This window comes from Chiloscyllium punctatum, chromosome 19 (assembly GCF_047496795.1).
Source record: "Chiloscyllium punctatum isolate Juve2018m chromosome 19, sChiPun1.3, whole genome shotgun sequence".
In the NCBI taxonomy this organism is placed as follows: domain Eukaryota; kingdom Metazoa; phylum Chordata; class Chondrichthyes; order Orectolobiformes; family Hemiscylliidae; genus Chiloscyllium; species Chiloscyllium punctatum.
Window position 1 is genome coordinate 14,463,677 of NC_092757.1, and position 72,089 is coordinate 14,535,765.

Below are 72,089 nucleotides of genomic sequence, written 5' to 3' on the forward strand. Positions count from 1 at the left end.
GTGCACATCAGGTGAATTGCCCATGGTGTTAGTTGAAGGGGTAAATCTACGGGAATGGGTCGGTTATGCTTCGGCAGTTCGGTGTGGGCTTGTTGGGCCAAAGGGCCTGTTTCCACGCTGTAAATAATCTAATCTAAAAAGGGTGTAGACGTATATGGGCCAAATGCTGGAAAAGGGAATGGATTAAATATATTTATTAAAGAAAAAGTGGGCGGCACAGTGGCACAGTGGTAAGCACTGCTGCCTCACAGCGCCAGAGACCCGGGTTCAATTCCCGCCTCAGGCGACTGACTGTGTGGAGTTTGCACGTTCTCCCCGTGTCTGCGTGGGTTTCCTCCGGGTGCTCCGGTTTCCTCCCACACTCCAAAGATGTGCAGGTCATGTGAATTGGCCATGCTAAATTGCCCGTAGTGTTAGGTAAGGGGTAGATATAGATATAGATGTAGGGGTATGGGTGGGTTACGCTTCGGCGGGGCGGGGTGGACCTGTTGGGCCGAAGGGCCTGTTTCCACACTGTAAGTAATAAAAAAAACTGCATAAAAAAACAGGAATTGCAATCATCGTTCATATCTGCCACAAAATAAAACTGGACTGTACCATATCTCAAAAGTGACAATAGGGATCGCACTTGATCCAAGGGAGAGGTGGACAAAATGTCTCAAAAGAACATCAGACCTGAAGATCAAGAACATTTTAGATTTCAGCACGATTAAGGATTGATTAAGAGGGAAAATAAAGTATCTGAGTAAGCTTGTGAAATACAAGGTAATTGTAAAATCTCCAGAAGGTAGATGAAGAGGAAAAAAAAAGATTAATGGAAACAAATCCATTTTAATAAGAAATAGAGGAAGATATAATGAGGGTTCAAGAGATGGCAAATCACTTACCTATGTACTGTATTTTGATTCTCTCTTCACAACGGATGCCAAATAATATCTCTAAATTGCTGAGGAACGCATGAGAGGGAGAACTGAAGAACAACAGTATTTGTTTGGGAATTGTGTTGTTGAAATTTATAGAATTAAAACAAAAACGTAACAGCAGATGGTATTCTCCACCCAAGAGTACTAAACAAAGAGGCCCAAGAGATAATGGATCTAATCTGAAACAAAGAGCTTGAACGTGAATACAGTAATTTGAAGATTCCACATTCTGTAGGCTGGAACAATTTTATGTAGACTAGAAGATAGCTAATGTGATTACACATTTTTAAAGAACTAGATATGAAACGTGGAATTGTAGACCAGTTCGCCTAACACAGATAAACAGTGACAGGATTGGACAGAGTCAGTCAGCATGGATTTACGAAAGGGAAATGAGAAACGACTCCTGGTGCCTGTGTACGCAAGTCACTGAAAGTAACATGCAGGTGCAGCAGGAGGCGAAGGAGGCAAATGGTATATTGGGCTTTGCAGAAAGAGAATTTGAGTACAGGAATATCATTGTCTCGTTGTAATTGTACAGTCTCTTTGTGAGACCATACGTGGAGTGTTATTTGCAGTTTTAGCTTATGGATACTGCACAATAAAGTTTTTACAGAATGATTGTTCTGAAGGCAGGACTGAACGTTGGGATAAGTGTGGATTGGTTTGCATAAAATCCACTGATTTTTAGGAGATCGAAGTACAATGTCACAGAAACTATTACAATTATATTAGAAATAACATGGTAAATGTAGGAAGGAAGCCCTCATAACCAGGGAGTCCATACCCAGAGTTGTGGGTTTTACAGTTTAATGATGAAGGGAAGGCGATATAAGACTCTGAGAAGGGTGACCCTGTGGAATTTTCTGCCACAGAATCATGTTAAAATCAAACCAGAGAATGCTTCCAAGAAGAACATATATTTCCGTGGGCTAAACGGATCAAACTGTACAGGTCTTGGATAAAAACAGGCTACAGAATATAATGACCAGCCTTGATCACAGTGAACATTGGAGCATTAGCGAAAGCAACAACAACTTACTACCCTTTCAATGTTCTATGTTTGTATTCTTTTAAAGATGATATACAAAAGCATTGTTTGTAACTGACACAGCGATCAGCACGACCTTATCCACTTTGCATTAAAATTCCATGACACTTTACTGAATGACAATCTGTGATTAGCTTCACCACCCGCATTGGAACACTTCATGGTGGTCATACAGCCAGAGAGTCACAGAGATGTACAGCATGGAAACAGACCCTTCCATCAAACCGGTCCATGCTGAGCAGATATCCCAAACCAATCTCGTTCCACCTGCCAGCACCCGGCCCATATCCCTCCAAACCCTTCCTATTCATATACCTACCCAAATGCCTCCTAACCGTTGCACATGTACCAGCCTCCACCACATCCTCTGGCAGCTCATTCAACACACTTACCACCCTCTGCATAAAAAAATTGCCCCTTAGGTCCCTTTTATATCTTTCCCTCTCACCCTAAACCTATGCCCTCTAGTTCTGGGCTCCCTGACCCCAGGGAAAAGAATTTGTCCATTAATCAATTCCATGCCCCTCATAATTTTGTAAACCTCTATAAGGTCACCCCTCAGTTTACGGCACTCCAGGGTAAACAGCCCCAGCCTGTTCAGCCTCTCCCTGTAGCTCAGATTTTCCAACCCTGGCAACATCCTTGCAAATCTTTTCCGAACGCTTTCATGCTTCACAACATCTTTCCGATGGGAAGGAGACCAGAAATGCACGCAATATTCCAATAGTAGCCTAACCAATGTATTCTACAGCCGCAACATGACCTCCCAACTCCTGTACTAAATACACTGACCAATAGAGGAAGGCATACCAAACACCTTCTTCACTATCCATTCTATCTGCGACTGCACTTTCAAGGAGCTATGAACCTGTACTCCAAGGTCTCTTTGTTCAGCAACACTCACTCTGACCTGACCATTATTTGTATAAGTCCTGCTAAGATTTGCTTTCCCAAAATGCAGCACCTCACATTTATCTAAATTAAACTCCATACGCCACTTCTCAGCCCCTTAACTCACCTGGTCCATATCCTGTTGTAATCTGAGGTAACCCTCTTCGCTGTCCACTACACTTCCAATTTTGGTGTCATCTACAAACTTACTAACTGTACCTCTTATGCTCGCATCCAAATCATTTACGTAAATGACAAAAAGTAGAGGATCCAGTACTGATCCTTGTGCCACTCCACTGGTCACAGGCCTCCAGTCTGAAAAACAACCCTGTAATACCACCCTCTGTCTTCTACCTTTGAGCCAGTTCTGTGTCCAAATGGCTAGTTCTCCCTGTATTCCATGAGATCTAACCTTTCTAATCAGTCTCCCATGGGGAACCTTGTTGCACCCCTTACTGAAGTCTATATAGATCATATCTATTCTTCTGCCGTCATCAATCTTCTTTGTTACTTCTTAAAAAAACTCAATCAAGTTTGTGAGACATGATTTCCCATGCACAAAGTCATGTTGACTAACCCGAATCAGTCCTTGCTTTTTCAAATACATGTACATCCTGTCCCTCAGGATTCCCTCCAACAATTTGCCCACCACCGAGTTCAGGCTCACCAGTCGATAGTTTCATGGCTTCTGTTTACCGCCTTTCTTAAACAGGGATACCACGTTTGCCAACCTCCAGTCTTCTGGCACTTCAGCTGTGGCTATCGATGATATAAATATTTCAGCAAGAGGCCCAGCAATCACTTCTCTAGCTTCCCAAAGTGTTCTCGGGTACATCTGATCAGGTCCTGCGGAGTTATACACTTTTACCTGTTTCAAGACATCCCCCAGCATGTCCTCCTCTGTAATCTGTACATTTTGCAAGATTTCACCATCCATTTCCCTACACTATATATCTTCCATATGTTTTCCCACAGTAAATACTGATTCAAAATATTAATTTAGTATCTTCCCCATTTTCTGTGGCTCCACACAAACACCACCCTGCTGATCTTTGAGGGGCCCTATTCTCTCCTGGTCAATGGTTTGTTTGTCTCTTATTTTGGTTTCAGTTCTCATGTTGTTGAATTTTCCGAGAATAAAAAGAACATAGTATGTATGAAATGAGAAATAATCTTTGAAAATTTTCTAAGGGAAGTCTGGTTGGGATAGAATGAAGGAAGTGTTTTCAGAAGAGGAGCAATGAGAGAAACAATGAGCTGTGTTTTCTAGCGGGGTGGTGGGAGAAGAACAAAATCAATTTCCAACCTATGACCCCCAATCCTCCTCAGCTCTATCCCTGTACTCACTGCTCCATTCTCTCAGCCTATTTCATATCAACAGCCAGCTCAGAGACAGAGATATTAACGGGCGCACATTCCCATCTATTCCCAGTCACTGACACACTGTGGCGGATGGAAGCCTGGAGAAACCAGGCTTGAATTCATTATGGCACATGGAGAAGTAATTCGGCCAAGTTTATTCATTCCAATTTTCTGCGCAGGTCGGCAGAATCTTCAAATAACCTGTTTCTTTGCAGGCAGACACAGATAGAGCTATGTAGTCATACACCATGGAAACAGACCCTTCTGCCCAACCAGACTATGCCAACCAGAATCTCATCTGTCTTTTCTTTGCCCATATCACTACAAAAACATCTTCTTCATGTACTTCAATAAAGGCCATTCGAATGATTTTTCTATTACTCAACTCACTTTCAAATTTTGTAAATGGAGTCATACCAAACACTTCATTAGGAAGTTCATTCCATGCACGGAAGACACACTTTATAAAACCGTCGCTTTTAAAATCTCACATGCCTTTTCAAAACTTCGTCTTTTTAACTTAAAAATCTGTTCACGAATTTTGACATCCCTCAAACAAGGTAAAACGAACTTGCCATTCACTTTATCTATAAACTTAAAGACTTTATAAACAGCTATAAGCTCCTTCACTCAATCTCAATCTCCTTCACTGCGCTGGAAAAGAGTCCCAGCCTTTCCAGCTTCTCCTTCAAATAAAAAACCTCCATTCGCAACAAAAGCTTGACATGTCCTTACTACTGAAAATGTGTTGCTGGAAAAGCGCAGCAGGTCAGGCAGCATCCAAGGAGCAGGAGAATCGACGTTTCGGGCAAGAGCCCTTCTTCAAGAAGTTTCGTGAAGAAGGGCTCATGCCCGAAACGTCGATTCGCCTGCTCCTTGGATGCTGCCTGACCTGCTGCGCTTTTCCAGCAACACATTTCCAGCTCTGTTCTCCAGCATCTGCAGTCCTCACTTTCACCTCGAAGATGTCCTTACTGCACCTACCACAGCTTAATAATATCCCTCCTAAAGCCTGACCTGCCAGTGTACTTCAGACATGCCTCACCAAGGTCTTGTACAACCACAAGATGACGTCCCAAATACTTTACACAAGGGACTGAGCATCCTAAAAACCTCCTTTCCGACGCGATTTAGATGTCATGCAAATTTCAATAATTATGTCCATGAACTTTTCGGTCTCTTTTTTCTACAAGTTCAGCCAATGGAATATTATTAATTGTCTACTTACTGGGCGTCGCATGTATCCTAATTAAAAACAGTCTGTCAATCCTTCGTCGATTTACATATTGATCAAGATCGCTTTCTAATCTCAGGTCACATTGTTCACAGTCCACTCTGCACCAATGTTGCTGAAATCTACCAACTTACTTAACATGCCTTCTATCTTTTAATCTCAGTAATTTATACAAAAATGACAATGTGACTTAACTTTAAGAATTATTCGACCATTTGGAATCTGGTTAAAGCATTACCAATGTCCTAATAAACAATGCCTGCTGCTCTGCCCACGTGAACTTTTCCAGTATTTTTTTCATAAATTCAATCGTGTCTGTGTGACGCATTGTCCTTGCACAAAACCATGCTGAATATTCCTAAATTTTCTTTAACTCAGAATACATACAAATTCTATACTTCAGAATCGGTTTCACAAACTACCCACTACAAAAGCCAGACCAACAGTTCGATAGTTCGCAGGTTTCTGTTTGCATCACTTCTTAATCAAATGCACAACATTCAGTAATCCTCATTCATTCGGATCATCACCTGTAGTTATAAACTATGCAAATATTTCTACCAGGGGCCCCACATTTTCCTCACAACTTCCCTCAAAGTTCTGGGATAAACGAAGTCTGATCCCAGAGAAGTATACAAACTTTTAATTTCTAAGAACTCCAACACTTCCTCTTTTGAAATGTGAACCGTTTTAAAAATATCAATTTGAGTTTTCTAAATACATAATAAAAACTGACACTAGGCAGTCATTTAGTATCTCTCTCAACTCCTGAGATTCTACACAATGATAACTGTCTTCATCTAAAGCACGCTAATTATTCTCTTGTTTGTAATGCACTTGCAGAATCTCTTTTGAATCTCCCAATTCAGCAAAACTATCTCACAGCAACTCTCAAATAAACTGCATATCAACATTAAGAGATTACTGAACTATATCTCTCAAGTGCTTTTGCACTTCCGATTTTGGAAGGCTTTCCCCTTTCAGACAATAGGCTACGTTTCTACTCTTCTCACCAATATGAATGACCTCACTTTTTCATACAGTTTTTCACCTGTGATTTCTTTATGCACTCTCTGAGATTGTCCAAGTCATTCTGCAGCCTTCCCGCTACTAAATACGAAAGGTCTGTCCCCCAACATTATGTCATATGAAAATGTCATAATGACCCCCTCTCTTCGTTTGACCATATAATTCATGCATAGTGTGAATAGTGATGCTCCCAACACAAACATCTGTTGTACTCCACTCGTCACCGCCTGCCATCTTGAAATAAAACCCGTTCTCCGAATTCCATGTTTTCTGCCAGTCAGCCAATTTTCATTCCATGCCAGTCACTTGCCCCTAACACAATGCATTCTTATTTTAAGCTTTTCATAATCACCTTGTCAAATGCCTTTTGGAAGTACAAACAAGCTACATCCACTGGCTCTGCTTTGTCTCACTTGATCTTTACCTCGTCAAAGAATTCTTACAGATTTGATGAAGTCCTGCTGACACTTCACGAACACTGCAACCACATCCTCACAATAACATGCCACGTTGTGTTTAACGTGTGAACTTTATATGGGACATTAGTTACACAGAATTGAATAACACTTCGCACAGATTAAACACTTGAATGTTTTCTCATCAATGTCAACACGTTGATGATAAAGCAGACCCCAAGAAGTTGTATCGTGATTCCTACAGTTTGAGACCTTAGAAAGTCTCTCGTCAGTGGGAACACGTTGATGCGACTTCAGTTCCACAGAATCTCAAACAGACTTTCCATCATCTGAGCATTTGGAAGGTCTCAGGGATGACGTGCCTTTTTCTGTGCTGTAAGCACTCAATGACTCGAACATTTTGGAGGAGAAGGTTATCTCCAGTGGAAAAAAAATGCCAAAAGCGGTGTCATTAAGAAACAATGTAAAGTTCCCTGTAGTCATCCCTGGTTGTGCAGTATTTGCCATACTGTGGTCACAGCGCAGCAGCCCGAGTTTATTTCCCTCTCCGAAACCACAGGCTTCTTTGTTGCTGACATGCAGTCAACAAACAAAAAGAAAACATCGAGCGGGTGGTTGAAGACCACATATTCAGAAGTATTCAGATGTGAGTTTCCGATGTGAAGGCATACAGGCCAGGTGATGGGAAATGCAAGAAATGTCGTCAAGCGGTTGCTTCTGACAAGAGCACCAAAAAGGAGCTTGAAGGCTATCGACCAACCCAGGCGTCCCACACGGACATTCATCCCTCGTGGTCTAAAATTTACAATTTGGTGTTTTCAGCTCCATGACCCGGTTTCGATTCCCTATCAGACAATAAGGGTTTTTTTCCTTCCTGACAGAAACAAAAACGAATTCAGAGCATCTGTGACCGTAAGTCCTTCTAATGTGTCATATCAACTAATGACCCCAAGAATATTAGAGTCAACTTCTTAGCCTCTTAAAGGAGGTGAAGGTGCCTCGACAGTCCCTCCTCAGTCGGGCATTTCACTCTTTACTCTCCTCTGTTTCCAATTCCCATGAGTTTGTAACGATTCTGAAAGCTAAGACAGGGTTTTTTATTGCTCTTTCCAGGAGCCGCAGCAATTAGGCGATTGGGTTTGCTAAAGGGAAGGTGCCAACGATTGCTTGTGGGACTATTTCAGATTCCCCTCCTGCTTAACTTAAAACCAGCTAGACAGAACAAAGTTATCCCTTGCAGTAATCTGTAAAAGTCTGAGTAGCGAAGAACTATTTACAGTAAAAATTAACAACTTATTTCTTAAAGTATAACAGAATCATTAACTAAATGCTATCTGCAATTTCTTCCTCTAACCTATCTTTTACCTACCCTCCTATAATGTTAGTCCGATAAAACTCCCAATTAAGATTTACAAAACCACACTTCTTATCTCAAAACCAGACAACTTTCGTGCTTCGATTCAGATGTTCCTGCACCTTCTTTTCTTATGCTTGGAACTATCTGCATCACAGGTTACTGATCGAAAAAGGTAACTTTTAGGGGAGCTGTTTTTCAAGCAGTGTATTTATATGATGGGTTTGGTAGTTCTCTTCCTAATTGTTCAATTTTCCACAGACCTTTATGCCCAAAGTGACTGATGGTGTCATTGTTTTTTAAAATTTGTTATATACTCAATTCTGTTTGGATTTGAGTTTGATATTTTTTAGGTATGCTTCATAATGATTGGCAGCCTTCTAATGTGTCTCTTTGTCTCATATCAACTCAGTGAGTGCTGTTTGTTCTGAATTAAGTGTTGCTTTGTACATTCTCCAGCATCCAGTGCCCTTGCCAAATCCTTCACTCTCTAAATGTTCACTCAAATCTCCACTAAACTGTGATTAGATTAGATTACTTTACGGTGTGGAAACAGATCCTTTGGCCCAACATGTCCACACCGGACCACCGAAGCAGAAACCACCCATACCCCTATATTTACCCCTTACCTAACACTACGGATAATTTAAGCATGGCCAATTCACCAAACCTGCACATCTTTCTGACTGTGGGAGGAAACTGGAGCACCCGGAGGAAACCCACGCAGACACGGGGAGAATGTGCAAACTCCACACAGTCAGTCACCTGAGGTGGGAATTGAACCCAGGTCGCTGGCACTGTGAGGCAGCAGTGCTCACCACTGTGCCAACGTGCCGACCGTGATGGCGCTGGGGAAATGACTGCGATGTTTTCGGGGTCCTCGAACGAAGAGATTCTCACTCCTGCATATCAGGCATTCAAACGTCCTCCCAGATTCACAACAATGTTTTGTAAATGAGTGTGAAACATGCCAGTCTTGCTATCTCACTATTGAAGAGTCAAACCCATAATTTCATCATCCTTAGTTAGACACTTTATCCATTGTATTACTGCCCCCGCGTGCTTTTGGGGTTGCATGATATAGCAGCAGCAATTAGTTGCTTTCGGGAGCAAATTGGTGAAATAACCAATGTGAAACCATATTGTTACTGGAAATAAATTTCATCAATACCCTGCACTACCAATAACCCTTTGATGTTTTGTAGAAATCTACCAATACCAGTATTCAACAAACAGAGGGAGAATGTATGTGTCGGGAGTATGTTCAATGCTTTGGATCAATTAATTTCCTTGAGAAAATGAGACAAAATGCTCTTTCCTGTTAAAGGAGAGGAAGGTGCCTCGATAACCCCTGCTCAGTGGAACAATTCACCATTAAATCGCCTTTGATACCACTTCACAAAGAGTTTCTAAAGATTGTCAAAGTTGTGATTTGCCTATTCATATTGTTTCCTCGCCATTCCCAGGAAGCGCAGTAATTAGATCAGTGAGTTATGGAAATGGAAATGTGCCAATGAAAAGAGTGTGTGACAATTTCAGTTCAACTGTAATGCGGTAGGGACATTGTCTCTGATGATCTCGGGGACATTTACAGAAACTTCCCGCAGATCAGAAAATCAAACGTCGATTCAGCTTCAGAACAAAGAGAACGATTGGCTTGTAAGTGCAATAAAAGGCTGCAATGCTCTCCAATCAGGTAGAAGTCGACACTACACTATCCTGACGCGTAATCAGACTCGTTATTCATTACTGTTTGAGACAGGAACGGCAAAAAGATTAGCATGTCGGAGACAGCATCACCACACAGACATATTTCCTCAATGTTTGGACAGGTATCACCGATTGTAAATAAATTCAGAGAGATACAATGACAGATTCGTCGTGGAGTGGTTGGGCAAAATGGCTTCTTTCTGCAGGAGAATGACGCTACATGTTTAAGCGGTAACTCTCCCTGACTCTGGGTCAGACGAAGCAAGAATTATTCATTTTTAACACTCCCTTCCACGTTGGACTGTCTGCACTGCGCAGCTCAGGGCTGTGGTGATAACTGTGAGTGAGTGAGCATTTCCCTTGGATTCTTTACATCTCGGAAAGTTGGGGGTCACATTCGCTGGATAAGTATCTGTCCCTGAGGGCTGATGGAAGGAAACATTTCTTCCCTCAAAACAATACAGATTTTTCCAGTTCTAAATAGAATTGACAATCCACCTGGAAAAACATATCACCACATTTAAAAATTTATAAGAATGTCTTCACTGTTGTTGAGAAATGAGTGAATGTTGACAGTGGAAAATGACGGTGATCAGCTCGTGTTGTCTGTGTCATTGCCACAATAATCCCCGGCTAGTCTGCAGTGTCTCCAGACTCACCTTGTTATTCACACCAAACTTTGAAGGGAGTCGTGAGCATAAAAGAGCAGGAGAAGCAAAAGTTCCTTTGGAACAGAGGAACTCGGACATTTGGTTGGGTCAATGCTGTTCAAAGAGAATTGCAATTAATTAATCCCCGTTTTAGCAAAAACAAAGCTGACAATCGAACATTCTTCGCTGAAGTGCACAGAAAGACACGATCTGATCTTGCATTGGTTTTCACCTGTTTTTTGGACAGAATAATGAGGATGTGTTCATCGTCTTGGGGCCCATTGCGCATGAAAACACAGAGAGAGAGAATCTCATGCCAAGAGGAGCTGGGTCATTGTGATGAATTGACCAGGCTTGGTATGTGTCAGTATAAATGTGGGCAGTAAAGGCTGACCCATCAGCACCGACACTGACCCTTGTACCAAACCTCCACTCTCACTTCCCGCCACGTGCCTCCCAGTTTTCATTGCTTTCCACTTTTACTTCACTTCCCCACTTCATTTCTCAACTCCCCCAACCGTTAGCAGGTGCCGGTAAGAAGCTGCAACATTTAGAATCGGATTCCTGGGATATGGATGCCACTGCCCATCTCGCACCAGGTCTGGGGTCGGGGATAAGTTAATTTCGTGAACCCTTGAAGTCATGAGCACGGAGATACTGTCATTAAGCTGCCATGGAGAGAGATTCAGGATTTTGGTCTGGCGACACTGAAGGAACAGCGATATATTTCGAACATAAAATGATGAGGTTATTGGAGGGGTTGTTTGCTGTAGTAGTTTTACTGTGTATCTGCTGCCATTGTCCTGGACTGATTCTTGCTGGATGAGAGCGGGTGTTCTGTGTATAACCAGGAATTCAGTTCCATTCAGATAATTTGCAAGAAGAGCAGTAAATCTTGAATCACTGATTGGGAATTGTATACAGGTCTGGACTATGCAAACACATACTGAAAAGAGGGAAACATCACTTATGTTGCGACTGGACAAGCAAACACTCTGTTGCCTGTTCTTACCTTCAGAACCATCTCCAGCATCAATGTTTCTCTTTCCAAGCATCCAAACAGTTGGTTCTATCGCCCCAGTTTTCAATGAGAAGAAAGCGGAGCTGATATTATCGGATGTTTTTTTTTCTGCAGGCGTATTGCAGGAAGGTATAGAACACGCTGAATCTGACACGGGCTCGTTTTGAGGCACTGGGTTCCGGTGGAGGGGTGATATCTAAAAAGGCATCGTCCAACTTAGTTGTTTACAGATCAACGGCGAGAAGTGACGAGAGCTTTCTGGCTGACCCCAAAGGTCCATTAATCAAAGTCTTGCAATAACGCAGTGACGGAGAATAAAATGGTGGAAATTTCCAACAGAGAAGAAGGTGAATGTGAAACCGGCACCTGCGACCAAATATCTTCCATTTGTCTCTGAAAGGCACCGCTTCACTAAGTGGAGACTCTTGAAATGAAGCAGTGACTGTGATTATCTTTCATGGTTTTTCACCTTGTGAGTATTCCCATTTCTGCTCATGCCCGTGTAATCACCAGACCACTGCAGTATTTGTTTGGTATGCACAGGACCGGGGGCAGAACAGGTTTGGCTCTTGGTTGGTTTGAGTGCACTTTCCAGGTTCGTTATACTTGCAAACTCATCTTCTCATTGTCCTGAAGCCGAGATGAAGTTTGGATTGCTGATCTGCAGGAAGAACAATCATTTCACTGCCTCTCATCAGCAAAAGTCCCCAAGAATACCAGAGTTAATCTCACAGCGCTGTCAGTGGGATGGAAGCTGAAATACCCCGAACAGCTGCTCTTGAATACCTTTAATTGCCCAAACCCACTAACCCAATCACTGCGGCTCTTGGGAATTGTAAGGAAACAAACACCAAAAAGCAATCTCAGTTTTATGAATCTTTAAGAGCTCTTTGCAAAGTGGAATCAGGAGAATGAAACGTGATTTGACCGACTGAACAAAGACAGTCTATCAACTTGCTCATTTTTCTGGAAGAGTTCTGATGTTTTGGGCGAGATTAAGTGTTCTGAGGTATTGATTCCCGCCAGACCGACTCGGACTTTCCAGTTGTGAAAATGGAGAATAATAAATACGAATTTTCGCACCTGGATTCTGGACCTGGGCAGTGGTGGTCGAAGTGCCGAATCCTTCATACTGTACCACCAGGGATGGAGGCAAGAGAGTCTGCATCGTTAGTAAAGGAAACGGCTCTAGGCTTTTTAGAATCCATTGGAGAAAGCATTCTCCTCCAAAATGATGGCGTCATCGACTTTTTATAACACTGATAGAGGCCCATTATCCCGGTTTCCACCACCTGGCCTGTATCCTTGAGTGCTCTGCAGGTTCAAGTGACCATTTCAATGATATTTTCCCTGGAACGTTTTCAATTCAAACGACAGAATAAATTGGACTTAAGTTTGAGGTAGGCATCCAAAGCAGAAGAGTGCTGAAAAAGCTCGCCAGTTCTGGCAGCATCTATTGGAGAAATCAGAGCTAATGTTATGGGTTCAGTGACGCTTCCTCAGACACAGGAATTCCAGCAACATGTGGTTTTGTCTCAGATTGAAAAAATGTGTTCATGTGCCCTCGGGGAACTGAGCGGCATTTTCATCGACAGTGAGAGTCATGCAGACACGACCCCCAGGCAGTGGCAGAGGCCTCAGGATTGAGCTAATGCAGGAAGTAGGATTTCACCTGATTGGCTTGTTATTTCAATTCAGACCTCAAAAGCTGAATCTGTTAACAGAAAAGTGCACCTTTTGATGTTCAATGCAGCAGTTGAACAAAACTTCACACGTGCCTCGGGGAGATGCAAAATCACAATCCCAGGCTTAAAAGAGCAAGAATGTCACCACTGCATTCCAGCAGCACACCTGTAAGCGGGGGGTCTCATGAACAAAGCAATACGTTATAACACTTGACGGAATAGCCTGTGTATTTCAAATAGGTTTTAACAGAGATAAGGAATAATATAAAGAAAGATGGGAGAGCGCAATGCTGAATCAGATCGTGCTCAGTGTGATATTCGTGGAGATCTTCCCTGGTTGTTTAATCATTAGGATTTAGTGCAATCTGTGCCATGTCCATTTAAGGTTTACGATTTACAGTAATCAATATGAAATACTGCCTGATCTTTAGAAGCAGAATGAAGTAGTGGATCAATCGTGGAGATTTACACAACAGAAACATATCCTTCGGGCCAAATTTCTCATGCCGACCAGATATCCAAACCTAATCTAGTCCCATTTGCCAGCACTTGCCCCATATTCCTCTGATCACTTCCTTTTCGTTTACCAATTCAAATGATTTTTTAAGTGGTTTGGAGATGCCGGTGTTGGACTGGGGTTTACACAGTTTAAAAAAAAATCACACAACACCACATTATATTCCAACAGGTTTTTTGGACGCACGAGCTGTTTCTAATAATCTTAATCTCAACAATCACCTGATGCAGGGGAGAAGGTGATAGGTTGGAGAGGAAGGTGGAGCGGATAGATGGGAAAGGGGTTGTGTCGATTTGGAGGCTTGGGACTGGCATAAAATGGGTTACGGAATTGTGACCACTATAATCCTGTGCGTTTCCAGGGTGCCAACGCGGATGATGAGGCTTCACTCCACCAAGGCTTCAAGTGGTTAAGGTTTGGCGATGGAGGAGGCATCGCACACTGCATCTATTTAGGTGCAACACACTCACTCGTGCTGGGACTTATCCTCTTCTCCGAGTTGTTCCCTCACCTGCTGTGCCAGAACTACATTCCTTTCCGATTCCATTCATTCTGTCCAATTATTTGCTGTGGTATCTTTAAACTGGGCAGACCCCTCCACTTCTATAAACCTAATCACAATTTTCTGTGCAGCTGAAACTAACTCCCATGGCTTAGTTTATATTCCTGTCGATAGACATCAGTGATCAGAATTTCCAAGGACTTTGGCCCCAGCATCGTGCAGGCGGAGAGTGTCCCAGCAGACAGTTCAATCCTTTGCCAGTTCTGACCTCAAAACCCAATGAAATAGCACGCATTTCTCTCACACCAGTCTTTCAAAACAACAATTACCTCCATAATCTTGCTGACCTTGTGCTAATTTGTTTGTGGATCAGGTAGTAATCCAGAGATTATTCCTTTCTGTGTATATTTTCTAATTTAGCACCAAGCTATATTCCTTCAGCACAAATTCATTCCTCTTTCGAATTACATCAAAATCTGGCTCATTCCTCTCCCACTCCAAGTTCTTCAGCAGCTGAGTTGAAAATCCGAAAAATGGCCACCAGGCAGGCAATACAGCCTTCGCGAACCTTCAGTCGGCAAATAGGAAACATCTGCATTTTTTGGCAGCTACTATCCCCAGTTTTACCGACATTTCTCTTTCCTCCCTCCTCTTGAATAGCCACCTCGACCACATTTCTGTTGAGTGTTTGTTCATTCTCCCTGCAGCCAGGATTCTCATCTACACAGGAACAAAGTATCTCATACCTGTTGGGCAGATTGAAGGTCAAAGACTCCTTCAGTACTTCGCTCTGGTTCCTTCTTCCTGCCTCAAGCATTGACAGACTCTTCTGTCACTGATCTCTGACCGATTGGAGGCAGTTAATCTGAGGAGTGTGACAATCTCCTCTGCAATAAAAACCGTGTGCCTCAGATTTAAAGTTAACAAATCATCCTGTAACCATTGCTACTTGTTCTAGAGAATTCCAAACATCTGACAAACACAGTGTGTAGACGTGTTTCGTAATCTGCACTTTGAATGCTTACATAATGCGCCATAGTAACACAATGATATATTGGATAACAGCCGAACGTGCTGACTAAATGCACTACAGATTCTAAGGTTAAAAAAAATCTGTAATATTCTGTTACCTGGGTGTCAGCGCATTCCGTCTTCAGAGTGCAGATACTGAAACCGCAATTACCCTGTACCAGATTTACTTTATCGAAATACAGTCGAGGCTGAGACCTCGACTGTGCAGAGATGAGGACAGCCGGATGCCATAAAGTGCAAACTCATCCACGTCACCAGGAAACGAATTTGTGTGTGGATACATAGAACGTAATTCTGCAAGAAGGGAGGAATGAGGGGTTCAGAGAAAAAAGGGTGCCTGCGGGGTGATGGTGATAACTCAGAGCGGAGTGTGGAGCTGATTGATGTGAAGGAAGATGGACAGTTAGGACAGCTAAGAGGGTCGTGCCGGGTTTGAGGGTTTAATCTGCAATGGGAAGATATGGAGGAGATATGAGGAAACTGGTGAAGTTAACGTTGATGACGAGTGTTTGGAGGTCCTACAGAGAAAGATGAGGTATTCTTCCACAACTCATCGAGTAGCTTGTATTTGCTGGTGGGCGATGCCCAGTACTTGCGTGCACTTGGAGTGGGAAGGGGAGGTGATGTAATCAGCTCCAGCACGGTGGAATGGTTTGGCGCATTTTTCCTAGAAATGTTCTCTGCAACACTCTGCGTGTTCCCCTCCTGTCACCCCAGTGTCAAGGAGACCGGGTCGAGAACAACATGCACGGTAAATGTGGTTGCAGGTGCATGAAACTCTCTGCTGGATATGGAAAGATCCTTTGGGACGGTGGAGAGAGGTGAGACATTTGTTGAAGGTGAATGTTTTGCACCTCTTGTGGTGGCAAGGGTAGACCTTGTTGAAGCCTTCTATTCTCCAAGGAGAACTAACCTAATTTTCCAATCGAACTTTACAGCTGACATTGTACATACGCTGCACCATTCACATGATCCTGTTCAGCGCTGTCTCAAATCACTTAATTTCCCCACTTCCTGGAAGTTTCACGAGCAGAGTTGAGCAATAATGCAGCTGGAGATTTCAGAGTCGGATTGACTAACTGAACAATCTGTTCTTTCACTTTGAAAAAATGCTTCCCTTTGTCGTATTTGCTGCAATATTAGCTCTTCCTCGTCCCACCTTCAGGCTCTCCGACCTCATTGACAGAATCTACTTTTTGAGAAAATCGATTGAACATTCTTGTGTACGTGCAGAACGGACGTATGGGCCCGTCCTAGATTTGAACCACAAACCTAAATTACTGAAAGCCCAAAAGCAAAAAGAAATGACATTCAATATGCAATGAAACACAGTCTGCTTGCGTTACGCATGCGCTATTCAGCTGACTCGGTCGCCGGGTCCAATTCATTCCACATCGCTCCTGGAATGTAGAGCAGCAAAGTGTTTCCACAATACCTGCTTCCCATTCTTTTTTCCCTGATTACTGACGTTGCTGTTTGCCCCGCATCATGGACCCAGGCTGTCTCCATTGGAGTACTATTAAACTATTTTATTTCTTCTTGCAATCTGTGCTGGGAGAGGTCAGATCCCGTTCGCTTTTCTGCCCAGTGTGAATCACGGTGGGTGGCATCAGTTATGCGGCAGAAAATGAGCAACTTTGATTGTGGATTTTTTCGAATCTCTTTTTTAACCGGGAAATGGAAATATGCTGAGCTGGCCAGAAAGGAAGGAATGAATAATGGAGATTATACCTCCAGGTAAATTAATATGAGTTCTATTGCATGCAGCCTATTTGGAGTTCAGAGTTCTTCTTCATACATAAAACCTGCAGAATGTCTAATGCAATACGGCCGTCCATTTGTTTCCTGCGACCGGACAAGCAGTTAAACTCTGAGCACCAACGTTCCCAAATGAAGCGAATCCAAGAGAAACGCTCACTCAGTGACAGTCATCACCACAGCCCTGAGCTGCGCTTCTACATAGAGTCCAACGCAACATAGACTGCAAAAATGAGCCATTGTTGCTCCCTCTGTCCCAGAGATAGCGAGAGGGATGGCATCATCATTCGGTATCATTCCTATGCAGACTGTTGCATTCAGCCATCCAATCCACGACAACTCTCTGTCACTGGTATCTCTCTGATTTTATTCACAAACGGTGATACATTTCCAAACACTGACGAAATGTGTCTGTGTGATAATGCTGTCACCCAAATGCTGATCATTTTGCCATTCATGTCTGAGCCAGTTATGAATAACGACTCTGATTACGCATCAGGCTAGTGCAGTTTTCACTCCTACCTGGTTCGAAAACAACGCAGGCTTTTATTGTACTGACAAAAAATCGTCCTCTTTGTTCTGAAGCCGAATTGATTTTTAATTTCTTGATCTGCAGGAAACTTCAGTCAATGTCCCCGATAACATCAGATACATTGTCCATTTATCATCTCCGGAAGTGTCTTCAAATTGTCCCACACGCTCTTCATGGGGACCTTTCCATTTCCATCATTCACTGATCCAATCACTGCCATTCCAGGGAATGGCAAGGAAACAACATGAATAGTCAAGTCGCAGCGTTGAGAATCTTTCGAAACTCTGCCTGCAGTAGTAGCAAAAAGGACGAAGGGTGAACTGTTCGACAGAGCAAGGATGATGGAGTCACCTTCTGCTTCTTTGACAGAATGGATTATTGTCTCTGACTTTCTCGAGGACATTAAGTGATGCGAGGTATTGAAAGTAATCCCGGCAAAGATGCTCTCCTTTTCTTGTTACCAGTGTTAATGCAAAGCCCAATTCTTGTTCCCTGGCCGGGAATTAAATCCGGGCCAGCGCGGTGAAAGCGCTGAATGCTAACCACTAGACCACCAGGGATGCCTGCAGCACATTCCTGCACAGGTTGTGTAAGAGCCCTCAAGGTCCGTGTGAGTTTTATTGTCAAAATTACTCGCTTGCTTATCGTCATCACATTTTCCATTCCTTGGCCTTGCATGGATTAACATCACAAAATCACTTCTGAATACCTCTGAAGGCTTTGTCAGCCTTTGCGTCTCTGTCTCTGACAGACAGTCTCTGTGCTCCAGGTTCAGACACCAGCTGGCTGATTAAGTTTTATTGCAGATCTCCTCATCTCTGTCTGCCTTCAACCTTAAATCTATGGCCCGTGGTAATCGATGAAGAGGAAACACTTCTTCTCGTCTACCTGATACATATGCCTCTCTAGATGGTATTTCAATCGCACATTCTCAAATGTTGGTGTGCCGTAGGGAAAATGATTCCAGTCTGCCCAATCTCCCTTCATAGCTGAATCTCTTCAACCTGTCAAAATCATGTTAATAATCTCCTGCACGAATTCCATTCTATCATATCCCTGCTATAATGTGAATTACATAACTGCACGCAATAATCTGGCAAAAGCAGAATGAACAAATGAAATAAATGGCGCAGAAAGCCACATACACTGTTCTTTTCCAATAAATTACCTTCTGCACAATATTGTGCTGTTTCCTTTATCTGATCCTGATGTTCCAATAATTTCTGGTCTATGTCCGTAAAAGTTACTGTGTGAGAATTATTCTCACAATCGAGCATCTAATTATATCGACGAGATGGAACTTCGCAACGGTGGGATTTCGGCGTTTTAACCCAGCAACAGTGACTGCAGCAGCACAGACTGAATAATGTCAATGTGAGTATTAGATTGTGCAAAGCCTCAGTGAAAATGCAGGAAGTATGAAACTGTTGGTTATTGATTATGGAATAGAGAGAAATCTCCGAGAAAGGTTGGGCTTGAATCCTGATGCATGAAACGCTGAGGCGTGAGAAAGTCGGTACTTGAAGGTGCAAAATGGTCACCTCGAAGAGCATTTTCGTGTAAAATATGACTGATTCCCACCTCCGTTTGCTACAACGGGAAAGATGCCTATTGCCATGGCTCAGATTGGAACTGAACTTGCGGCGGCCAAAAAATAAAGCAAGATTCAAAACAGCAATAAGGGTAGTCTTATGGGATATTTCGGGAACAGCATCATAGGCGCAACAGAAATAGTTGCCAAACATTGACTGAGATGTGGTTATTCAGACCGAGCTGAATCTTGAACTTAGAGTTTGTTCAAGGCTAATACTGAAAGATTTTTACAAAACATCAAAGCTTTAGGCGACACAGCAGAATATTGTTGAAATGTATTCCCGACAACAATGTAGTTTCACATCTCTTATTTCACCAATTTGCTCACAAAAGTAATTAACTGCTGCTGCGATATACCATATAATTCCTGTTCACAAGCCCAGAATCAGAGAAACTGAGTGGTGCAGCCCGGAAGATTCAACGGGAAATGGGGATAAGGAAGATCAGCGGATGTGGCTCCAGTGCTGCAATCGATGTGTGCGACGTCCACCCCAGAAGCTACAGTTGTGCGTCAAATTCAGAGGCTGGCTCCAACCTCACTTAGAACAGCTTCTGTTCTCATTGAACAGCGGGGAGTATTGGGATATCAGTTTGGGAGCTTCAAGCTTAACTGTATCAGTATGTGTTCAGATGGAGAAGGAAGCATTGGGACATAAGTCGAGGAACTTCAAACTCAACCGGAGCAATTTCAATTGATAAGGAACAGGGAGCATTTGGACATCAGGCTTAGGGGAAGGACTTTAATCTGAATTTAAATAATTTCTTGCAGGACATATATTTGTGTATTCAGGAAATATCTGGCAGAGGGAATTGTCTCAGTTATAAAGAAGAGTCCTGCAATGGGTCAAATCGTGAAGGTATCAGTGGTTCACACTGAAGTCTCGCAACACTAGGGTCTGGGAATTGAACAAAGGCCGTGATACGGCAAACCTGGAATTCCAACTACTGCACCACCTGGAACGACAACTGCGACCTTTGTATCGTTTCTTAATGGCACAGATTTTCGCTTTCTTTTTTCGCTAGAGATAATCGTCTCCTCCAAAATGATTGAGTCACTGAGTCTTTACAGCACATCATCTAGTTGTCCAAAGCTGGCCTGTTGGCTTGTGTGCTTTGACGTTCCAAATATTCATCTCAGTGCATGTAGGTTTGCTCGCTGAACTGGAAGATTCATTTCCAGACGTTTCATCATCGTACTACATAACATCTTTAGTGAGCCTCCGAGTGAAGCACTAGTGGTTTATCCGCTATTTATTTGTTTGGCTTTCCTTGGGTTGGTGAAGTCGTTTCCTGTGGTGACATCATTTCCTATGTTGATGCCATTTCCTGTTTCTATTTGGCAGGGGTTGGTAAATGCGATCCAAATTAATGTGATTGTCGATAGAGTTCCAGTTGTAATGTTCCAAAACTTCTCTTGCGTTTCTCTCGTGCATTTATACATAGAAAGCGGGCTGTACCGCCAGTTCTTTATTAGGAAGCTCATTGAATATGTCACATAGTATGGTGGTGAAATGTCTGGAAAGGAACCTTCCAGCTCAGCGAGAAAACCTTCATCCAGAACCTCAACCTGAGAATTTTTTTTTCAAATCTCGTTCTTCTCAATGATACCTTCCCCTAACGTTTAATCTAAAACGGCACACTGAATGGAATGAAAGTTGAGGGAGCAAAACTGTGCTCTCGCCCTTTAAAAACTGAAACTCATTTTCAACTGCAGAGCAAAACATCCAAACACTTACCCCCGAGAGTGACAAGCACTCAGACAATAATTCTTCATGCACTTGATATACTTAGTCCCGTATTAGTCCGTCTGCAGTGAAAGGAAATATCTGTTCATTCCCCTTTCCATGTTTCTCTCCCTTTGATTTCCCCATTACTCTGCAGTTTATACTGCCTCAAATCTCCCATCATGTGAAACCAGTACATTTCTTACCTCAGCTGCTTTCTAACATTCTGAATGATTTTCCTCAAATTCCTCGAAAAACAAAAAGGATTGGGGTATTTCAAGATCATTTTTAGTATATAGGACCAGCGTTCTAACCACTGAACTACAGAACCAGTGCATTACCATATTAGACATATGATTGCATGCATGAGACACTGCAATACAATGTAAGGATCGACAGACTGTGTCATAAACCAAGCAAATATAACAAAACCGAGACAGTGCCGAAGGTGTCTTCAAAAATGGGTGAATGCAATGCTAATTTAGATCGTGTACAATGTAATAAGAACAGAGATCACCCCAGCTAGTCTTTTCATTCGGATTCAGAGCTTTCACTGCCATGATTTGTCAATAGTTATCATTTATATTAATCCATAGCAAACGCTAACTGACCTTTCGAAAACGAATTATGTTGTGAACCGTCAGAATCACTTCCCTGTATGTTGCAGTTCGACAACAGCGATGTCAGCTGCTATTGCTTGATGTGCACTCGTTTTAAAACAATAACGGAGGGAATGGCGGGAAAAGGGATGGACAATTTTGGTTTGAGAGCGGTGAGTATGGACTTCGTGGAGCCAAGCTCAAGTGTGGGTGCTGAAGGTGGATTTTCCTGTTTACCCTGGTACTCTGATCTCACGGATCATTCACTCACAATGTGGGTGCTGAAGGCAGGTTTTCTTGTTTACTCTGGTACACTGTTCACTCTGAATCGTTCACAAACAATGCCTGCACTTTGTGTGTCTTCCTTACCACACCTCCGCTCGCTTCAGTGTCTCGAAGAGATATTCCCATTTTTGACTTGGCAAACTGTACCAAAATTAGTTTTGAAGTTTCGTATTTTAACACAATTCATTTTAGAAGCAGAAAGAGTCCATTCAGCCCAAGTCTGTTCCGCGATTCAATGAGCTCATATCTCATCTGATAATATTGAAATGCACTTCGTTGCCTTTCTTCATAATACTTGATAATTTTACTGACTAAATCTCTGTCGCTCTCAGCCTTCATTAATCTTAACGAACCAGACCCGACAGCCTATGCGGTACACAATTCCACCAGATTGTGAGAATGGCAGAACAATAGTTTGTCTACCTGCCAAATTGGAAAAAAAAACTCACTCCCACTGGAGTGGGTGAATGGTAAAGAGGACATGATGGCAGAGAATGCAACAGGTAAAGTAGAAGAAAGGGAAGGAGTGGGTGTGGCTTCACCATCACACCATCGTTCCGCCCTTCTCACATTCCAGTCACTTGCACTGCACAATTAACATCATTTCTCCAGCAGCAGAGCAACCCCTCTCCGCGTAATTGCACACATACACCATCCTTCACACTTCTCATCACATGTCACATGTGATAAAGCGTCAGCAAGACTCAAAATATGAACTTGCTTTCTCTCCATGGATGCCGGCTGACCAGTTTGGATTTCCAGCATTTATTGTTTGCAACACAGACTGCAGCATCTGCAGTAACTTGTTCCTATTTTTTCCTCATCTCTGTCTTAAAAGTGCGAACCCCATTCTGATTTAAACACTCTGATACTCGGCTGTCCGAGAAGGGAACCAACCTTTCTGCATTCAAGAAGTTTTAAATCTTCAACAAACTTGAATGTTTCAGTAAGGAGTTTGTTGTTTGTTGTAGTACAGTATGTGTCAGGCAAGGCAATGTATATCAGGCTTCTACCCATTTGCTAGCATGCCTGATGTCAAACTGTCTACGTGTCTGACAGAGCTGTTCCCTTTTCCATCTTTAATGACAGGAATTCCTGTTCGCTTTTTAGAGTTTGTACTGCCACAATAGATTCTCATTCCCTGACTCGGAATTAAATCCAGGAAACAGCAGTGAGAGTGCTGAATCCTAACGACCAAAGTGCCAGAGAAGGCGCGCTCAATACTTGCAACATCTTGACACTGGTTTTGTCTTCTTGTTCAGTTGCAAACTGATAGTGAGTTATTGAGTTTTGACAACAATCGGACAACCTCTTTGACTCACTATTTCAGTGATAGTCATCTCATATTATACTGCTGAATACAGTTTGCAGCACTGGGCCTTATGTTTTCTGACGTTTAAAGCACTCATCGAAATAGTTATTCCATGGCTTGAGAGCTCCAGTGGAACAAAGATTTCATTTAATCAATGGCAGGAAACATTGCTGTTTGTTGGAACATAAGCGCTACATTTTCCTGTTTGAAGACATTTCTGAAAAGCAAACTCTTTCTCGGAGCAGTTTTCCACTTTTCCTCATGATGCCATCAGTTTTGGATTGAATCGGCCAGGTTACAAAAAATGTCTCGTCTTTGCATCCCCTATGCTCAAATGCCGTGTCCTCTCCCTCAGAGTAAACCACCACCAGTTGTCTCTCTCCAATAACAATCCAGAATTAAGATAGCGAAATTACCGTTAAATATCTGGCTCACTGTCAGACTTTGTGATATTATGATATTATATTTGTGGTATTATAGCCCTGGAGCGCACAAGGGACATTATATTCTCTATTACATGCATTATATAAATTAATGATGCTGGTAAGAGATTAGCAGAATGATTCGTTGTATGTGCAATAACAAATAAATCGAGTATCTGAAACGGCAGCCTCGAAACCATCACAGTAACTCAGTGAGTATCACTAAATAAAAATCAAATGAAGAGCAAATGCTACAAATTGGAAATAAAACCACAAGTTGTGGTAAACACAGAGCACGTCTGGAAGTATTTATAAAGAGAAATCAGGGTTAATGTTTCCGTTTCGCAGAAGTGTGGAAGCAAAACGTTAGCTCTCCGTTTTCTTCACAGATGCAACCAGACCTGCTGAGTAATCGACGTAGTTCAGCGTCTATTGCTGTGCTCTGCAATCTGTGAAAGCTTTACATGGCTCTTTGGCTGTTTTGGCACATTTAATATGAATCTGAATCAATATCCATCCATTGCCCCGCTTGATTTCTGCTCTCTGTGTTCAATTGTCTGTCAAGGTCTTTCTTCCATTAACTCCAAGAATGCATTCAACTGTCTTAGATATATTATTATTCAATCCATTAACTCGCCAGATTAGGGATTTTTTTACAGCTGTACGCGGTAGCCATAATGTAAGTAGTATTCACCAAGTAATGATGAATGACCTAAGATTTGTGTCCAAAATCAATAACAATTGAATGATATCATTATGGTGCTGTAAACCAAATTTCTGGAGCAGTTAGGTAATGAGATATTAGCGGGAATACATAACATTTTCGAGCAAAATGTGTAGTTTATAATGAGTATTTTGAAGTGCAAAACTGAAGTTGAGATAGAAGGAGGTTTAGTGAACATTTGTCACAATTCATTGCCTTCACAGATGAAGGTTTACAGCACCAACGTTGTAACAACTAAAATCTCGAATGCTCAGGAGGTTAGAATTACATGTTACTCAGAAAAAATGGAAGGACATTTGTGAAAAAAAAATTCTCGGAATGTGCTCATCTCTGGCTGTGTTAGCAATTATTGACCTGGCTTCATTGCACTTGAGCGGGCTGGAGGCTCGAGGATGTTACAGGTCTGGGTGGACAGCAGACGACCAAGAGATGTGAATAGAAGGAGGTGAAGTTTAAAATGTATCTGTCCAAATACGAGTTGGTGGGTGAACCAGACATGACCCAAATACTGACATAGGAGCAGAGTTTTAGATGATGTGTAAGTTTTGGACGAATAAATAACCTGTATGTCCTTCCCTTACAGCATTGTTGGAGCTCGTGTGAACAGACAAATCTGCTAAAAGTGAGAGTGGCTAGTGGTTAAAACCTCATTTAGGTGCAGGCAATGGAAGGAACAATAAATCATTAAACAGAACTCATGCAAACTCATTTATAGAGGCAGCGAAAATCAGAGAAATGCCGAGAGGGAATGTGGGAGAACGGTTCTCAGTGTATTAACAGTTAGGTCAACATGGAACAAAGGAATTCATGACAGTTTCAGCAGCAGAAGAGAAGAAATAAAGTTAATTCGGTTGTATAACTTAGGCGGGCAGTTAGTGACAATGGTGAAGTATTTCACGACGGTTATGACGTGTTTGTTTCACACTCAGACAATTGCCAGGGAGAGGCATGGAGGCAATGGCGTGGCATTGGAGTTTGTGTTGGAGTCTGAAGAAAAGGCCACAATTTTGCCGTGATTTAACTGAGGATTTTTTTGCTCGACCCCAACTGGGCGTCAGACAATTCAGGATGGTGTGCAAACTGGAGAGAAATCTGCAGACCACTGAGCGGCGTGGTTGCTCACTGGTTAATGCTGCTGCCTCACAGCAGAAGAAGCCCAGATGCGATCCCAGCCTCAAGTGCCTGTCTGCGTGGAGTTCGCAGCTTCTCTCCCTGTCTGTGTGACTTTTCTTCAGGTGCTCCGGTTTGATCCCACAATGCAGAAATGTGTAAGTCCAGTAAATTGCCCATCGTTTTATGTGCATTAGTCAGAGGCAAATATGCCTGGTTGGGTTACTCTTTGGAGGGTCGGTGCGTATTGTTGTGCTGAAGTGCGTGTTTCCACACTTCAGGGAATCTCACCTGTTCGAATCAATATAAAAACGTGACGATGTTCACGCCAACCTGCTACGCCGCTGCTTCTCGGTGTTGGAGACTGAACGTTTGGAAGCTTCTGACAACGCTCTAATTAAGTTGTTGGTGTCTGCATTCCGTCCACTTCAGTCGCTACCTTCACATAGAAGACAAAATGTTGTGAGACATTATCTCATTGGCGTAGTCAAACCTGTCCACTGTGTGGGAAGGGATCCACTCAGTCATCTCACATGCCGTATGAGCAGCTCGTTCACGCTGATACAGATCATTCCAATACCCAGAGTGCGGAAAATTCTGTAAAACCTCCAGGGACCTGCCGTCCCATCCAAATTCTCATGCTAACGAGAGAGATTTTATATGCCAAAGGTCTGGAAAGTAACATAAGATACCTGATCTCCGTGTTTAATTCTTTGCTGTTGGAAGTACTATAAAGGTCCCAGGGATCTTATGCCTCCTACATGTGCTCACATCAGTAAGATTTTTAAATGCCCCGTTGTGGGAAGTGCTACAACGCCTTGAGGGACCTTTTCTATCACCAGCATGCTCACTCTGAGGAGAGAGCATTCAGATGCTCTCCCTGTGGAAATGGGTTCAGGTGACGAAACGACCTCATGGAGCACCAGGTGATTCACACTGGGAAGAGGCCGTTCAGCTGCTCCCAGAGTCAGACGGGATTTATTATTTGTCCAACCTCCTGAGTCACTTGAAAGTGCGCACTGTGGAGACATGTTTTCTGCGCATAGACAGCAGGAAGTGCTACATAAGCTGCCGGGTACTGAATTGTCATCAACGTGTGCACGCTGCGAAGAGACCTGTCAAATGCTAAGACAGTGGGACGTTCTTTTGAAAGTTAGTGCAGCTGAAGTCCCATCAAACCCACAAACACTCTCAAACAAAAACTAACAAACATAAAAGACCCAGTACAAACCATAGACAAAACCAAAGTCATCTATAAAATTCCATGTTAGGACTGCCACAAACACGACGTAGGACAAACAGGAAGAAAGTTAGCCACCAGGATACATGAACACCAGCGAGTCACAAAAAGACACGACCCCCTCACCCTCATAGCCCTACACACGGATGAAGAAAAAACACCATTTCGACTGGGACAACAGATCTATCCTGGGATAGGCTAAGCAAAGACACGCCAGAGAATTCCTAGAGGCCTGGCACTCCAACCACAACGCCATAAACAAGCACATAGATCTAGATGCCATTTATCAACCCCTCAGAAAACGCAGAATAAATGACATCACCATAAATCCCAGGAACCCCATCCAGGAGAAAGATATAAATAGAAAGCAGGAGACAACAGCTTCGCTTCACTTGGAGTTCGCCACTGATGATGTTACCTAGCCAGGTAATGATATGTCTGGTTATCGAACCTACAGACCGTGGGCGGCACGGTGGCACAGTGGTTAGCACTGCTGCCTCACAGCGCCAGAGAACTGGGTTCAATTCCCACCTCAGGTGACTAACTGTGTGGAGTTTGCACATTCTCCCCGTGTCTGCGTGGGTTTCCTCCGGGTGCTCCGGTTTCCTCCCACAGTCCAAAGATGTGTAGGTCAGGTGAATTGGCCATGCTAAATTGCCCGTAGTGTCAGGTAAGGGGTAGATGTAGGGGTATGGGTGGGTTGTGCTTTGGCGGGGTGGTGTGGACGTGTTGGGCTGAAGGGCCTGTTTCCACACTGTAAGTTATCTAATCTAATCAACGTGTTCACACTGACTAGAGATTTTCACAAGGCTCTTACTATGGGAATCTCGATAAAAGTTACTGGAACAGTTTTGTCATTAACGTGTTCACATTGATGAGAAACCTTGCAAGTGTCTCGTGTGTGCTAAGTGTTATTCAAGTTCTGTGGAACTTGTATCAGCTTGTTTACATGTTACATGTGACGTGGCATTTCACTGAAAGGATGTGTTCACAGAGTAAAGAAAGAGTCCGCAGGGCTTCATCAAATCTGGTAGAATTCTTTGAGGAGTCGAAGAGCAAGTGAGACAAAGCATAGCCAGTTGATGTGACGTGTTTGCATTTCCAAAAGGCATTTGATAAGGTCGCAAGGTTTGTGAAGGTTTGCAGCTCAGGTTGAGGTTTAGGGTGTAGGTTGCTCGCTAAGCTGTAGGTTCGATATCCAGACATATCATTACCTGGCTAGGTAACATCATCAGTGGCGAACTCCAAGTGAAGCGAAGCTGTTGTCTCCTGCTTTCTATTTATATCTTTCTCCTGGATGGGGTTCCTGGGATTTTTGGTGATGTCATTTATTCTGCGTTTTCTGAGGGGTTGATAAATGGCATCTAGATCTATGTGCTTGTTTATGGCGTTGTGGTTGGAGTGCCAGGCCTCTAGGAATTCTCTGGCGTGTCTTTGCTTAGCCTATCCCAGGATAGATCTGTTGTCCCAGTCGAAATGGTGTTTTTTCTTCATCCGTGTGTAGGGCTATGAGGGTGAGGGGGTCGTGTCTTTTTGTGACTCGCTGGTGTTCATGTATCCTGGTGGCTAACTTTCTTCCTGTTTGTCCTACGTCGTGTTTGTGGCAGTCCTAACATGGAATTTTATAGATGACTTTGGTTTTGTCTATGGTTTGTACTGGGTCTTTTATGTTTGTTAGTTTTTGTTTGAGAGTGTTTGTGGGTTTGTGTGCTACTCGGACTCCGAGGGCTCTCAGTAGTCTGGCTGTCATTTCTGAAACTTCTTTGATCGATGGTAAGTGGTTAAGGTTTCCGGCTGTGTTTTGTCTGCTTGCTGTGGTTTGTTCTTGAGGAATCTGCGCACTGTGTGTTTTGAGTGTCGGTTCTTCTTGAGTACGTCGAAGAGGTGGTTCTCCTTTGTTTTCCGAAGTTCGTCTGTGCTGCAGTGTGTGGTGGCTCGTTGGAATAGTGATCTTATACAGCTTAGTTTGTGTGTGTTAGGATGGTTGCTGGTGTAGTTGAGTATTTTGTCAGTGTTTGTCGGTTTTCTGTATACAGAGGTTTGTAATTCTCCTTGTCCTTTCTTTCTACTGTGACGTCCAGAAATGCGAGTTTGTTGTCAGTTTCTTCCTCCTTGCTGAACTTTATGCCTGTGAAGTTGTTGTTAATGATGTTAAATGTCTCTTCTATCTTGTTTCCTTATGTAATGACAAAGATGTTATCTACATAGCGAACCCAGATTTTTGATTTGATGAATGGGAGGGCTGTTTGTTCTCGCCTTTGCATTACCAATTCTGCTATGAATCCTGACAGCGGAGATCCCATGGGTGTGCCGTTAGTTTGTTTGTATACTATGTTGTTGAATGTGAAGTGGGTGGTGAGGCACAGGTCCACGATCTTGATGATGCTTTCGTTGGTAATGTGATTGATGGTGGTTGATGTATGTGTGATGGACTGTTATAAAAGTGTGGCGAGTGTTTCCTTTGCTAGATCGATGTTGATGGAGGAGAGAAATACTGTTTCGTCGAATGGAGTCATTGCTTCGTCTTCCTCTATTTTGGTGTTTTTGATGATTTTCAGGAATCCTGAGTGGAGAGGATGGAGTGATCTGACTCTTCTACTAGGTACTTTAGTCTTGCGTGTAGTTCTTTGGCCAGTCTGTAAGTTAGTGTTCCGGGTAGTGAGACTGTATGTCTGAGGGGGACTCCTGGATGAGACAGTGATAGGGGGACAGGTGAGTCGTATTAAGAAGAGGGAAGGCTGCAGAATGACTGAGACAATCTCGGAGAGTGTATAAAGATTTGGCAGGAGAAATACTGTATGAAACAGTGTGTGGTCAGAAGTATTGGGCAGAAGAGTAGAGAAATAAGCTATTTTCTGAAAGGGAAAAGGCTTCCGAAATGGGAAATGCAAAAACATTTGGGAGATCTTGTTCAGTATTCTCTTAATGTTGATATGTAGGCTATTTGAGAGTTGATGTGAGATACATTTGCTCAAACACGATAATCGAAATAGAATCTACAAGGGCATTACATGCAAAACAAGTGCCTTTAGATATGGAAATATTTATCTTTGTGTCGAATCGCAGTAGATGAGACAGATATGAAATGACTGACTCGCAGGTTTTACTCTCGATGTTTGAGAACTCAAACTGATGTTTTAAAAACAGTTCACAATTCTAAACAGGAAGTGTTGGAGTTCTTTGAAAATAAATTTTGGATGTATTTATGGGATCAGATTTAGTGTATCCCAAGACTCTGTAGAAGGCTGTGAGTAAAATATGGGGCCCCTTTGATAAATAATTTTATCATCTATGACCAGAGGTGAAGTGCCAAATAGCTGAGGATTACCGATTGTTGTGCATTTATTTAAGAAATGATGCACCGAGAAACCTGTGAACTGTGAACCTTTGAACTGTGAGTCTGGCTTTGGTGGTGGGTAAGTTATTGGAAGCGATTCTAAAAGATAGGACTTATATGCATTCTGAGTAAAAGAAAAAAATAGTTATATTCAGCATGGTTTTGAGTGAGGGAAAGTGTGTCTCACAAACATGATTGTATTTATGAGAAAATACCTGAGAAGATTGATGAGGGCAGAGCAGTAGACATTGTTCACGTGGATATTGGTAATTCCTTTAACAAGGTTCCACATGGTCGATTTATTCTTTCAGTTCGGTCACATGTGAATCAGGGTGAATTTCCCATTTGGATATAAAATTGTTCTGATAGCATGAGTCAGACACAGAACGTGAGGGTTGCTTCTTTTACAGAATGAAGGACTGTTTACAACAGTCTACGATAAGGATCAGTGCTTTCTGCATTTCTATTTGCCATTTTTATATAAGTCATTTAAATGGAAATATGCAAAGCATGGAAAGTAAATTTGTAGATGCCAGCAAAATTGGTCGCAGAGACGATTGTGAAGAATGTTATCTGAGATTACAAAGATCAATATGTGACTCGACTAAGGATTAGCAGGCTGTGTTTAATTAGGATAAATGCGAGGATCAATACTTAAACAATAAAAAGTGTGCGTTTGGGTGATGTTGTAGGATAGTAGACCAAGGAGGTCGGGGGCATAATTATTTGATCTTTGCGTGACATGTAGATAGGGTGGTAAAGGAGATGTTTATGATGCTCATTCCGTTAAGTACAGGAGTTGGGACGTCATCTTTTGGTAGCACATGACGTTGGTGAGGCATTGCCAGGAGTAGTGTGTGCAGCCGTGATTTAGGAAGAATACTCTTAAACTGGGGAATGTGCAGTAAAGATATGTCAGGCCTTTGCTGAGAATGGAGGTTTTGTAGTTGATGGAGAAGCTGGCAAGTCTGGGACTCGTTTTCAGTGGAGTGTTGGAGATTCTGCAGTGAACTTATAGCAGTATATAATGTTTTAAACGCGATGGATGACGTGAATGGCAGCTTCATGATGCTTGGATGACGGATTTCAAAACTAGTGAACAGATTTTTAAGGTGAGAGGAGGAAGATTTAAAAAGACACAAGAGAATTTTAAAAAGACTACTTTATAAAGTGAGTGTTTTGTGTGTGGAATGCATTTCCTGAGGGATTGATTGATGTGAGTACGTTTACAGCATTTGAAAGTTAGTTGAGAAATAGAAAAAGCTTTCAAATGACCTTTAAGAAGATACATGCATAAGATTTTTCTAATGATAAGAACAAAGCAAAGACAGATGGGACTAGTTCAATTTTGGACTTTGGTTGGCATAGACTAGTTAGGTGGAAGGGTCTCATTCAATGTTGTATTACTGCATCGCTCTATCTGAGCCTGCCTGCAATGAAACAGATTATTTGAAGTTTACTGTGCAGAATGTTGGCAATGAAAGTTTGGCCGAATTACTTCTTTGTGTGCCATACTGAATTGAATCCTGGTTTCTGCAATCTCTGTTCGCCATAGTATGTGTCAATGATTGGGATTGATGGGAAAGTATCTCGTCGTGAATATTTGTGCATCTGAGTTGGCTGTCAGTGTGAAAGAAGCTGAGATAATGGAGCAAGAATAGAGCTGAGAACGATGAGGTTTAGGGTTTGGAAATTGATTTTGTTTTTCACACACCAACACACTGCAAACCTCAGCTCATTGTTTCTCTCATTACTCCTCTTCTGCACACACTTGCTCCATCCTATCCCAACCACCTTTGCCTTACAAAACTTCGCAAGATGTTTTATTATTTCCGTCATACTACGTTTATTTCTTAGAATATTCAACAGTTTGAGAGCTGAATCGAAAACAAGAGACAGAGCAGCCAGTCCAAAAGCTTTGAAAATGAGCCTGCATCTTTTTGACCACGATGAAGTGATGCAGTCCGTTTGGTGAGACTTCTCACAGATTACCATTCGTAAATGGGTGAAAGGATTTTCATCCAATGATATCTGATTTCTGTGTGGATACATGTATCAAGTCGTTTTGCATATCATCTTTAAAGGTATATAAATATAGAAAATGGAAACAGGAGTAGATTGTTGTTGTATTTGATCCTGCTGCAATGTTCACTGTGATCAAGTCTGGTCATTGCCTTCAGTAGTTTGTTATTACTGTAGACCCGTAGTTTTTGAGCCCTGTAGACCACAGAATTGTACTTTCTTCATGGAAACATTCCGTGGTTTGACTTTCACACCTTCCTGTGGCAGAACATTCCAGAGGGTCACCCGTCTGAAGGAAGTAAATGGCCTGCCCGATATCGTACAACTGTGAACCCCACACCTCTCGGTCTGGACTCCATGGTCAGAAGGGAATGCTTCCTACATTTAACATGGTCATGCTGTTAGAATTGTATTAGTTGCTGTGACGTCCTACGTCTTTCTTCTAAACATTAGTGGTTTTCTTTCGAACAAATTCGAATTATTCCCAAAGTTCAGTCCTGCCATCTGAAGAATCACTTTGTTAAAAATTTGTTGCGCAGTCCCCATAAGCCAAACGTGCAAATAGCACTGGACGTATGACCTCACCAAGGCACTGAACAATTTCAACAATACATCCCTGTTCCTGCACGCAAATCCTCTTGTTACAAAGGCCAACATGCCATTTGCCTCCTTTATCTCCTGCTGCACCTGCATGCTTACTTTCAGCAATTTGCGTACACAGGCACCAGGAGTAGTTTTTCATTTCCATTTCGGAAATCTATGCTGACTGACTCTGTTCATCCAATCATTGGTTTCCAGTTTTAGGATAACTGGTCTATAATTCCATTTTTCATATCTATCGTTCTTTAAAAAGAAATGCGTAGTCACATCAGCTATCTTCCAATCCATTTAAAATTGTTCCAGATTCTACAGAATCTTCAAAATTGAGATTACTTTATTTAGGTTCACGCTCCTTGTTTCATATTAGATTTAATAACTGTAGGGCCACTTTGTTTAGTCTGCTTCGGTGGAGAGGAGCATTCCTGTGATATCTTTGCTTTTAATACTATAAATTTCCCCAACACCATTCCCCAACAAATACTGATACTTTTTGAGTTCTCCCTCTAATGTGCTCCTCAGCAATTTAGGGATATTATTTGACATCTTTTGTGATGACACAAGCGAAATACAGTATATGGTCTATTGATATGCCATCACTTGAACCCACATTATAACTTCCCCTGTTTCTGATTGTAAGGGATTTGTTTCCATTAATCTTTTTTTTTGTCTTCATCTAACGTCAACAGAATCTACAATTAGCTTGTATTTCACTGGCTTACGATCATACGTTATTTTCCCTCTTAATCACTTCCTTAATCGTGCTGAAATCTGAAATTCACTCAGTCTTCAGGTCTGTTGTTCTTTTTAGACATCTATATTAGGGGTGCTAGAAGAGCACAGCAGTTCAGGCAGCATCCGAGGAGCAGTAAAATTGATGTTTCGGGCAAAAGATTCCTGATGAAGGAGTTTTTGCCTGAAACGTCGATTTTACTCCTCCACGGATGATGCCTGAACTGCTGTGCTTTTCCAACACCACTAACCTAGAATCTGGTTTCCAACATCTGCAGTCATTGTTTTTACCGAGTTCTTTTTGGACACTTTGTACTCCTCTCCTTTGGATCAAGTACAATCCCTCATGTCCCTTCTTCGACATGGAAGAATCAGCTTTCCCGATTTATTTTGTGACAGATGGGAAAGACGACTGTTGTAATTCCTCCAAGGGATCGATAGATGTTTGCCATGCAGTTAAGTTTGTTCCCCAATTTATTGCAAACTTCTCCTCCTTATACCATCGTGATTTCCGGTGTTCAGAATTTATCCCCCAGATTCAGAATCAACTCTGTCCAACTCCATCTTAATAAATATTTTTATCATTGCATTCTTCAAGCTCCCACAAGGGTCCTCATACAGCAAGATTGCCAATTATTCCCTTCTCATTACACAAATAAAGTTATGCAATTAAAGTTGGCGTAGCGCCAGAGACGATAAGACCACTAACTTACTTTTGAGAGAGAGATACAACAGATGGCGCTTTACCCAAAGAGTCACTGAGCATCAAGCAAGGGACCAGGTTAAGAAGGTGAGAACTTCAGGGTGACATTAGCTGGTACGGGTACTGAATGCGTGGTGTTCGTGGTACTCTGAATCACAAATCAACCGTCCACCCAATTGAGCTAACTCTTCTCCAAATAATATGTGTTACTGCGCAGAGGAGATGGTTGGGGAGCAGGAAGTGAAGAAAGTTAAGTGATGCTGAAATATTCGCCATGACAGATATGACGTGCTTTTTTCGTGGGGTGGCTTGGCAAAGCGGCCTATGGCGTTGAATATAAGCGCCAGTCTCTATCGAGTTGTTGCTGCCGATGTCACAACTCCACTCATGTCAGCACTTGAATACAAAAGGTCTAAGCGTGTTCTGGCGGTTTTCATTTGAGTGTTTGCGACTCTTGATCTCTGGGTCATGCACATGAACTGCACAATGGGTGCTTTAATTTTCTTCCTGGATCCCAGCTCTCCATTTCACTTACACTGTGGGCAGCCTCACTCTTTCGTTGACACGTCCGTTTCCGAGGGAAAAGTCACTTCACTTCTCTGCAAGTGGCCGAGACAAGTCGATCAGTGGAGGCAAATGTACGATGCATGATGTCCCTTTCAAAGATGTAGGTTCCACTCCAAACATGTATTAAAATGGCCACTTTCTGGGGCGTTGGGGGTGAGGGGTGGGTGGGGAAATGTAAGTAAGTGTTCCATATGAAATGGTGCTGAACCGAAATTAACTGATTCAGAAAGTTCTGACGGAAACCTTAGCGAGATCTCCCTGAATGTCTAACAATTCATATGGAAAATGATCGTCTTGTGTGTCCATGCGGGTTGATGATAGAACTTGGTATTCTGCAAACTGTAATTCAGACCACACTTCATTTCCCAAGGTAGTGGCGACCACAATATGAGCAGTTAATCTAGTAGACTAGATTGTGCGAAGTGTAGGGAACGTGTTGCGTCACCTGGAAGGTGTACTTGAGCACTTGTATACGAAGCAGGGAGGTCAGAAATTGACAAGTGAGGAGAAGCAAGAAGGGAGGATACCGTAGATGACATTATTATAGATGTTGTTAATGAATGGTAAGAATGTGACCTTACCTGAATGCTCGTACTTTTCGGAAGAGGGTTGAAGATATAACGGCATAAATCATCACGAACGAATCAGATTTAGTAGACATTTCAGAGACATGGAGACAGCATAGTCAAGACTGGGAGGTAAATATTCACGGGTATGAGACAATTTTGAAAGGACAGAAAGGATGGTAAGGAAGGTGGTGCAACTCAAACATTAAAGGACAACCTCAGACCGATGCTGACAGATGATTTAGGTTCCATGGAGAATGAGGTTGAATCCATTTGGGAGGAAAATAGATGTTGTAAGAAGAAAATGTGATTAATTGTCGGAGTCTATCCACCTCCATATTTTAAGATCTCATTGGGGAGGGCAGTAAACAAAGACATAAATAACAAATGATAAAAATGGTATGGCACTTATCGTGCGGGATTTTAATCAACATGTCGATCGGTCGACGCAGTTCAATCAGGGTAGCCTTGACGAGGAGAGTGTTGAGTGTATCTGCTATAGATTCCTAAAATAATGTGTCAAGGAATAAGAGCAGAGGCCAAATTAGATTTGGTACTGGGTCATGAACACGGCCAGATGTTAGATTTGGCGGTAGGTGAGCACTTTGGCGATAGTTACCAAAATTCAGTTATGTTTACGTTAGCTTTTCAAAGGGATAGGTATACACCGGAGTGCAAGCGCTATTGCTGGGAGAAAGAAAATTGCAATGCGATTAGATAAAATTTCGCATTCACAGGTTGGGCAAGGAAACGGCAGGGAATGGGCAGAATAGAAATGTGGAGCTTATTCAAGGACCAGGTTCTGTGTCTTGGATAAGCATGTACCTGTCAGAAAGGGAGGACATTGTCAAGCGCAGGAGTCACGATTACTGAGGACGTTGAATCTCTTGTTGAGATGAAGAAGGCTTGTGTTACCATGAGATGTGAAGGCTTAGTTAAGGAGATTAAGAGTTACAAGTTAAACAGGAAAGACCTGAAGAGAGATTGAAGACGAGCCAGGAGGAAACTGAGAATTTGTTGGCAGATAGGAGAAGGGAAAATCCTAAAGCTTTCTATAGGTAGGTAAGGGCTAACAGAATGAATGGAATAAAATATGGCAAATGAAGGACAGTCGTGGTAAGTAGTGCATGGAGTCAGAAGTGATGGGGGAAGCGTGAAAGCAATATCTTTCATCAGGATTCGCACTGGGAAAACAAAATGATGTCGAGGACAATACTGACAAACAGGTTACTAGACGAGATAGGATTGATATTCGCAAGAACAAGGCGTTACAAACTCTGAAAATGTGCACATATATAAATTCCCCTGGGCCGGATGGTATTTATCCCAGGATTCTCTGGGAATTCAAGAATCGTTTTCCGAGCATTCCACTTTGATCTTTATGTTGCCATTGTCCAAAGTTATAGACCTAGAACACTACAGGATAGTAAAAGTTGCTCCCTCATTCAAGAAGGGGAGTAGAGAAAACCCTGAAAATTATACACCATTGACCCTTCTGTCGTTGTGGGGAAAGTGTTGGAAATGTTCTAAGAGATAAGATTTGTAATCATCTCGTTTGGAATAAGTTTATGATGGAAAGTCAAGCCGTTTTTGTGAATGGGAGGACGAGAGTCACAAACATTATTGAGTTTTTTGAGTAGGTCATTAAACTGGATGACGGTTTGCTCACTGAATTTGACAGTTCATTTCCAGACGTTTGGTCACCCTACTAGGTATCACATTCAGTAGGTCTACAGGCAAAACACTGTTCATGATTCTTGCTTTCTATTTTTCTGTTTGGGTTTCTTTGGGTTGGTGATGTCATTTCCAATTCTTTTTTTCTCAGGGGTGGTCAATGGAATCAAACTCGAAGTGTTTGTTGATAGAGTTCTGGTTGGAATGCCATGCTTCGAGGAATTCTCCTGCATGTAGGGGTTTGGCTTGTCCTCGGATGGATGTGTTGTTTCAGGTGAATGTAGTGTTTGTCTAATGCAGTGTTTGTTACAGTTACGGCACGGTATTTTTCAAACTTTCTTCAACTCGATGGAACTGCTTTCCCAACGAAATAGTTGATGCTATATCAATCAATTTTTTTAAGCTAGGGCTGCGTTTTTTTTGAAAAATAAAGGACGTAAAGATTACCTTCAGAGGTTGGTTAAGTGGATGTGTGTCCATGGAAAGATCAGGCATGCTCTTAATGATTGGCGAAGCAGTCTCTCAGTCCTGTGCGTCAAAGTCTTGCTCCTCGTTCTCTTTTGTATGAATGTCGGTGTCACATATTCCGCGATTTTAGGGAAAGCTTCCATGGGGCGGTTGGGGGTGTTGTTGAGAGTGAAGACACAGTGCATCACGATGTCCCGAAGGGAATGGTTCCTGGGGAAGGCAGACAAGGGCGGGGAGGGGAATATATGATTGTTAATAGCATTTTGCTGGAGGCGGTGGATATAGGAAAATATTTCTTTGATCACTTGGAGTGCTAAAGGTTCCAGACCAAGTTCTGAAAAATAATGGGATGAGAATGGATCGTTGCTTCATGATGGACATTTGCAAGATGGATACAAAGTCCTTCGTTAGTGCTGTATATTCATAATGTCTTTGAGAAGATTACTTTAGCAGCCACATAGCATTGAGGCCACAAGAGCGGGTCATAGTCAGGGATTTCTTTTCTCCCTAAAGCCTGTCTAACACATTACCTGCGATTACACCCCACCGATGATTTGTCATCGGCAGTCTCCATTAACAGCTATTCTCTCTCAGAGCGAGTGTATTATTCATCTCATTGAACAAATGTTCTTCTCTTTCTTTTCTTCTTTCCCAACGAACTGTTTACTTCTTTACAATACAGAATGAGACATGATGGGATAGTTCCTTTTCGCATGGATGATTGCAGTGTGAAAGAAACAAATCACAGGAGAAGCACAAAAGATTAGTCAGCATCTGAGTAGCAAGAGATATTTAAATCACAACCTTCTTGAGGATTCCTTAGTGCAGTTGCAACAATACTGAAAAAGTCAACACCGTCCAGAACAGAGCAGTTGAATTGAGCAGCAACACACAATTAATAAAACATCGACAATCATCCATTCCTACCATAACCAAACACTCAGACATGCATTCTGCACCATCTACAAGATGCACTGCAGATATTCACCAAGCCTCCTGAAAGAGTACATTACAAACTCACAACCGGTTCCATCTAAAAGGAAAAGGGCACCAGACAGATAGGAAAGACCTACAACACACTTAGCATCCTGCTCTGGAAATATACTGCAGTTCCTCCAGAATTACTGGGTCAAAATTGTGGAGTTCGCTCCCCTATAATTTGGATATACCGACAGCACAAGGAAACGATGTTTCAAGAAGGCAGCTCATCATCACCTTGTCCATTCAAATCAGGAATGAACAATAAATGCTGACCTGTTCTGGAATACCCACATCCGACGAAGAATTAAAATCATATGCTTTGGTGTTCTGAGGTGTTCTCTCTTTCTGAGATATTTCTGGTTTTATTTGAGGGGTATCAAAGATAAGGATTTGCAGTTGGGAAACTGAAACGAAGCATCACACCAGAATTTGACGGAGTCGATTTGTTCAGTGTAGCCTGAACCTCACCGGCCTTTGAAAATGAATGCAGAAAGATACATTCACAGTGGAGTGAAAGTATTCACTATCTGAAATACCGAGACATAATTGGAGGGATGCTGGAGAGAAGCTGGTAATGTGGTGAGGATTCAATTATTTGTCTGCCCTGAAATTTCGTCAGTGCAACCACACCGGGGAAAAGTCAACTGAGGTCCCATCAACATGTTCACGCTGATGTGAACACAAACTTGTGCTCTCACTGTATGACTGTTTCTCTGATGTAAGTGAATGCACTTCACAAGGTTTTCATTTAGATGTGAAAAGCATTCAGAAATGCTGAATGCATCGAAATATTGTTAAGTACATCATTAAGGATGATGTTTCTAAATTCTTGGAAGAGCAGGGTCTGATTAGAACAAGTCAACATGGATTTAGTAAAGGGAGGTCGTGCCTGACAAACCTGTTGCAATTCTTTGAAGAAGTGACAAGTAAGTTAGGCCCCGGAAACCCAGTGGATGTGTTCTATCTAGACTTCCAAAAGGCCTTTGATAAGGTGCCACATGGGAGGCTGCTGAGTAAGGTGAGGGCCCATGGTGTTCGAAGTGAGCTACTGGTATGGATTGAGGATTGGCTGTATGACAGAAGGCAGAGAGTTGGGATAAAAGTTTCTTCTTCAGAATGGCAGCCGGTGACAAGCGGTGTCCCGCAGGGTTCAGTGTTGGGGCTGCAGCTGTTCACGTTATATATTAATGATCTGGATGATCATTCTAGCGGGGCATTCTGGCGAAGTTTGCCGATGATACAAAGTTAGGGGGACAGGCAAGTAGTACTGAAAACTGGGGAGGCTGCAGAAGGATCTAGTCAGTTTGGAAGAGTGGTCCGGGAAATGGCTGATGGAATTCAATTTGAGCAAATGCGAGGTCTTGCACTTTGGAAAAAAGAATACAAGCATGTGCTACTTTCTATACGGCGACAAAATTCATAAACCCAAAGTATAAAGGGATCTGGGAGTGCTCGCCGTGGATTTTCTAAAGGAAAACATGTAGGTTTAGTCCGTGATTAAGAAACCGAATGCAATGTTGTCATTTATCTCAAAAGGGTTGGAATATAAAAGCCCCGTTGTGCTACTGAGACTTTATAAACCTCTGTTTAGGCCCCATTTGGAATACTGTGCCCAGTTTTGGTCCCCACACCTCAGGAAGGACATATTTGCACTGGAGCATGTCCAGCGGTGATTCACACGGATGGTCCCTGGAATGGTAGGTCTAACATACGAGGAACGGCTGATGATCCTGGGATTGTATTCATTGGAGTTTAGAAGATTAAGGGGAGATCTTCCAAAAGCTTACAAGATAATACATGGCTTGGAATAGGTGGACGCTAGGAAATTGTTTCCGTTTGTCGAGGAGCCTAGGACCCGTGGACGCAGCCTTAGAATGAGAAGGGGTAAATTCAGAAGAGTGAATGTGGGGACATTTCTTCAGCCAGAGATTGGTGGGCCTGTGGAATTCATTGCCGCAGAGTGCAGTGGAGGCCGGGATGCAAAATGTCTTCAAGGCAGAAAAAGATAAATCCTTGGTGTCACAAGGAATTGAAGGCTACTGGGAGAATGCGGGTAAGTGGAGTTTAAATGCCCATCAGCCATGATTGAATGGCGGAGGGACTCGATGGGCCGAATGGCCTTACTTCCACTCCTATGTCTTATGATCTTAACAATGAAGAAAAAGATCAAGAACAGGGCGGTCAATAGATATCTACCAGTGCCCTCTAATTGTACAGAAATCAGTGGAAAAATCTTTGAATTAGACGTGGTTTAAAACTGAACAATTAAGCGCCAAATTAATTAAAGACATTAAATACATCCAGTGAGGTAAACCCCTGCTGACAGAATGAACACAGTTCAATTCTCGATCGAATGACACCATAACGCTTTCACATGCGACCTCACTGGAATGTTTGTGCTATCACCACCTTACCACACCGTAGTGGCTGCTGCCTTCATTTGAGAAAGCATTGGCTGGTGATGATTTAACCAGAGCACCACCAGCCCTCAGGTCAGAGAAGATTTAGTGAAGTACAACATTCAAATTATCCTCAAACCAGTGATGGGAATTGGAACCACACTGCGCGCATCACACTGCTTTTTAAGCCAACAAACCAGCCAACTGAGCCAAACAGATTCCACCTGACTGGGCTGTCACACATGCGAATGAGTAATTGAATCCCTTGCTACCCACAGTGCAAATTAACTGTCTCTCCACGCACGGTGGCTCAGTGTTTAGCACTGGTGCCTCAGAGCATGAGGGGCATCGATTCCAGCATCGGAGGCCTGTCTGTGTGGAGTTTGCACGTTCTCTACGTGTCTGCGTGAGTTTCCTCCAGGTTCTCATATTTCATCCCACAATTCACAATTGGTGAATTGGCCATGATATATTACACATACCATAGGCTAACAGTTTGGTTAAATATAAGGGAGGGTAATGGATCTGAGTGCTCTTTGGAGGCTTTGTGCGGACTTGTTGGGCCGACGAGTCTGTTGTGGCACTGCAGGGATTCTTTGGGAAACCGCTTCAGACTGGGAAAAAATGGCTGGACAGCAACGTGAAGGATGCCGTAAAGGCCAGTAGAAGACTGCATGCCGATTTCAAGCTGTTACCCAGTGTCTGCACATCAGCCAACCACTTGCTCGATGTCATTGTTCGTTTTAGGGAAGTCTGGGACTCCTGATCGGGCATTCCATTCGCAGAGAACGAAAAGCTTGCCGTGCAGACCTTATATATGCTCACGTTTTCACGTTGCACAATCAAACGACGAGCTGGACGGACACTTTCATTGTACTTAGTAACGTGGACGGGAATGGGCTGTTCACTGCACCAAAACCGACGGGGGCATTCAAGTGGCTCGTGCAACCCGACAACTACAGGGACACCACCAGGCCAGTTTAGCAAACGAGGGCAATTCAAAGAAGGCAGTGCTAGAGTGTGATATTGGAACAATGAGTTAGACAGTGCTGATCCAGGCAATGTCGCCCAGGGCCATCTACCCTCTCCCTCTCCCCTCAGGTACGACAGTATCCTACCACACAACAGAGGCAGCTTCGACTGACTGCATACACTGTGGCCGATCCCTTCCACCGTGCTACAGAATCTAACTAGGGCTAACGTGAGAGGGACTTCTCACAGGCGATCTCAATATGTCTCTCAAGTGCCCCGTCTGAAATTCCGATGATGGATATGGAAGTGGTGGGGACCTGCTCATTCCTTTTGTTTTGGGTTCTGGGACTATCCAACCGTCTGTGGCTACCGACTCGGAAAATTACCTGAGTTGCAAAACCCTCTGCGCTGTTGGGTTTTCGCGAGTACCCATAACAGACCCACTCACCTAACCCATTAACTTCAATATTGGACCTGCCACTGCGACTGATGCTGCCATTATTTTAGACTCATGCCCAGCCGCCCGCCTGTGCCGGCAGACCTTGTGTAAATTGAATGCCAGTATCCACTGTTCCTCTGAGGGTCTCACATTACAGAACCCAGCCATCCATTATTCCATGCTGCGGGCAGTAATTTCACACAGCTCTGAACCCTCTGACCAGGTAAGCTCCTGCTACACTTGGTCATGCTCCAATTCGCCGACCTGCTCTTCTCGACCCCTACTTGCCCTGTTGCCAACGTCCCCTTTTTGTGGACAGATCGCTGACTCCCTGCTCCCAGTGGGGTGCAAAATTAACGGTATTGACTTGTCATGCATCCCACTAGAATTAATTGAAAAGGCCGACACACCACGGTGACATGTAATAACAAAGTAGATTCTTGTGAAATCTAAGGTCTTCAAGGTTACCTTCTTAGCAAATGCAGGTGCTGTGATGTTGTTGTAACCTCTGCGCTGACAGCTGAATTGATGTCAAACTGCTATCTGTTTTCTCCGTTGGTTTTGATCATTGTGGCTCTCGTCTAATTGCCTGAAGGCGACAGGGTGCCGACAAGTTGAGAGCTTTCTGCGCGGTTTCTTGTGCAATTTTCAAAGGGGATGAGGATCTGCTGTTCGTCAGGGAAGGTACCTGTGAGGCCCCCAACCCCCACTCACCCGAAACCCCACCACTCCCCAAAATCCATTTAGTGCAATCAGCAGCTGCTCTACCCTGTCAGGGCACACTGGATCCTCCTTAATCTGCCCTTTTGGAAGGACAGTCTGCTGTCATGGATTTGCCAAGGCTGGATGTGATGTGTTTTGCTTTCAATTTCATTTTCATCTCTGGCCACATGTAACCTTGTAACCCTTCCAGAAAATGTTCCTTTTTGTCAACTTAACCAAGTTCCCCATCCCTACTCACCACGTCAGCAATCTCTAAGTGAACTTTCCCACATTGACTTATTGATCTATTCCAGCCTTGATAGAACAGGGACTGTTCCTATGCCCAAGCAGCCTGCAGGAACATTAATGAATCAGGGAGCAACCTGAATCAAATTGATGGTAAATGTTTCTTAGGAGCCAATGTCTTTCCAGAGCTGTTGTTTAAAAGTATAGGTAACAGCCTTTAAATATGATTGCTGCATTCTCTGAACCGGAACATCCTCTGCCCACATTGATTGAACGACGCGCCCCTGCTGACCGACCGTTAATTGACCAGTTCTGACAATATTGCATTCAAAACGTTTCCTACCCTGACTACATGTCCTCACTTCCTGATAACAAACCTGGTCGCAGTATTTCATAGCTTCCAGTAATATTTTGACACTTACGCTAAATTCCAGCACAATCTCCATTCCCAACCTATTACTTTGTGTTTCCAAGCAACTTTTGGAAAGAAAGTTGGGACCCAGAGGTTTTGTTTTGCACCCCTATCATTTTGTTATCTCATCATTCCTGCACTTCCATTTTGTTTTCGTTCCTTCCAGTTCCCCTCTTTGTTCTTTGTCACTAAATCCTTTAAATTGCTGCATTTTTAAATTTCTGATGAAAGCAGATGGAACTCAGACAGAGTAAGAGTCTACAGCAGATTGTGATTATCTGTTAATTTGCAACATAATAAGTAAAGTATGATTAGGATTCATTAAAATTTCCGCTTAACACTTATTGATGTTGGAATATAGACTCCAGATTCCCCCTTAATGACCCTTAATATTTTCCGTGATTTAATTTTCAGATACCAGATTAAAGTACAATCAGTTCAGTTCAAATAGGAAAAGGCAGCTAGAGTCGCTGTCATCACTGCAACCCAACCTGATTTTGGACACGTGAGAACTTCATTTTCTCTCCCCAGTGCTCTGTCGATCTGAGCAACGTTCCCTGATTTCATTTCCTTCCCGTTTAAGCAGCCGTGCTCCGTGGGAAGTACTATTGGCTGTTATTGAATCTCCATCTCGAGCTGAGACAGGGTTATCTCCCATTGTGAGGTCAGAGACCCAGCCACAGGATGATGAGACTCAGGGGCCAGGCCCCACAGCACAGCCTCTGTAGAATCTCCATGTCTCAGTGATCCCCAGTGGGAAATGCACGACCGGGAAGTAGTCACTGTGGGCCTCACTATAGGCTGCACAGGGCTACACTGACAATTACACACAGAGCTTGGACAGCCAGTTCCAAGGGAACCGATGTGACACCTGTGTCCGGGTACTTTGCATGGGAATTCAATCTGCGTGTGTTTAGGACAAGAACTCTTCCACTCGGTTAGATCCAGACATTCAAAAGGGTCGAATATCTACTGTACGAATACCTGATATACTGCCAAACACCTAATGGAGAGTATCATTTACAGCAGATCCCAGTGGATTGTGCAACCAGAGAATTACACTGAAAAGTATAAATATTTCTCTGCATTAACTCAGTAAGAAAAGAATCATTCCAGTGGTCAGGTATTTGTTAGAGAAGCACAGGCTGGCGTTGCATGTCAGGCCCCTGCAACAACCTGGATATAGACTCTGTGCTAATCAACTGGGGACCTGAAGACACTGATGGGGAGACACTCCTAAAGAATTCACTAAAGTTGGAGCATTTGGAGGGTTCCACTTGGAAAGTTACGAATGTTCCAGGACATGCAAGACAAAGAATGCTCCCACCTAACAGCATTTGAAGAGTCACTTCGGCCAATTACAGCCCTCGACACATGCCCAACATCTTGGTCTGCTCACTCTGCCATTTTTTAATCCTTCCCACTCGCCCAAAACCCCAAGACAACAGCCCCACTTCCCTAAAACCGCTCAACTCCAGCCTCCCATAACCACTTTTTTGACACTCTAACTCCTAAACAAACTGTTACCTGACGCCACAATTACCTAGATACGCATTTTTTTCCCAGCAGCTATCAGGGTTTGGCTATGGATCTAGGTGTTTAAATCACAGACACTGTACTCACCTCTAAAGAAACGTGGCTTGCCTTTCCCCAATCCACCTGAATTAAAGAAAAATGTGTTCATTTCAATTGCACTTTGTATTTTTGACGGAACTGGAATCGAATTTCAATCTGCAAGTTTGGAACTCAGTACAGTCAGTTCTTCGATAAAACGATGGTTGCATTCCTGTGCAATCGTGCGATATAGAAAATTTGCACTTTTGAAACTGCTTGAAGTGTTGGCATTGTAATCATATGACAGTTAAGATACACCTTTTAACACTTTGTACTGTCGGAGCAACATCCCCAGTTCGTCAATCGGTACTGAAAAATTTTGGTGACGTTAAAGCAGAATATTTTAACAGCACGACCTGTACTAACACTTTAAAACTTAAAATTATTGGACTAGCGATCATAGTCAGAATATCCGGGCAATTGGACTTAATGCAGACTGTATCACATTGTTATTTGTGTCATTTTCAACTTAATGATGATTTTTCAAAATGCAGGAAGGGCACATGACATCGAGGGTATGTCAGATAAAGAATTGACCGGGTACATTCTCCTGCACGCTCGAAAAATAACTAATGTTGTTGATTCGGTGTGAACTATATTGCAGTAAATGGGCAGATAGGGCCTGCATCTAAAAGACTGTGGATATAATGCATGGAATCTGGTCTTAACAGAACTTTCTTATCGGCAGATAACCGGAGTTAAGACAGTTTCATATTCTGGGTCAGGTTCCTTATCTCATCACTGTGTTGTATTGATGCTGTTTTCATGATCTGATGACCCGACAAAACATTACATTACATCGTGCTTTATTTTCCATCGCGATCAGATGTGGTTGTCCATTTGCCTCCTTAGGCTTGTATAAGAAATGCCAAAGATTCACTGCATTTATCAGACTTCATGCATTACAGACTGCAAAGAGATAATCACAGTTAATCAAAGTTTCAGGAAGATGGTCCAACAGCAACAATTCCGGGCAGTGTAGTTCAGTTATTGTGGCTATGAATACCACAGGAAGGGAGAGAGGCTGAGCTAGCAAGATAGCTGTCAGAGGATCACCTGGATTTATTCATTCATGATGTGGCCTTCACTGGCTGTGCTGTCACGTATTCCTCCCGAGAAGGTGCTAGAGAGTGAGCTCACTTCCTTAACCACGACAGATTACTGGAATAATGTGTGCATTTGTTCCTGAGTGAGTTCCTTCAATCATGAGGATGGTTTGGAAAGAATGAAACTTCACAATGGGAATCCGATGGGACTTTCAAAAATCATGAGACTTCTGGGAGTAACTGTTCCCCGAATATAAGGTTCAAGAAGGAGACAACACAGGCTGAAATTATCTGAAAAAATAACAGAACAGGTCAGTGCAGGGCCTTCGGCCCTCGATGATGTGCTGATCGGTTAATCTACATTAAGATCAAACTAAAGGTGTTTGGTGTGGAGGGCCCTGATGGAGTTCTAATGGAGGCTGCTCCAACTGACGCTTTTAACAGGGAACTAGATCATTATTTGAATTTCACTGAGGGGTGGAGAGTCAATGGACAGTGCAGAGTGTCACAGTTATTCCGTTTGTGAATCTCAACCTCCCACTTTGTCAGTGAGGACTTGGTCACTGACATCAAGAGATGTCAGCATGCTGACGCTTGGCTTGGTAGTCTTGGTTGTGGACAAGTAGCTTTACTCAATGTCAAACTCCAGAACACAGGACATGTCTTCAGAATGTTCAGATGACACAAATTGACAATGCAGGAAACAGGGAAGAGAAGAGTAGCAGAATTTAGGAGGACACATGCAGAAGCTATTTCTAGTCGGTCTGAGGATGAAAGTGGTCCACAAGATTCCTGACATCGTCACAATGAAATAGTCAGAGCCAGACTTCCTTATTGTTAGTGGCCAATTAATATGAAGCACAGACCTCCAGTGGAACAAACACGAGAGACGCGAGAACTTTCTGTTTGTCATAAAAAACAAAACAGTCACGCAATGAGCATGGGGGAGAGACATTTCTTGTGTTTCATCAAAATCACACTCTGACATGACAAACCCTCAAAACAGCTAAGGGATTGATATTTCTAAAGCATATCCCACGTGAAGCTTGTTCAGAATCAGTCACAGAATTTTTTTAATATAAATCTGCAATCTGACCAGATTGATCCAGAAGGCAGAAGCTTGAGAGACGTTGCAGAGCTTTACCACCATGCTTCCTGGACTGGAGGGCATTTCTTATGTAGCAAGATTGAGGGGACGACGGCTTTTCTCATTGGAATGAAGAAGGATGCGGGGTAAATTGATAGGGATGAACAAGATGATAAGATCCACAGATAGAGTGGATAGTCAGAGACCTGTTCCCAAAACAGAAATGTCTTTATAAGGGGGAATAATTTAAAGGTGATTGGAGGAAGGTTTCAGGGAGATGAGAGGTAAGGTCTTTCTTTGCACCGATCAGAATCTGTGGTTGTGGTAGTTGATTCAGATGTATTACGGATGTTAATGCGACTCTTGGATTGGCACATGGATGATAGGTTATGCAGATTAGTTTGATCTTAAAGTAGATTAACCAATCACCACATCATCGAGGGCCGAAGGCCCTGCACTGACCTGTTCTGTACCATTTGTCTTCCACATCATTGACTCCACTGTCATATAAATTTCTGATACAATAAATCCCCCTGAATGATAATGTTTAATAACGCCTCACCATTTTCAACGGGATCATTCAGTTTCTGTTCGATTCCTACTACAATCGTGAACTAAATATTGCAATTGTACCACGACCTCTGGAAAGACATTGGGAATATAGCGTTGAGACAGAGAATCAGGAATGGCCACATTGAAGGGGAGAGCAGGCTGTAGGGGCTGAATGACTTCTTACTGTCCCTGGTTTCTGTCAACTAAATGTCGTCCTGATAATCTCATCCTAAAAAGTATCAATGATTACATTGGGGAAGCACATCAGTAGTTGGTTTCGTTCAGACACTCCTGCATCTTGAAAATTTGAATTTTTCTTTGCAGTGACGACGAACAGTCAGTCTGAGAATCAGTGTTCCCCAGGATTCCTGATAGCGTCTCAGTGGAAAAAAAATCATAGGAACGCTTCCTTACTGTTCATGGCCAATCGCATGCAATAAAGACAGACACTTCATGGAACTTCCGGGTTGTTCACGGACCTGGATGATAATCTGCTTTGTGATTTACTGACAATATAAATGCAGAGGAATTACACTGGATATCCGCAAGTAACTTGAGAATGGATAGTTATAAACGCTGTAAAAATTATCTTAAGGGTATCCTAAAATGTTTTAAAGGTAATTGATCGGTTTTGAAATTTATTCAGCATTGTCGAGGGAATGGGAGGTAATTTCAGAAACCGAGAGAGAGTTAGAGACACACATAGAGAGCCACAACCACAGGTACAGGATAAGATTGCCCTGGAGATGTTTTGGAGCTGACTCTGTGGCCTACATAAGGCAAGGCAGCAGCAGATGGAATTCAGTAATTTTCTGGTTATATGGATGATGTTTTGTTTACTATCTGGCAGAGTATATATCGCAACACGCATAAGGCTTTGATAGACCTGCTCCGATTGCTCTGTTAGAGGCATGAATAGCCTCGTACTATTCCTGATTTACAACTTCGATAATTTGAATGTCCTGCTTCTTTTCCTATATTATAGTCTGGCGACGTGAATGCACTTATCCTGAGTAAGATGCTCAACGTCTGCAGGTCCTCCTTCTCCTCTTGATGTGTAACGAGCTTGGGGCCTTATGGAATGTTCCTGTTGCCATGTAACAGGTTTTGGGGTTAAAAATCCTCTTCACTTTCCTCCATAACAGACTGTCGATGCTGAACGGCGTTCTGCTGCATTGCTGAATTGTAAATCATGAAATGATTCGCCTTCTGGTCCCATACATGAGAATGAATTAACTCCTCCTTTCCCATAAAAATTCGGAAGTTTTTTTCTAACTTCTACCCTTCCCGTGCAATAGGCTTGATGTGTTGAATGGACTCCTTTCATTTCAGTGTAACAATCTCCAATAACTTTTTAGGCTCTTTCAATTCCTGTGTTGCAGGCTTGAGGCCGAATTCTGTTGCTGTGTGACAGAATTCCCTTGCTGCATGACCTATTACGGCTCTAGTCATATGAGATGGAGGAGGTGAGTGACCTCCTGTTGTATCTGCATATCAAGCTGCTGGGAAAGAACAGCCTCGTCCAGTGCTGAGGTAACATATTCGAAGCCCTGAACGTAGTTCTGTAATTCCTGTGTGGCATACAGGAAGTTCGGAATGGATTCGTTTATGATCTGTGTAGTTTGATTCTGTTGCTGACTCCTTCCAATGTTCAACGGATTTTTGTCATAATATTTTTGTTTTCAGGTAATAACTTCATTGCAGGATTCAGTTGTGGGAAACATCACAGATTTACTTCTTCAGTGAGGAGGCAACATCTGTATGCCCTATTCCAGATATGATCTCGCTAAATTGCTGTACATCGTCAGCGACATTTTGCTAGTCGGTTCCAAAGTTTCTACCCAGATTAGAGAAGTCTCAGCTGTCTGAAGGAAAAAAAGAGCATTGTTGAGAGATCATTGGCTTTATCTCCTCCACCAGTATAAACCGCACAATGATACATGAGGAGAACGAATATGATGTGTCGAGATAATCTCAACATCGAGCAATGCCTCGTTCAATGGATCGCCTGAATCGACCATTATTTTGCCCATTCGTGGCGTGACTCAAGCTCACTGAACCTGGGAACATGGAACTGAGAAACAACAAGGAGATGCAAATATTGAGGATTGTTATATATCAGTTAAAGCTCCATATAAATTTCCACGATGTTCAGAAAAAAAAAGCTGGAAATTACTGATATACATTTACACGTATTCGAGAATTGAAGTTGCACATAAACTGTGTTAAAGCAAGTGAATGCTAATCCTGAGGACATATGGATTTCAAGAATTTGTCTAAAGCAGTTTCTTTTAACATGATGTTGAGAAATCAGCGATCGATCAGGTTATTTTGGGACGGGTGTTGTGTGATCAGAAGAGCTAAATGAAAAGATCTGTAAAAAATACCTCGGAAGCAGTGGTTATAAAATATTGAACTTCACAAAATGCCTGAAAACAAAACGGTTTGTTTGTGAAAGTATAGTTATTATCCTGAGTCTGGCAAGCCATGAAGGGACAGGCGACATGTTGTCTATGGGAATTGGAAAAATACAAGAAAAGTTTTAATGGAAGACAGGCAATGTATGTTACTTACAGAAACAATGGAAGGTCCGCAGTTTACATAAATCACTTGAAAGTGCAGAGTTCAATGAACGATGACTCAATGATAGGGAAGAAAAGTATTTAAACATTGCGATAGATCAAAGGGAGCGCCGCAGAAAAGTTCCAGGTATTGTGGTAAACTATAGATTCAGGGTAATTTAGGAACAAAGAATCTGGAAAAATTGGCAATTGCTGTTAAATGACTGCTTGCAATTCCACAAGATTAACTGTGAAGATCTTTAGCAGAAGTATATAATACGTATGCAGGGACTGGGGACTTTTGCTGGACGCATCCCATGATCTGGGTGCCTTTTATCTAAGGCTGCTAAAGGAGACGCGAAAATAAAGGCACGCACCCATTTTGTTTTATGTCGACACTGGGCACAAGGGAGGTACCAGAGAGTGAGAGAACAACTAACATGCTTCCACATAACAGGAAGAGTGGTGGAGGAAGCAGAGGAGATTACCAAACAATAAGTCTCAAATGGGTGTTAGAGATTTTAATGCAGAAGTTACGATAGGAAAAAATAGATTTCATTTTAGACACCACGTATTATTAGTAACAGTTCACATGAATTTGTCAGACAGAAATCGTCCCAAATGAATTTGAATAAATATTTTCAAGACCGTAATTTGAATGTTTATTCAGCAAGACCTTTGACTTCGTGACACATGCGAAACTGACAAAGAAAGTAAAATATTATATTTTGAAAGTAACTTAGCAAGTTGAATCCAGATTTGCTGCAGTGTCAGGTGGCAGAAGGTGTTCGTAGAAGGCTGTGTAACTGCAGGCCAGGAACAAGTAAGAAACCATAGGGTTCAGTGTGATGTCCTTATTATTTGCGGTATTCATAAATGAATTAGGTATGAATCTGGAGGGTGTGGGGAAATATCAGAACTTTGTGTTTGACAGAATATTTGTCGAATGGTTGGCAATATAGAGGAATGTCTTCCGTTACGAGGAAATGTTGATGGAATGGGCAGATGGAAAGATCAAGTCAGATCTAATTTAGCAGTGATGAATGCGCCACGACCTACTTTGGAAGAAGGAATCAGGCAGATGAATGGCAGTACAGTCCGAAGTTTAAAAGCTGCTTGTCCACAGATTTTTGAAGTGACTGTAATCTTTCAAAGGCCAGTTGAGAAGGCATAAGGGACGAGTCGCATAGGCAGGTATTTAGTCATCAAGGCGTAGATTATAAGAGCTACACAGAAGATGGCAAGGCCACAGATGGAGTACTATGTGCCGTTTTATGCATTATAATTCAGAGAGAATGCAATTGCATTGGATCGGGTGCTGAGGAGATTCACCAGAATGTTCCTTCACGTGTAACAAAACAGCTATAAAGTGAGTTTGGGTACTATAAGGTTGTTTGCTTTGGATCAAAGATCATTGAAAAGGACCGCAATTTACATGCGTAAGATTAATGTAGGAAGGGAGAGCATGGAAAGGAAACACCGTTCTCTTTAGTTAAAGGCACACGATTAAGGGAGAACACGTTTTACGTGGAAGGCTTGAGGTTCCGAGAGGATTGGAGAACTACCTTTCATCCAGAAGTTATGGGGACACTGGAATGCATTGCCTGAGAGGCGACATTAGGCGAGTAACCTCACAACTGTTTAAAAAACTAATTGGATGAGCACGTAAAGTGGCATAACATTCTTCTGGGAAAGTGTGTATTGTGTAGATCATACTTGTGATGGTACATAGACTATTCTTCTTATGGCTATGGAAGGTCGAACGTTGACCAGCCAACTGAGAAAATGATGGGTTTCCAGCGAGTAATTTTGCAATTGTAAAAGCTTCTCGAAGTGTACCGACGTGAAAGTTTAGAGGCGACAATGGCATCTTTCTTACTGTCTAAATCCAAAGGTGGAGGATAGGAAAATAGCAGAATATGAAGCAACTACATCCGTTTTGTCTCAAGGGCAGACAACATTAAAACTTATGTGTATTTGTTTCTTTTCTCCTTCACAGTACGATGAGATCTATGCATGGCAGTGACTTCTGAAGCCATATGTCAATAAAGATGAAGTGTTTGTCACGCTGATCAAGGTGGAGAAAGTGAGGACTGCAGATGCTGGAGATCAGAGCTGTAAATGTATTGCTGGAAAAGCGCAGCAGGTCAGGCAGCATCCAAGTAGAGAACTTCTTCAAGGAAGGCATCCTTGCAAGAGGATTCGCATGAGGTTAAAATCTTCTAGGAGAAAGTGAGGACTGCAGATGCTGGAAATCAGACCTGAAATCTGGAAAGGCGCAGCAGGTCAGGCAGCATCCAAGGATGTTGCGCTTTTCCAGCAACACATTTGCAACGGTGATCAAGGTGCACAGAACCTCTGATTGGGTCGAAGTGACATTAAAAAGGATTTGGATCACCGTGCACACAAGTCAATGAAAGCAATATTGCAGGAGCAGAAATCAGTTTGGGAAGATTTGTGTAACAGTATAAGGTTGCCTTACTGATGCTGTACAAGTACTTGGTAAATCCTCACCGTGAATATTCTGAAATATTTTGCGGAGTTGGGTCTCCTCAACTCATAAAGCATGAACAAACTGAACACAGTGATGACAGATTTGTTGGTTGCACGCATTTTTGGTTAATTAGACGTGCATTTGATGAAATTTAGTAAAATGAGTGGCGATCACAGCAAAACATATAAAGCCCTGAGAGGGTTAAGGAGACTGAAAGCAGAAAAATGTAATTCCTGGCTTGGACGTCTAAAAAAGGGGCCACCAGAATAGGGACAGTCAAGACCCAAGCTGCATAGAGATGAGAATAAGTACTTTCACTCAAACTTTGGTTAGCCTTGAAATTTTCTACGATATAAATAATATCAGACGGGTAGGAAAATAATTAAAAACAAAGCAACGTTGGTGGTAATCTTCAGATTGATTCCGGTGTGATGGGCTCGTGAGTAAAGAAGAGGAGGATATGACAGATGAATGCGTTTCTAAAGAGTTGGTGAGGGGAACAGGGTTCAGATTTTTTGGATTGATTGAATCTATGCTGGATTAGACTTCACCTCTTCCAGAGGGGTGAGTTGCAAATAAACTCAAGGGATCCAAAACAATCCAGCCAAGTTTGCAAGTATAAGAAGTACGGGTTTAAACCAGGATGGCAGGTGGGTGTTATCCTCAACAGTGGGGAGCACAATGCAGTTTCAGTTATTAGAAATTGTAATTTAAATAGACAGACTGGGCTGGAGCATGACAGGGTGTGACGTTGCCAATTGGATTGATTTTCACTTACGTCAAGACAAGATGGCTAGCAGGTGAGGGAGATGTACTTAGGACATGGATAGATACGGGGGCTAGCATAAAAATAGCCCTGACAGAAACATGGTTAAGGGAAGGACTGGAATGGCAAGAGAAGAGCTGTGTAAAGTTGGGAGTGGGAATTGCATTTTTGATTAAGATTATATGAGAGTCCATAGAGTGTTGAAACAGGCCTTTTAGGCCCAACACGTCAACACCGAATCATCAAAGTGTAACCCACCCAGCACATTCCCCGACATTTCCACCTGACTAATAGACGTAACACAACAAACAATTTCGAATGGCCAATTCACCTGACCTGCACATTTTGGATTGTGGGAGGAAACCGAACCAAACCCACGCAGACACGGGGAGAATGTGCAAACTCCACACAGACAGATGCCCGTGGCGGGAATTAATCCAGGACCTTGGCCCTGTGTGGCAGCAGTGCTAACCACTGAGCCACCGTGCCGCCCAAAAAGCTGAATGTCGCAGCAGTCGTCAGAGATGAGATTACTGACGGATCATCTGATGAGTCTTTATTGGCGGAGCTTGAAGAAGTAGATTGTGACGTTATTAGGGCTGCATTATATGGAACAAAGTGGTAAGTGGAAATAGAAAAACAAATATGCAGGAAGATTGGGGTGCCTTCGCAGATCAACTTCGTGGAAGTGTGGCTATATTTATAACGTCCAAAAGACATTTGAATACTGACATGAATTGGAACGGTTTGAAGGGATGTGGGACAGGATCTGGTAAGTGGGACTGGTCCAGTTTGGGATTATGTTCAGGATGACTGATTGGATATAAGCGTCAGTTTGCGTGCTGTATTATTGTAAGGCTCTTTTACTCCCGAATGTCATGCGAGCTTTGATGATGCTCTTCCATCAGTAAGGTGATGTTGTCCTTGGCTTTGTTTTTCTCAAGAGTTCGTAAAATAGATAGACTCTGTACAGTTTCGTTTGGACGAATTTTAGGACCAAATTGATTACAAACAAAAGGTACCGCTTCAGGCAAATGGCTTTCAAGGTTTTGTATTTCCAAGAAGGAATTTACAATGAACGTAGAGTGGCCCGTTCTCCCAGCTGAGCATTTTCTGAGTTAATTTGGTTTTGGCAGGCTGACTCGTCAGGGAAAGCAGTCAAGCAGCTGAAAAACTGCTGGAAGTAGAGAAAGCGTGTTCATGTTGATGCTCCTCGCTCTCTGACATCTCTCATGTAAGACCCTGTGTATTATTTTAATTTTTGGGCCAAGCAGTGTTTATGGGGACTGTTTAAAATATTAGTAAGAGCATCAATAATTTGATATACTCTGTTGGGGATTCGGATACGTTACTTTATTCGGTACTCTGTTCTCTTTATATTCAGTCAGAAAACTTATAAACAAATTCTGTGTTGTTTAAAATTAAGTGCTTTGACCAATTGTTTCCCTCCTGGAATATCCACCTTACACCTGCGGAAAACAAGTAACAAAATTAGAGTCTACCCGATTTTTTTGAAATGGACGTGCGGTCTGGCCTAATTCATAACAAACTCAAGGGACTGAATTAAATTAGGAATCAAATAAATTGTTTCGTCGATCTTTAGGACAGGAGAGAGAAGGGGTAATATTTGGAAATAAAGGTTGAGCCTTCGACATATTGAAAAAATGAGAGGAGGTTTGATGGGCTGAATGGGCGCCTGCAGTTACAACGTCATAGTTTTTTTTAAAAAAATAATCACATGAAGAGGCATACTCAAAGTGCGTTGAAGAGATGTTCAGCCATGAACGAGAATGCGTGGATGCAAACGGACTGAGTGGCCTACTCTTTCTCCTTTTGCTATTTCTCATGTGGGATAAGTTACAAACATTCTCAGAAGCTCTCACATATTAGGAAGGAAGAATCTTCGGAGTCGATTGGGATGAGTTCGTCCTCTTATTTTAAAATGCCAAGTTGCTGCTGGGTGTTTTGTCAAGTTTCAGCCGTTCAGACATCGAAGTTATTTGATATCTTTTAATGACCATTTCAGACAGCATTTACGAATTAGTCACATGTCTGTGTGTCTGGTATCGCTACTTGGCCAGACCAGGGGAGAAACATAATTGACTGGTGATGTGAATAGACCTTGGATTTTGACAGTTTACTAATTGCCTTTAACTTCGATTATGTATGAGAGCAGCAGTGTGGTCCTGTGGATGATGGAACCAGTGACGTTTCCACAACAGAACTATTTCCACATGGGGGCCTATTGCAAACTACACCCAGCAAGCTATTTCTGTGTTGATTGACAGCTCTGTCAAAAGAACTTCCACCAAATTGACTGTCATGCTGAGACTGGCAAGATCTGAACAATGTGTTGCTGGAAAAGAGCAGCAGGTCAGGCAGCATCAAATAAGCAGGAGAATCGACGTTTCGGGCATAAACCCTTCTTCAGGAATGAGGAGGGTGTGCCAAGCAGGCTAGATAAAAGATAGGGAGGAGGGACTTGTGGGAGGGGCAGTGGGAACGCGATAGCTGGAAGGAAGTTAAGGTGAGGGTGATAGGCCGGAGAGCGGTTGGGGGTGGAGAGGTCGGGAAGAAGATTGCAGGTCAAGAAGGCAGTGCTGAGTCCGAGGGTTGGGACTAAGAAAAGGTGTGGAGTGGCGAAATGAGGAAGGTGGAGAAATCTGCATTCATCCCTTGTGGTGGGAGAGTTCCTAAGTGGAAGATGAGGCACTCTTCCTCCAGGCGTCGTGTTGCCATAGTCTGGCGATGAAGGAGGTCAAGGACGTGCATGTCCTTGGCGGAGTGGGAGGGGAAGTTAAAGTGTTCAACTATGGGGCGGTTGGGTTGGTTTGTGCAGGTTTTCTAGAGGTGTTCTCTGAAACATTTCTCAAGTAGGCGACCTGTCTTCCCAATGCACAGGACACATCGGGTGCACTGAATGCAGTAAATGATGTGTGTGGAGGTGCAGGTGAATTTGTGACGGATATGGAAGGATCTCTTGGGGCCTTGGAGGGAAGTGAGGGGGGAGGTGTGGGCGCACGTTCTGCATTTCTTGCAGTTGCAGGGGAAGGTGATGGGAGTGGAGGTTGGGTTATTGGGGAGTGTGGACCTCACGAGGGAGTCATGGAGGGAGTGGTCTTTCTGGAACGCTGGTAGGGGAGGGGAGCGAAATATATCCTTGGTGGTGGGGTCTATTTGGAGGTGGTGGAAAAGACGAAGGATGATACGGTGTATCTGGAGGTTGGTGGAGTGGTAGGAGAGGACCCGTTGGGTTCTGTCCTGGTGGCGATTGGAGGGGCGGGGTTCAAGGGCGGAGGAGAGGGAAGTGGAGGAGATGTGGTGGAGAGCATCGTCGATCACGCCTGTGGGGAAATTGCGTCTTTGAAGATGGAGGCCATCTGGGTTGTTCGGGATTGGAATTGGTTTTCCTGGGAGCAGATGCGGCGGAGGCGAAGGAATTGGGAATAAGGAATGGTGTTTTTTCAGGGGGCATGTTGGGAGGAGATGTAATCTCGGTAGCTGTGGGAGTCAAACGGTTTATAATAAGCATCCGTGTTGCCCGAGATAAAAATGGAGAGGTCTAGGAAGGGGAGAGTGGAGTATGAGACAGTCCAGGTAATGTCGATGAACTGTTCAACTTCCTCGTCGGAGCAGGAGGTAGCGACGATACAGTCATCGATGTAGTGCAGGAAAAGGTGGGGGGAGGTGCCAGTGTAGCTGTGGATGATGGACTGTTCCACATATCCGACAAAGAGGCAGACATAGCTGGGACCCATGTGGGTGCCCATGGCTACTCCGTTGCTTTGGAGTAAGTGGGAGGATTGGAAAGAGATGGCTACTCAGTCGGCCGGTGGACAGTCTTTTGGCAATACCCGGCACCAGGTTGACCTCCGGGAGGGGAGGCACGGGCGCCAGTCGGTCGGTGGACAGTCTTCTGGGAATAGTCCTCAAAGAGACTGGTAAATGCCAATTGGGGAGGTAGCAATAAACCTTCTCTTTGATGTTTCAACAACCTTCCACCTGGGCTTGTCAGAGATGGGACAAGAATAAAACGGATTCCCCAGGGCCATGGTGAATTGTACTGCACAGATCTTCATATTATTGCAGGAATTGTCTGGCCTTTGTCTATCCACTTGGTTCATGTGCAGTCACTCGAAATCTTTGAACACTTCATCAGTGATTCTGTGAGCATCTTAATGAGAGAGAGGTGAGTCATCCATTCCACGCTGAACATTGTGTGGTACACCTGTCTTGCATTTTCCACTGATGCATGTGGGTCAAGCTTTCCTTGGTGATGAGGATATGCATGGAATATCCGCCTCTCACGAGTTGTTAAATAAGCCATCACTATTTATTCATGCCTGTGTCAGGAATGCAGAACATCGATGTCATGTTTGTTAGAGGATCATTTCACCCATTCTCTCGACGTTTGGTTCAGATATTTTTGATCGTTTCGGTTTTCATGGTGCAGATCGAGGCATGTGCAACCGCACTCAAAATTGCACCATATGTTTAGAGAAAGGACAGACTTTCTGAAAACATTGTAATACGGGGGCCAAAACCTTCAACTATTTTTTAGTTTTTAAGGAAGATGAAAATGGATATTCCAGGAATGATGCAAATGTTCAAATCTCACAAATTGAAACAGTGCAGAATTTCTTTAAATACTTCAGTTCAATAACGAACAAAATTCAAGAATATCGGGTAACAAACTATTTGACAACCCAAACGAAACGTTAGTACAAATCAACGAAGCTGCTGCAAACCCTGTAACATCCCATAAATACAGCCATTGGCAAAATATATATTGAAACGCAGGGTCGAACTGACAAGAGAGATTTCGGCGAATAGAGGCTGGTGAAAAAAAAATCTATTGACCATGGAACTTTGTTTCAATGTTGTCGTTTATCTGTTCCCAGCAGTTTTCTGCCTGCATGCTCAGACCTATCCAAAATAGAAAGCATCTGCACTGGGAGAACTTCTCACTCCCCTTTCATTGTACAATTATGGTTGGAAGAAAACCGACAGGTCTCTGCCGTTTGTTGACTTAAGCCATGTATGTTAGCTATTACAGCACCACTGACTTTTCATCACCTCTTGAAAAATAAACTAGGATAACATAACCATGTACATAATCTCACGTAGCTCACTTTCATGGCAATGAAATAGTTTGGAAGTATTCTAGGCGTCATGTTTGCACAGTGTGGTTCAATACAGTTCTGTTGCTGCTGTGTCATTTAGCAACACAAGGATATCCAATTTTGAGCTGAAATTTCTGCAATATAATTCTGCTGCTTGTCCATCGATTCATAAAAAAAAAACATCCACAATTGACCACCGTACTCAACGACCTTACTTGCCTCTTCTTCAGAACAAAAGGGATTGGAAAATAGGCATGTCAACACCTTGACAGAGTCAGAGAAGGGGTCACAGATACAGAGGAGTGGAATCCCATTGCAAAAGGCAAAAGTGTTGCATTTGTAGCAAGAGAGAAAGAGAGATTTGAAATGGGTATAACTTGAGAAATGAAAGTGCGAAATGGGTCTTATCTACTGAATGGAATGCAACCAAGCCAAAATAAATCTAAGCCATAGAAAGATGTTTAGAGAAAATGTGAGAAAAATGCGAAATTTACATAATGCGACCAGTCTCACAAGTTATGGAATTTACTATTCATTCGTACAGGCTGAAAATGTTATGAAGTGCGAAGGTCGAGACTGAGATGTTACCCAAGCTCGAGTTGTGCTTCTTCGGAATGATTTTGCATACCCAAGGATCGTAAAGTTAGCATGTGTTGTTTTTATTCAAAGAGAAACAATTAGAAAACCAGGGACATTGCTTCAGAAAGACTGAAAGTGTTCCACAAAACCGTTTCTGATTTCTTTGGTGAATGGCAATGAGACGATGCTGTTAGCAGAAATGACGGTCTACTGGATTAGAGGAGAAAGGGTGAAATGCTGCGACACTTGGAAAATCTCTTTGTGGCCTTCGACTGCGAGGCGGTAAAAGGTGAATGAGCACGTGTTGCAAATTCTTTAATAGAATTTTAAGATGCCACTGGGAAGTGAGAAACTGTCTGTGGTGGAGGAACATGTCACAGGGGTGATGTTCCCTGTGAAGCAAAGACGTGGACAAGAGGGGAATGCATGCATTTAATCCAAGAATCCTTCTGGAGTTGGCAGAAGGCCCGGATAATGACACCTTGGATCTGGAGATGAAGGTAATGCAATGTCAGGAGAATGTGATCTCTAAAATTGTTATGGAATCGAGAGGAAGCGGAGAGTGCAGAAGCGCAAGAGAAGTGGCATGCACAGCTCATGGCTTTGAATACAAGAATTACAACGCATCGCTTTTTTGATGGAGGTTAAGGACGCCATCCTGGAGGCTTCCAACTGGAACATAGCATAATTGGACTAAATGTGGCAGAGAGGAAGGAGGAACTGGGAGAAAAGAGTCACTCTACAGCTGCTCATATATTTGGGCACATGCAGAACTCATTGAAAAGAACAGGCCAATTACAGTAAATTGTGACTTTCTGCTTTACAGCTTGTAAAGTGAGATTTGACAATAGTCCAAGGGAAAGTCAATAGATGTACAATGAAAGACACTTGAACAAATGTTTCATGACTCTAAGCAAGGATCGATCCCGGTCAAAAAGGAAGTGTCATTACAAAGACGAAACACTCACAGCTCACAAAACCTTTCAAAGAAAGATACAATGAAAAATTAAAGAATTCAAATTGGTGAGAAGTAGTGTAGGTCAATTTCGGGCCACGTATTTTTTGCAACGACAAGCAGATGATAAAAATTGAAAAGAAGAAGTAATATTATAATTGGAATAAATTGGCAACACATATAAAAGATATCAGCAAGAGCTTTCAAGTTAACATACATGAAAAAAAGACCAAAATATGTTTGTATGAACCTTGGAAGAAACAAATTCCCGAAAGTACATGTGGATACTTTGGTGATATGACTGGTGAATTCACTGGCAACGGGGGTGGTACCAGGGGACTGGAGAGTAGCGAATGTTGTGCCCCTGTTCAAAAAAGGGAATAGGGATAACCCCGGGAATTACAGGCCAGTTAGTCTTACTTCTGTGGTAGGCAAAGTAATGGAAAGGGTACTGAGGGATAGGATTTACGAGTATCTGGAACGGCACTGCTTGATTAGGGACAGCCAGCACGGATTTGTGAAGGGTAGGTCTTGCCTTACAAGTCTTATTGAATTCTTCGAGGAGGTGACCAAGCATGTGGATGAGGGTAGAGCAGTGGATGTAGTGTACATGGATTTTAGTAAGGCATTTGATAAGGTTCCCCATGGTAGGCTTATGCGGAAAGTCAGGAGGCATGGGATAGAGGGAAATTTGGCCAATTGGATAGAAAACTGGCTAACCGGTCGAAGTCAGAGAGTGGTGGTAGATGGTAAATATTCAGCATGGAGTCCAGTTACAAGTGGAGTTCCGCAGGGATCAGTTCTGGGCCCTCTGCTGTTTGTAATTTTTATTAATGACTTAGATGAGGGAGTCGAAGGGTGGGTCAGTAAATTTGCAGATGATACAAAGATAGGTGGAGTTGTGGACAGTGAGGAGGGCTGTTGTCGGCTGCAGAGGGACTTAGATATGATGCAGAGCTGGGCTGAGGAGTGGCAGATGGAGTTCAACCCTGCCAAGTGTGAAGTTGTCCATTTTGGAAGAACAAATAAGAATGCGGAATACAGGGTTAATGGTAGGGTTCTTGGTCAGGTGGAGGAACAGAGGGATCTTGGGGTCTATGTACATAGATCTTTGAAGGTTGCCACTCAGGTGGATAGAGTTTGTAAGAAGGCCTATGGAGTATTATCGTTCATTAGCAGAGGGATTGAATTCAAGAGTCGTGAGGTGATGTTGCAGCTGTACAGGACTTTGGTTAGGCCACATTTGGAGTACTGTGTGCAGTTCTGGTCGCCTCACTTTAGGAAAGATGTGGAAGCTTTGGAGAGGGTGCAGAGAAGATTTACCAGGATGTTGCCTGGAATGGAGAGTAGGTCATACGAGGATAGGTTGAGAGTTCTCGGCCTTTTCTCGTTGGAACGGCGAAGGATGAGGGGTGACTTGATAGAGGTTTATAAGATGATCAGAGGAATAGATAGAGTAGACAGTCAGAAACTTTTTCCCCGGGTACAACAGAGTGTTACAAGGGGACATAAATTTAAGGTGAAGGGTGGAAGGTATAGGGGAGATGTCAGGGGTGGGTTCTTCACCCAGAGAGTGGTGGGGGCATGGAATGCGCTGCCCGTGGGAGTGGTAGAGTCAGATTCATTGGCGACCTTTAAGCGGCATTTGGATAGGTACATGGATGGGTGCTTAATCTAGGATAGAAGTTCGGCACAACATCGTGGGCCGAAGGGCCTGTTCTGTGCTGTATTGTTCTATGTTCTATGTTCTATGAATTAATTGCGGAAAGCAGACAGCTGGCAGATAATTTAATTCAATATTTTTCTTCAATCCTCACAGCGAATGCAATCCATACATTTTTAAGGTACAAGCAAGACTTGAAAGGGATGAAAACTTTTATTACTCTCGAAGACATGTGATGAAGCTTTCGATAAGCAAGTAAGACGAACGGGAGAAAAGTCAACAACAACTGACACCCGGTTTTATAACTAATGTTAGAAGTGACTGGTGGCATGGTTTGAAATATTCCACACCTTTCTAGATTCCTGCAGTGCTCCAGCGAATATATTAACCTCGAATATGAGGCATGTCTTCAACAATGTAAAAACACACACAGAAAGCATAAAACTCTCGAACAGGTAGTCTTAGATTCATTATTCGGAGTCTGCTCGTTTCCATCATTAAGGGACAGATTTCAAAACAGTTCAAAGAGGTTTGACGCAATCAGAAAGAACACGATTTTGCAGGAGGTAAATCATGCTTTGTCATGTCGGATCATGTAAAGATTTCTCGGAGTTGACTCAAAACATTACAAGCAGAGTTGATAAAGGGGAACTGCAAGAGAGCGTTCCAGAGTTTCCAGATGAGGTACCACAAAATAAATGTGAAATTCCCGCGTGTTCCCAGTAATACGGCTCATGTGTTAGCACAGAATCAGGATTGGTTGACACACCATTTTTGATCATTGGGATTTTTTTTAAAAATTGATTCATGAGATTTGGACTTCTCTCGCCGAGGTCAGCATTTAATTGTCCGCAGTGCAGTTAAACATCAAGCACATTGCTGTGGGTCTGGAGTTGCATGTAAGCAAGACCAGGGAAGGTGGACAATTTCTGCCCCTAAGGGCCATCACTGAACCAAAAACGTTTTTATTTTCTAAACAAACAATTTGCAAAGTAATCATGGCTATCATTGGATTTGTAATTCCAAAGTTTTATTGAATTTAACTTCCAAACTCTGCTCTGGCAGTATTAAAACCCAGTCATCAGGCTATGTTCCATGTGCCTAGACTAAACATCTAGGGCTAGTCCGACTCGGACATCACTTTCTCATTGAGCTTCGCAGGTTTAAAACATGTGTCTATTACAGTACCTCAAATATCAGTTCAATTAATTCAATTATTGCTCTCCATAGCAATAGTTTGACGGAGAGGGCTATTTGCATTATATATCCTTCTTTGTGGATGAAAAAAACGATCGATGTGAGGGCGTGTTGTGTTAATGATGCAAGGAGCCTGAAATGTGAAATGACTCAGGTGAAACATTAAGTGGACATATATTGTTACAAGAAACAAATACAGGGATATACCATGTTTCATATTTCAACTGCGATGTGTCACCAGGAGCAAATGGGTAATCGTGCAAGAAAGTATGAGATCGTCACTGAAAAAAAACAAGCAATTTTAGAAAGAGAGATCTCCAAATAAGGTGCAGTACAAAAGGATTGGTTTGTTACTGTTTATGAAACAGCAAACACGATGGTGCCGCAAATAATTTTTTGATTCATTAAGCTGATTGCTGCGGTGAACGTTTCGAACTGTTATGGGTGTCTAAAATGATTCACTGGTGATTCATTGTAGTTGAGTTGACGAGGAGTGATATGACTGCAACATATAAAAGACAAGGGCCAAATGTTGAAAAGATGTTTCCACCTGAGCGAGGAAACATACGAACTGAACAAGAGAAAGCAATTTAAAACTGAGATGCTGAGAAATTTCTTCTCTGAGAATGTACTGAATGTCTGGAATTTCCTACCTACATGGCTCGAGACGATCGATCATTGAATGCACTAAAAGACGTTTGCAGAGAGTTTTGATATATTGGCGATTTATAGGACAGTTGGAATTGACATGAAAGCTGATTTGGGCCATAGAACAAATCACCTAATATTTTGTTGAATGGCAGGCCAGGATTGAGGCGTGGAAAGGCCTATCCTTGATCCGAATTATTTTGTTCTTATGTAATAGGCCAGACCAAATGCCCTTAAAATATTCAGACGATTGTCTAACACTTTCGTATTTTAAATGTAAGTGCTAATTGTTGCATTCCAGATGACATTCCTTTGTTCAAACTACTAGACATCAATAAAAGAGCATTTATTAATGAATTCTAGTTACAATACAACAAAAGAAAGAAGGAACTGGAACTATTTATCTCGACTGGAAAATTTATCATGATCATAGATATATCAACAATTACTGTTCAACTTCCAATAGAAAAGCATTTCATAATCAGAACCTTGAGAAACGACAAATGCAGAAAACAGTTTGTCTCACATGAAATTCCCCGTGCAGATAGACAACCCCCAGATTTGGTCATAGTCCCAAGAAGCAACGAATAGCTTTCACTTCTTCAAGACCCCAACAGTAACGGGAAGTTTAAACTGCAATTACCGTTTCTGAGTGTGCTTGATCATACATATTCAGGCTACTTCAAACATCAGCAACAAACCAAGTTCTAGCAAGCGCTTTCCTTGAGTGGTTCTAGTTGACTGATCTTCAGATGTGTTTCGAAGCCACTTATCCGAAAACAAAACAAGGTACAGCTCCTAAAGCCACTCTTAAGGTCTGTTTTTGGAAAATCATTTTTTTACTTTTGTGGATGTTGTGTGGGAAATGTTGCATTCAATGAGACAAGAGGCCTTGCTTGAGACAAATCTGAGTGAGATATGGAGACTGTATTCACAGTGACCTGGTTCTGCACCATGACAAACATCTGGAGCAAATATTGAAATCTCCGAGTTGTAAAGAGAGATTAGAGGTCTCTTCCTCACATAAACTGAATTTTGACGTACGTTTGCCACCTTACACATAACAACTGAAGTGGCGTGGATCAGGTCCTGCTTAGTATTTTCGAACGTATGGATGGACACTGCTCCACCACCAAATAAGTTTGTGGTTCATCTCATTCTTGATTCAGCTGAGTTTTTCTCTCTATGCACCACTATTCCTGAACCAGAAATCGCGTATGGTCAGCCTAACCTGCATGGTCACATTTCACCCGCGTACTCGCTGACCTACACGTTTGCATGCACCCAACAGTGAATTGACCTACACTGTAACGTTTACTCATCACAACCATGCCTATTGACCGACACTATCCTGTTCACCCATTACCCTTTTATTCACTGATCCATACACGGTTAAAACCCTATTCTCTCTGACATACAATTTCCTGTCCTCACATCACTCCTGTACTCACTGGCCAACATTTTTCCATTAGTCCATCACCCCGATGTTCACTGACTTACAAAGTAACTATCACCCAACTTCCCTGTACCTTTGAATTACATTCCTCAGTTGATTGATTCCCTGTAACCATTTGCCCAGTCTGAGCGGTTCAACCATCACCGCTGCACTCACTGACCGACACTGGTCCATTAATCTATCATCCCTCGGCACACTGGATTACAATGTACATGCCTGTACTCATTGACCCACTAATGCGCCCATCACTCACTGTTCGACATTGTCCCATAAACTCCATCACTGCACTGTTCCTTCACCCATCACCATTTCGTGACCTGCAATGTCCAATTCAAATATCACTGCACCACTTCAACCGTGCCTTTCATTCATGACAAATGCAGTCTTGAGCCTTCACTGTTCTGTTGACCAACCACGCCAATATTCAATGACTTACACCGTCCCGTTCACCAATCTCCGTTGTACATACTGAACTACACTGTTACATTCACCCATAAAGCCACTACTCACTGATATACATACTGACATTCACCAATCACACTTGGAATTACTCAACTGCATTGTCCCATCCACCCATAAGACCTGGACTCACTGACCTACACTGTCTTGTTCACGCATAATCTAAACTGACTTACACTGAAACAATCACGTATGCCCACTCTTCGTACTGACACATTCCTTGACGACAATGAACTCCGCTGTAGTGGATGATCCACATTGTTCGATTCATCCATTACCCCTGCATTCAGTGACCAACTTTGAAGCATTCAGCCATTATCACAATACCTACTGTCTGATACAGCCGATCGTTTATTTCCCCTGTACTCAGTGACATGCACAGTCCTGTTCAACCATCAATAGACAATAGACAATAGACAATAGGTGCAGGAGTAGGCCATTCAGCCTTCGAGCCTGCACCGCCATTCAATATGATCATGGCTGATCATTCCTAATCAGTATATTCTTCCTGCTTTATCTCCATAACCCTTGAATCCACTATATTTGAGAGCTCAATCCAACTCTTTCTTCAATGAATCCAGAGACTGGGTCTCCACTGCTCTCTGGGGCAGAACATTCCACATAGCCACCACTCTCTGGGTGAAGAAGTTTCTCCTCATCTCTGTCCTAAATGGTCTACCCCGTATTTTTAAGCAGTGTCCTTTGGTTCGGCACTCACCCATCAGCAGAAACATGTCTCCTGATGCCAGAGTGTCCAATCATTTCATAATCTTATATGTCTCAATCAGATCCTCCTCAGTCTTCTAAACTGAAGGGTATACAAGCACAGTCGCTTCAGTCTTTCAGTGTAAAGTAATCCCGCCATTCCAGGAATTGACCTCATGAACCTATGCTGCCCTCCCTCAATAGCCAGAATGTCTTTCCTCAAATTTGGAGACAACAGCTGCACACAGTACTCCAGGTGTGGTCTCACCAGGGCCCTGTACAGCTGCAGAAGCACCTCTTTGCTTCTATACTCAATTCCTCTTGTTATGAAGACCAGCATGCTAGTAACATTCTTCACTACCTGCTGTACCAGCATGCTTGCCTTCATTGACTGGCACACAAGAACATCCAGATCTCTCTGTACTGCCCCTTTACCTAAATTGATTCCATTAAGGTAGTAATCTGCCTTCCTGTTCTTGCCACCAAAGTGGATAACCATACATTTATCCACATTAAACTGCATCTGCCATGCATCTGCCCACTCACCTAACTTGTCCAGGTTACCCTGTAATCTCCTAACATCCTCATCACATTTCACCCTGCCACTCAGCTTGGTATCATTAGCAAATTTGCTAATGTTATTGCTGATACCATCTTCTATATCACTGACATATATTGTAAAAAGCTGCGTTCCAGCACGGATCCATGCGGTACCCCACTGGTCACTGCCTGCCATTCTGACATGGAACCGTTTATCACTACCATTTGTTTCCGATCAGCCAACCAATTTTCAATCCAATCTAGTACTTTGCCCTCAATACCATGCGCCCTAATTTTACTCACTAGCCTCCTGTGTGGGACTTTATCAAAAGCTTTCTGAAAGTCCAGGTACACTCCATCTACTGGATCTCCCTCGTCCATCTTCAGAGTTACATCCTCATAAAATTCAAGAAGATTAGTCAAGCATGATTTCCCCTTAAAAATCCATGCTGACTCTGTCCTATCCTGTTACTACTATCCAGATGTGCCGTAATTTCATCCTTTAAAATAGACTCCAGCATCTTTCCCACCACTGAGGTCAGACTCCGTGAAATACCATATCCAATTCACCCATAACCCTTTGTCGTCACTGACCAATGCAGTCTCATTCAACACAGTTTATCCATTGTCCAGTTCACCGATAACTGCCATAGTCTATGACCTAAAATATCCAGTTCTGCTATCGTGCCAGTACTCACTCACCTGAAATGTTCCGTTCAACCATCATGACAGTTCTCAGTAACCTAAAGTGTACAGTTTAATGATCACCCCGTAATCAACGACCTCAGCTGGCCATTTCACCCATCACTTCTTTTCTGACTGACCTCCATTGTTCTTTCTCCTACCACCTGAGGGTAAATGAACTATACTGCCCCATTTACCCATTCCCCCTGCACACATTGATCTGCACTGTCACGTTTACGCATCACCTACGTATTCATTGATCGACACAGATCCCTTGACTGAGCACAATTGTATTTACTGACCTGCAATTATGTTCACCCGTCAACATTGTATTCACTGACTTACACTGTTCTGATCTCCCAACATCAATGTAGAGTGGGACCTACATGGTCCCGTTCACCCATCACCTCCTCCACATTGACCGACACTCTTCCGTTCACACGTCATGCCTATAACCACGAAGCTCCACATTTACGTTCAGCCATCATCCTGACTGACGCTGACAGACGCTGTACGTTTCCGACATCACCATTGAACAGATTGACGGGCACTGGTCAGTTCACCGCTTAGGCCCGTAATCAGCAACCTGTATAGTTCCATTCTCCATCACCATTGTACGTTTGCCCGACACTGCATTGTTCACCAATCATCCAATGTACCCACTGATCTGCACTGTCTCGTTCCCCATCAAGCCGCACTCATTGAACTACACTGTCCCGTTCACCTGCGACACGGAGACAGTCACATTCACCGATCACTGCTCCACTCACTTACATGCACTGTCCCGATCACTGCTTACCCCTGTACCGAATGACCTGTACTTTCTCGTTCAAGAATCATCACTGCATTCAGCGCCCCAGACTGTACAATTAGCCAATCACCGCTCTACTCACTGACCTACACTTTCTCGTTTACTAAACGAGCCAGTACTCGCTGACGTAGGTCAACTACTTCACTGAAGACTGCGTTCTCAATGACCTATGCCGTCATGTTAACTCATCACTCCTGTTGACATGAGGTGACACTGAAACCTTGACTCGTCAACCCAGACTCAATGATCTATACTGTTCCATTCGTCCATCCTCCTGTACTTACTGACCAGCACTTTCATGTTCACCCTTCACCCATGTAGTCACTAACCTACGCTGTCCCCTTTGCTGTTAACACCTGTGTTCAGTCACCATCACTGAACGGCTCCCCCATTAACCATGTACTAACTGACCAACACTGCACGGCTCCCCCATCACCATTGTACTCACAGACCTGCCCTGTACCTCTCCCCAACCACCCCTGTACTCACTGATCTACACGGTTCCGTTCAGACATCACGCCAATGCTCATCGACCTGCACTGTCCCGTTCACCCCTCAACCTTGTACTGTTTAACCTATACTGTCCCATTCACCCATCACTGCGGTAAACTGTGAATTACAATGTGCTGTTTACTCATCACTTTTGTATTCACTGAAGTACATTGTTCCAATCACCTGTTTCTCCTCTACTTACTGATCTCGACTGTCTCTTCACGCGTCACCTTTCTACTTATGACCTACTTTGTCACTTTCACTTAAAACCAATATAGATACTGACTCAAACGGTACCGTCCATTCCAATCAGCCCTCTACTCACTGACCTCTACTGTCCCTTCAAGCATTATTCCAGATTCAATGACCCCCTCACTCCTGTAATCACACTAATCTACTCTTCACCCGTCAGCCCAGTGCTCACTGGCTTACACTGTCGCGTTCATACATTCCCCCTGCACTCTCTGACTGACACTTTCCCTTCGCCAGTCATCAATTAATTCAGTGGACTACTCTGGCCATTTTATCCATCACCCGTGTATTCACTAACGTACACTATTCCAGTCACCCCTCACCCTTTTACAACCACTATTGTCCAGTTCAACGCTTACATCTGGACTCATGCCATTCCCTGTCCCATTCATGCATCATTCCTTTGTGACCGGACCTAAATTGGTCTCTGATGTGTCGACAGCTCCATTTTAATTTTCTCAGTCTTCTCGACCAACAATGCTGTCTATCATCTAACTTGTTTCCTTTCCGCCATGTCTATTATGCTGATTCTTCCAATTTTCTTGAATACCTTTCACATAGGGGCCAGTTCTATTTTTGTAGTGAAAATGTTTCCGTATGGTTTCCTACCAACAGTAATTCTAATCTCTGTATTGTCGTTGATGCCGGCACAGGTAAGTTCAGAAACAATAAGATTATGTGGCTTGCCATATATTTCCCTGCCCCAAATGTCGTGTGTGTTTTTCATTGATGGTTAGAGCGTTTCTGCATCTTTGACTCACGCCTTTCAAAATTGTTCTGCACTTGTTCATTGAAGGTCTGTGTTAGACTCTGTCAGTTGATACAATGGCGAGGGATCCCCTTGAAACATTACACAGAACCAGCATTGCAACCAGCAACTGTGAGGCTTTGGCTGACTTGTTGAGTGAAGAGAAAAGTGAATTTCGACAGTGAGGAAAGCCAGCGAACAATGATAGAGATTTAAGCCGATGTTCACAATCCTTCCAAGATATTTTCTTCCTCAAAATGAAGGATTCTATGAGAAGCTGATCCACCTGTGGTTAACGAAGTCAGTCAATGAAATGAGACAGTAAAAAAAGGCAACAACATCAATGAAAACAATTTGTAAGCCATAGGATTGAAAGTAATTTTAGGAGCCAGCCGCGGTTGACTGAAAACTTAATCATGTAAAATAAATTGTATTATGGATGTAAATTGGCTAAAATCATATAAGCAAACTGAAAACCTTTTGTCTGTATTTATAAAAAGAGAGAGAGTAACGCATGTATGTCTGGGCTCCTCAGTGAATGGGATTGGGGAATTGAGAATCGGATCACGAAAATGACAGGTAATTATTTGGTGATCATGATAATGGACAAAATAAATATTCTAAAAGGCATAAAAGAAAGGTAAGGAAGAGAGGAGTTATGTTGTAACTGTTTCTTTTTTTGCATGGGACAACGTCTTGCGCAACATAATGGGACTGAAGGCAAGACAGATCATTGGAATTTTTTGGCATGCATACATTGATTTTAAATGAAGTGGCTGCAAAGATATAATGGAGGCTTTCCTTGAAATATTCCGGAGCTCATTGGATTCAAGGATTGGTCCAGCCGATTGGAAAAATGCTAGAGTGACGAGACTGCTAAAAATGAGAGGGAGACTGAAATAAGAAACTATAGACCAGTTCGCTGAATATTTGTTGCTGTGTAAATGCGTGTGTCCTTTATTTTTTTTTTGAAATAACAGAACTCAAATAAATCTTCAACATTATCAAGCAGATTCACCAAAGTTTTGGCAAAGGATCATCGACATTGACAGATAGAACATAGAACATAGAACCATACAGCACAGAACAGGCCCTTCGACCCACGATGTTGTGCCGAACATTTATCCTAGCTTAAACATCCATCCATGTACCTATCCAAATGCCGCTTAAAGGTCACCAATAATTCTGACTCTACCACTCCCACAGGCAGCGCATTCCATGCCCCCACCACTCTCTGGGTAAAGAACCTACCCCTGACATCTCCCCTATACCTTCAACCCTTCACCTTAAATTTATATCCCCTTGTAACACTCTGTTGTGCCCGGGGAAAAAAAGTTTCTGACTGTCTACTCTATCTATTCCTCTGATCATCTTATAAACCTCTATCAATTCACCCCTCATCGTTCCCCGTTCCAATAAGAAAAGGCCTAACACTCTCAATCTTTCCTCATATGACCTATTCTCCATTCCAGGCAACATCCTTCTAAATCTCCTCTACACCCTCTCCAAAGCTTCCACATCTTTCCTAAAGTGAGGCGACCAGAACTGCACACAGTACTCCAAATGTGGCCTAACCAAGGTTCTATACAGCTGCAACATCACTTCACGACTCTTGAATTCAATCCCTCTGCGAATGAACCCTAATACACCATAGGCCTTCTTACAAGCTCTATCCACCTGAGTGGCAACATTCAAAGATCTATGAACATAGACCCCAAGATCCCTCTGCTCCTCCACCTTATTAAGATGTGCTGGTGTTTTCTGAGAATCAGACAAACAAAGCTGCAAAGGGGAACGAATGAATGTTCTGCACTCAGATTTCCAGATACATTCGATAAAATGTCAAATGAAAGATTATTGCATAACGTGAGAGCTATCATTTTGGGACGTGATATATGCGTTTTTCATAGAATCTTTACTGTGTGAAAAACAAGTCATTTTCGCGCAACAAATCCATACTGACCCTCCGATAAGTAACCTAATCAGACCCATACCCCTGCACTATATTTACCACTAACTAATGCACCTAACCTCCATGTCCCTGAACACCTTGGGCAACTGAGCATGGCCAATTCATCTGCCCGTCTATGGATTCTGCGAATAAACCGGATCAACTGATAAAGGAAGACGGATTAAGGGCATGTTTCCAACAGAGGGTCCCATT